Genomic DNA, 72,089 nt, shown 5'->3' on the forward strand with positions numbered 1-72,089 from the left:
ATAAGGATGATTTAGTAATTTACCTACCTACACGGCGGGGCGGGGTGACCTCCCCTCGCCCTAAACCTGAACGAGTTTTCATTAATAAAAATTATCCCCACCCAAATAAGCTAAACGCCCCCCAAAACTACTATAAACAGGATGGGTTGGAAGGTAGGCAATATTACAATGTTTTTTCTAGATTTTTGGACCTTCTAAGCACCGTGGTGATGTCCGTGGGTGAGTTTGACCATCTGTGTGAAAAGTTAAACTTAGGGTTGACCGCTCGAGCCTTGCCGAGGGTTTTGGTCAAAGTAGGTGATGGTGGAGGGTAGAGACTTCGAGGTGAAGTATACCCTATGGTTTTTGGTTGCTTTGGACTCAGTGGTGAAATTCGTTTATCGTTTTGACAATTGGATGATGGGGTTGTAGTTCAAAATGCTAGTTTTGCCCTTTTAGGGGGAATGGTGATCGGGCGTCGGGAAGTGTGTGATGTGGTTGATTAATGGTGTCGGGAGATGGAAACTCCATTCCTTTTTAGGATTCAGGAGGTTGGTAGGTTGAAAGGGGAGAGCAAAAATGGAGTGTCTACAACTATAAGAAAAATTCATAAAAAATGGGCAATCAATAATTTAACATAAAATTCAGGGGTATGAGCATTATTAGTTCGTAGGGCTCTACCGCTCTCTAGAACGATTGAGAAAGTGAGTGAATGTAACATATTATTTCTAGAGTTAATTATATATACTAACAAAATAAGAATAATTTAATAATTTACCAACCTAAGTAGGACGGGATGACCTTCCCCTATCCCTATCCCTATTCCAAACTCGTGTGAATTTTTATTAATAAAAATTATTTTAATTCAGATAAATTAAAGTGTACCCAAAACTATTGTAGACTGGATAAGGCGGGGCGAACACCCGCATGACAAATTGCCATTCCTATGCTCAATACTCAACAGTTTCAGCACAAGTAAATATCTCACCTGACATTCGGCACCCTCGAACAAGCAAGTTACCAAATAAATACTCTGTTGGGAAGCCTAGTTGGTTGGAAAGTCTTATTGAAAGGGGCTACCCATTTTATTCTGACGTCCATCACATGCGTGTTACCACTTCAAGATATCCGTTTGGAGTATCCTTATCATCCCACTTAAAATCATGCTCCATCATCATATTCAAAACTACCAAAATCATTTTATTGTTTTATTTTTACCTATTCCGTCGCCTCATAATTTGGTTTCCAACTTTGGATGATAAAAAATTAATCCATTAGAACCAGGGAAAAAAGATAAGAGAATCACCTGACATCATTGTTGCTGGATAAAATATTTTTTCATTTATAGAATCAGTACATTATTGGAAAGTGACAAGGGTAGCAATTCGATCGAGAACGGATATGACAGTGACGCATGCCATTCTGTGTGCTGCTGTTGGTGTAAAGGTTCTTCGTATTTGAGGAGGGATTGGGAAAGGGGTTTTGATTAAATACATATCAATCAATTCGATTCTCTCTGTTCATCATGTATAGATTACGAGCTTGCAGAGAAATGAGAGTCATAGCTCGCCAAACGGCTTTAAATTGGCTCAGCTCATTCAATCCGTCAAGGTGATTTTTTATTTCTCTGCCAAATTCATGGGTTTCATTTTGTGATTCTTCCGGTTTTTTCTTCTTCTGTTTTTTTTTTTTTTTTTTTTTAAATTTATCAGTTATTTATTTTCTTTCTTTTCTATTCTTGGGTCCCTTTGAAAATTTATTATCGGTCTGTTTATGTATCAGATTATAATTTCTACTATATCAGTGGAAAGAATGCCATATTAATTCAAACTTTTGGGAACCATCAGACGGTTTGTATTGTGAAATAAGATCTGGTTGCAGAACTTTAGTACTTTGCAAAGGGCTTTGTTAATTTCCATGATTATGTTCTTCAGGGCTTCAATTTTGTTAATAATAGATTGGGTTCAAGTTCCCTTCCCTTGTTCATTAGAGTTCTGTTGTTTTGTTATTTCTGAGGTCAAAATTACTGATATCATGTGTGGCGGTGTTGCCCGACTGATAGAAGGGCCAAGCCTAAAGTGCCCCCACCCTATTGATCCTAGGTTCTATTCCCTACCTACTAACCATTGTCAGGCTAAAAAATAAAAATTACTGATACACCAGAATACCTTGTCTATGGAGTATGGACACACCTGCAGACATGACACAATACACACATGGTGATAAGACAATTTCACAGGATACAAATATGACAATGAAAAGCCAATATATTTGTATGTATATATGTTGTTTTAATGTAGAGATCATCATCATCATCATCTATGTTATATGGACTCGGGTACGTGTGTCGGACGCGGGTATGTATCCATGTGTTGGACGCAGGCATGCATCATGTGTCAAATATGCAAACAGAAGTACACACGAACACGGCTAAATATGCATTTTATTAATTATTTTATTTTCTTGAGTAAAGTAATGTTTTTTTTTATTTTTTATTTTTTTATATCTAATATAATGTTCAATATAGACATTTAACACATTTAATAAAATATAATTGAATGATTGGATATGCTTTTTAAGTACATGTCCAACTAAAAGTGTCGGACACATTCCATACCTATATCTGAGCAATATGTGTAAGACACGGGTATTCCATACTTTTGAACAGTCCATGTAAGATAGATCATCATCATCCTTGCCTTTACCCTATTTGGATGGGGTCGGCCACATGTATTCTTTTTTTCTTTTCTTTTTTTTTTTTTTCCATTCTTTCCTATTATATAACATTTCTTCTCTTAAATTTAATTTTTTTAAATCATTTTATTATAATTTCATCCCAAGTTGGTTTTTGGTTAGCCTCTTTCTCACTTACCTCCTCGGCAAGCAAGCCTTCCTCTTCTAACCGGTGCATCATTGGGTCTACGTTGCATATGCCCATACCATTTAAATCTACTTTCTTTAATTTATCTTTTATATGCACTATACCTAGCGTTTCCCTCACACGTTACGTAGCATCCTCATTGCCACTACATGAATGCACTGTTCTTGTGTCTTTTTCAATGCCAACACTTTGGCTGGCCTAATAACTGTTTTATAAATTTTCCTTTTAGTTTATTTGGTATTCTTTTGTCACAAAGGACACAACTAGCTTGTCTCCATTTTGTCCATCCCGCTCCAATCCTACTTACTACATCGCTATCTACCTCTCCATCTTTTTGTACTACTGATCCTAGGTAACAAAAATAGATATGTTGAGTACTCATTGGTCTTGAATTGTAATATTTGTATTATCATTGTTTGCTACTTTATCAAATTTACATTTCATATATTATGTCGTTTTTTTTTTTTTTTTTTATAAGTAAATTGTATTAAAAGCGTTCAAAAGGGGAGCGCGTCCCAAACTATACAAAGACAAAACGGAGCCTATAACTCAAAGAGCTCATAAAATCAACAATATCCTCAAGAGAGGAGTAGTCTCTCCCCTGACCCCAACAAAACAAATTACAAATGATAGAAAATTTTAACACCCCAATGGAGGATTCCTTTCCGTCAAAAGATCTTCCATTACGCTCTCTCCAAAGGCTCCACCAAATACAAAAAGGGGTCACCCTCCAAAAAACTCTGGCCTGAGCCCCCACCCATTGGCCCCTCCACATATCTAATAACTCCTGAGATGACCGAGGCATGACCCAATGAATACCAAACAGGCCAAACATCAAACTCCAACAATCATGAGCCACAGGACAGTGCAACAAAAGATGATCCACCGACTCCCCATTAATCTTACAAAGACAACACCTATTAACAATGATATGCCTTCGCTTCCTCAAATTGTCCAAAGTCAAAATCTTACTCCAAGCTGCAGTCCACACAAAAAAGGCCACCCTAAGAGGCGCCTTAGACCTCCACACCGTCTTCCATGGGAATGAGGTACCATGAAAACCAGAAAGGCACACAAAAAAGGACCGGACCTGGAACATCCCCCGAGAAGAAGGCACCCAAATCAAAGAATTTGCCCCAGACCCCTCCACCTCCTGTCCGTAAAGGAGAGCCAAAAACCCAGTGACATCATCCAGCTCCCAATCCTGAAAAGCTCGCCGGAAACGCACATCCCAAAACAACCTTCCACTATCAAGGCGATAGTAATCAGCAACCATAGCATGTTTGTCAACAACAATCCTGAAAAGCCTGGGAAACAAAAGGGCCAAAGGCCTATCATCACACCATGGATCCTCCCAAAATCGGACATTTCTTCCATCCCGAACTCTGAATCTAATATGTTTGGAAAAGGCATCCCACCCCTTACCAATGGCCCTCCACAGCCCCACTCCGCTAACAGACCTGATTGGTCTAACTGACCACCCTCCTCTCTCCTCCCCAAAGCGACATGAGATAACCCTTCTCCATAATCTGTGTCTTTCCTTACCAAATCTCCAAAGCCACTTACCAAGAAGAGCACAATTGAAAGGGGCCAATCTCCTAATTCCAAGCCCTCCCAACCGAATAGGCCTGCAAACCTGTTCCCATTTGACAAGATGATACTTGAACTCTTCTCCGCGACCCCCCCAAAGGAAATTACGTTGGAGCATTTCTAGTCTTCCAACAATAGAGGCTGGAATACGAAAAAGCGAAAGAAAGTACGTTGGAAGGCTTGACAAAATGCTCTTCACTAACGTAACTTTACCGCCCTTTGACAGATATTGTTTTTTCCAACCCGCTAATCTTCTCTCGACCCGCTCAATCACCAGGTTCCAACTTCCCACCCTCCTAGCCGAGTCCCCCAGCGGCAAACCCAAGTACGAGATGGGAAAGCGTTGCGTCCCACACCCTAGAACAGCAGCCAGAGTGTCCACCTCTTGAACCTCCCCCACAGGAACAATCACACTCTTTCCCACGTTAACTTTCAAACCAGAAACAGCCTGGAAACAAACCAAAACACATCTCAGATACCTCAACTGGGATGCATCAGCCTCACAAAAAACAATAGTGTCATCCGCAAAAAGTAAATGAGAGATCTCCAACTGCTGAACTGATTCAGGGCCAATCTTGAAACCCCTAAGAAAACCCAAATCCACCGCCCTTCTCATCAGCCTGCAAAGGGCCTCCATAACAATAATAAAAAGAAAAGGGGAGAGAGGATCCCCCTGTCTCAACCCACGAGAACTGCCAAAGAACCCAGAAGGAGAGCCATTCACCAACACCGAAAACCTGACAGTGGAAACACAAGAAACAATCCACTTCCTCCATCTCTCACCAAAACCCATCCTCTCCAACAGATAGAACAGGAAATTCCAGCAAACATGATCATAGGCTTTCTCAATATCCAGCTTGCACAGAACACCAGGAGTCCCACTACGAAGTGTAGAATCCACACATTCACTAGCAATAAGAGCGGAATCCAGAATCTGTCTACCCCCAACGAAAGCATTCTGAGACTCAGAGATAACTCCATCCGGGACCTCCCTCAATCTAAAGGCAAGGACTTTTGCAATGATCTTGTAAATGCACCCGATCAGACTAATGGGTCTAAAATCCTTGATATTAGAAGCACCACCCTTTTTAGGAATAAGGGCAATAAAAGATGCGTTAAGCGATTTCTTAGTTTTACTTATCAAAAAAATATATATTATGTCTTAGTTTTACTAATTTTTAAGCCTCTTGCCTCTAATGTCTCTCTCTATGTTTCTAGTTTTACTATTAGGCCTCCTTAGAAATATCTATTAAAGTTATGTTATTGCATTGTATTAATGTAAAGATTTATATAAAAATTGAAAAAATATATATATTAATATGTATAATTTTTTTTTTTTTTTTGATAAGTTTTTTTTAAATTAAATGCCACTTTTTAAAGGGAGTTGGTGCCAAGTCTCGAACCCATGCGTTCCAAGAGCCAACAGGAGGCATCTTACCAGCTAGGCTAGAAGAATTTAGCAATATGTATAAATTGAAATATATATATATATATATATATATATTTATTTATTTATTTATTTGTATTGTTCGTAACATTGCTTATAAAAAAATTATGATAAACAAGTTTAGAGTTGAAGTTATATTATGTGGATAAATTTTAGACTAAGTTAGTCATAATGTATATATCTCCATACTTCTTTTTGAAGAAATGTTAAGCCTTTTTAACAATTATATTAGCTTCTTATACTTAGAGAAGAATCTAATACAAAATCGATGTATCTAAGAACTATCTAATACGTGTTGGAAATAAAAAATAAAAATAAAAAAATAAAAAATAAAAAAAAGTATTGTCAAATTATAGATGTGTTTAGGAATTATTGGACTCGTATGTGCAAGTATCTAAAGAGTTTCGGTATCCGACACGAACACGATACGGGTACGTCACCCTTATAGAAGTATCCATGCTTCATAGGTGACGTTAGTGCCATACAAATATTTAAGTGGAATGCCAATATTGCCATTAACTACAACAAAATGACAAACTTAACCCTGTATTCTTTTGTAATAATTGATTTTATCCTTGTGATGTGACAAAAATGACCTTAGATAAATTTTATTATATTGGCATAGTCTATTGTTAAATATATAATGAAAAATCACATTTTTTAATACATATATAATTCACAAGCTTTAAAATTATATATATACACGCGCACATTATTTTACTTGCATTTAAATTGATTCTACACTTTGAACCTCAAAATATTTTAAATATAATTGAAAATTATATATTAGATATGCATTTAATTTAGAAGCTTTAAAATTTGAAAAAAATGTATATATGTTAATTCTATAATTTAATTTTCTTACGTAAAGTGTAAAATTTGCATTTTGCAAAAATATAAACATACAAGTTACTCGTACTTGAATTTTCTTTTCACAAGTATTTAATACATTATTATTACATTAAAGCTACTTACATTTTAGATTTATTTGTTAAAACTATTTTAATATATTATATAGACTACAGCAGCAACAACAACCGAGGCTTTTCCCGATTACTTGGGGTCGGCTACATGAATCCAATGTTTTCATTCCGCTCTATTTAAGGTCATAACCTCAGTCATTCCACATGCTATCATATCTTTCTTTAATAATTTTACCCATGTTAACTTTGGTCTTCCTCTTCCCCTAATATTACCCTTAATGTGGACATGTCACTTTTCCTAACCGGCGCACTTAAATGTCTTCTTTGCACATATCCAAACCATCTTAACCGATTTTCTCTCATTTTATCACCAATTGCTGCTACTCCAACCATATCCCCAATGCGATCATTTCTAATTCTATTCTATCGAGTCTTACCACTCATCCATCTCAACATTCGCATTTCTGCCCACTCACTTTATGCACATGTTATTTCCTAGCTGCTCAACTTTCGTACCATATAGCATTGCTGGTGTGATTCATGTTCCATAGAACTGCCCTTTCAGTCATAAGGGGATATGCCTATCACACAATATACTAGATACACAATATACACTCCTCCATTTAACCCACCATGCCGTGATTCTATGATTAATGTCATTTCCAATTTCTCCCTCATTATGAATAATTGAGCCTAAATAACAAAAATGTTCACTTTTTTGTACCTCTTGATTCTCAATCCTCACTATATGTATGTGTGTATGATCCATTTCATTTTTTTTTCTTCTGACAACCCGATCCAAGAACAACCGAAATAGCTATACAATCGATGCTCAAGAATTGCCCACGTGACCTTTGATTGCTTAAATCATCCTTTTTAATTCAAAATAGAGGGGGAGGGGGGCCTTTTTAAAAGGGCTAAAATCACTTATTTTGGATTTTTTACCCCATATTGTAGGGTGGATCTCAAACGATATGAAAGATCTCCCTCCAAATCGTACATACAACTTTCATCGAATACGGCTTTCCACATTTGAAAAATCGAAACTGCACTCAAACAACATGAAAATGAAGAACCAAGGCCACCATAATTACCAAAAATTCTGGCGAGCCAGACCATGTGGTAGTTAAATAGTAGTTGCTGACATCAGCAAGGCATCATGCTGACATCAGCCTACAGATGATAATCTTCAACGATTCTGATCTCCTACAACTTGATAAAATTGTTGCAGCTTCAATGTCCTGCTCTGATACCAAGTTAAAATTCTTATGTGTGTGTTGGGGTTAAAGATTAGAGGAAGAAAGGAAGAGAAGAAAAGAGAAGAAAGAACAGAAGTCTGAGAGGAAAAATAAGAGGTGTGTATAAAAACCTACACCCCTCAAGCTTATATATTAAGATAAGCAAAAGTAAAATAATACCCATGACCATTACCCTTTACTACAATAATGACATCTAACAATAATGAATCGAAGAGAGTATACAACCGTAGAGAACGCCCACCCATTTATTTTGCATCTCTCTACTCTCACCCACTCTCTTCTCTTCTCACTCACTCATTCCTCCATTCTTTTTTCTTCGAAACCTTCTCCACCCAACTCCACATCTATTTATAGAGTTTCAAACCTAATTCCTTAGTGGCCAAGGATTACATTTCCTTAGAGCCCAAGACTTGCCTCCCATTACTAATTTTGTTTCGTATGATCATGTTTCCTCATCCATGCAACCTTTTGCTTTTACCTTGTCATCGGTCTCTACCCCTTCATCTTATAAGTAAGCTTTATCTATGTCTGGATGGAAACAAGCTATGGATGAGGAAATGAGTGCTCTTCACAAGAATAAGACTTGGGAGCTTACTGTTCTCCCTTCTGGGAAATGAAATGTCGCTTGTCATTGGGTTTACACAGTTAAGTATCTTCCTTATGGTACTGTTGAGCATCTTAAGACACGTTTAGTTGCCAAAGGGTGCACGCATGCCTATGGTTTTGATTACTCAAAGACCTTTTCTCCTGTAGCCGTCTTAACTCTGTACAAGTTCTTCTCTCTGTGGGCCTTTATGTCAGCTTGATATAGAGAATGCATTTCTTCATGGTGACCTACATAAAGAAGTTTATATGGATCAGCTACCTGGTTAAGTTGTTGATGGTACTGAGCACCTTGTTTGTCGACTGCGGAAGGCTTTCTATGGCCTAAAACAGTCCCCTTATGCTTTGTTTGATAAATTTAGTGTTGTGGTGATTGAATTTGGTTTTCAGCGCTCTAGTCCTGATCATTCCGTCTTTATTCATCGCTCTTCTGCTGGTACGATTGTCTTGATTGTCTATGTTGATGATATTATTATATCTGGAAGTAATTCAGCAGGCATTGTAGAGTTGAAACGACATTTGGGTCAACATTTTAATACTAAAGACTTGAGCGCACTTCGCTATTTTATTGGGATTGAAGTTGCTCGTTCTCGTCAAGGCATGTCCTTGTCTCAATGGAAATATTTTCTTGATCTTTTGGATGAGACCGGTCTTTTAGGTGCTCAACCGGTTGGTACTCCTGTGGACTCCACAGTCAAACTTGATGGTGAACGTGGGGAGTTGTTTGCCGATGTTGGCCAAGATCGGCGCCTAGTTGGGAAATTGATCTATGTTACTATTACTCGTCTGGATATTACTTATGTTGCTAGTGTGGTCAGTCAACATATGCATGCTCCTCGTCAACAAAAAGCAAACAATAGTTGGCACAATAAAAAGTAAACAATAGTTGCTCGTTCTAGTGCAGAGGCTGAGTATCGTGCTATGGGTATTGATGTTCCTACTCCTATGTCGATGCATTGTGATAACCAGGCTACTATCTTTGTTGCTAGCAATCCTGTTTTTCACGAGCGTAGCAAGCATATAGAGGTGGATTGTCATTTTATTCGAGATATGTTGATGCGGAAACAAATTGTTACTCCATATATTGGCTCTAATGGTCAGCTAGGTGATATTCTTATGAAGCAGCTGGCTTGTGGTGCATTTCAACGGTTGTGCTTCAAGCTGGGTGTGTTTAATCTTTATGCTCCACCTTGAGGGGGAGTATTAGATGTCGTTATTTAAGTAATGGGTAATGGTCATGGGTATTATTGTACTTTTGCTTATCTTAATATATAAGCTTTAGGGGTGTATGTTTTTACACGCCTCTTATTTTTCCTCTCAGACTTCTCTTCCTTTCTTCCTCTAATCTTTAACCCTAAAACACACACACACAAATTTTAACTATTATTAGTGAAATTTCTTCTCTCTGTGGACATAGCCCAAATTTTGGGTGAATCACGTAAAATATTGTGTTGTTATTATGTGTGCTTGTTTGTGAGTTGCTTCCGCTGTGCCGCATGAATGAAGGGGTATAATTCTCAACAAATGTATATGTGATCAATTTTGGCATAAGCTAAACTTAGAACTCGACTTTTTAAGCATTTGAGAAGTAATTTATTTTACCTAATTAGTACGATAGTTATTGGAAGTTCAGATATTGAAAATTATTTCGTTCCTGTGACTCGTACAAATTCAATAGCTACTTGATATTTGTCATATTCCTGCATTTGGAAAATTTTAAAAGTACTGTGAAACTACGGTTCTGTCACTATTAATCCACTCATTGCAGTGGAATATGAAACACTTGTTCCTAGTAACAAATCTCACGGTGGCGTGTATTTTGCCTGGAAGGATGTGTTTGGATTGCTCACATATTGGCCGTGTGATGCTATTTGTGCCAAACACAGTTTAGTAGTCTCTTTGTGTCTTTCACTTTTAATTGTTTTCTCTAGGAAATTTCATTTCATTTTAATATGTATTGCAGATCCATCCATTCGCTATCTCTTGCCAGTGAGGTTGAGGAAATATCAGGTTTGCAACCTGCTGAAGTACGCAACTTGGGTACGTTATACAACTTGAGCCACGTATGTAATTCATTAGCAAGGACTGATTACAGCAGACAATGCCAAAGAAAGAAAAAACTTTGATAATAAGTTCAAGGAGCAAGATAGAGACGTAAAATGAATCCAAAGTTCCTAACAGTACTACAACTTCTTTTATATTTTCTGTGATTTTGATCTAGTTTCTTTTATGTTTTTTTTTTTGTTTTTGAAAGTAACTAATGGTCAATGCCCTTGTAGTTTAAGACGGTGAATTCATTCAATAATACCTTAGTTGTTGGCCCAATGTAGAAGGCCAAATATAATGTATGTGGGTTGCAATCATTTTCAGTGCAAGGCAAATGGATAGGAACTTCTTCTTGTAATACAATTGTGGATCCTCTAAATGGGGAACCATTCATTAAAGTTGCCGAAGTTGATGACACAGGAATACAGGTATGTTATTTGATTGTATAACTACAATGTCTGTTCTGCATTTCTATTCTAAGAGATCTCTCCTTTGTTTTTACGGGTACCTTTTCACGATCTTCAGCTTCCACTTCCCTTCTTAAGCAATAGAAATATTTTCCTCATTATTATATATATGTTATGTTAAATGCACCTACACAAATTTTCTCTGTTCCCTACTTATGCAGCCGTTTGTAGAGAGCTTGTCCATGTGTCCCAAACATGGTCTACACAATCCATTTAAAGCACCAGAAAGGTTTGTGTTGCTTAATCTTCTTTTTTTATTTCTCTTAATTATTCTTTGACTCTTTTTATTGGCTTCTTTTCTTGTATCAGAGATGCATTGGTTCTGGTTCATGATAATTTAACTTTTTTTTTTCACAACAAGAATCTTATATATTTTATTTAATCACTTGGTAATAAAAAATCTCATAATGACCAATATGTTTCAGATATCTTTTGTTTGGAGACATATCTGCAAAGGCAGCCCATATGCTTTCCCAGCCTGAGGTAAAATATGACAAGCAAAAGATGCCGCCACCTTCTTGTTCTAAGTACATTTTAGATGTAAATCTTCCCCATGTCATCTAGTGATAATTGTTAGATTTGACTATGGCGTTCAGGTCTCTGATTTCTTCACTAGGTTAATACAAAGGGTGGCTCCAAAAAGTTACCAACAGGCTCATGGTGAAGTATATGTTACTCAAAAATTTCTGGAGAATTTCTCTGGTGATCAGGTACTCAGAAATTAACCTAGTTGAAACTTCGTAGTTTCATTGAAGGTTATCAATGCAATTGCGTCCATTGTTTTTAAGTTTTAACTGGCCTATTAAATGACATTATTATAACTTGCATTCTCATTAAGATAGTAAAGCTAGTAATCAAATATTTTTACAAAAACCGGCTACATTTATTTATTTATTTTTTCCTGTATTCTCATTAAGATGGTAAACTTGCTATATTAGTAGTCAATATGGTCATCTGTCTTTTCTAAGTTTTTCAAATTTTTTTGAATGCATAGCTTCTCTGACAGCAAAGGAATACTTTTTAGACCTTACCAAAGACAAATAATTTACTTTAATTTAATACTCCCTCCGTCCCATAAAAAGTGTCATGTTTGAGGAACCGTGACTCACAACTTGTGAGTCACGGTTCCCCAAACATGACACTTTTTGAGTCACGGTTCCCCAAACATGACACTTTTTGTGAGTCACAGTTCTCCAAACATGACACTTTTGTGAGTCACGGTTCTCCAAACATGACACTTTTTATGGGACAGAGGGAGTGTTTTCTTTTTCCTGAACTCTTTAAGTAGTTCTATGCATGTTCTACTTTTTACTTCTTAATTTCTACATGTCTGGCAGGTACGTTTTTTGGCAAGGTCTTTTGCAGTACCTGGGAATCATCTTGGGCAGCAAAGTAATGGTTTTCGCTGGCCTTATGGTCCTGTAAGGCACCCTTCTTGAACTTTTGTAATGCATTTTGACAGAAACTGCATTGCAGGATTGTTGAGGATGGTGTTTTAGTGATTATTGAGCATGTTTTCTGGAGGGAACAATAAAGTACATCTTATGCTTAATAGTGGTAGCATATATTCATTGTTTATTTATACCATATCAACAAGCAAGAAAGACTTGATATGTTTCTTGTTGCATATTAGAGACGTGTTTAAGAATTTTTATTGTATACTAAACTTTTGATTATTATGATTAAGTGTTACGACAAACACCACGAACCAAGAACAAACCAATAATCACGCATAAAAGTAAACACACCACACACAAAGAACACAAAGATTTACGTGGTTCGGCAAAGCCTACGTCCACGGTGAAGATCCAGCCCAAGATTTCACTATACAAAAACAGGAGATTACAAGTTTGTGACGACCTCTGTGGGCGGGTGTGATGTGGGCAAGCACTGGCAGGCTACGGGTGTCATGATCCCACATCGCATGGGAAAGGTAAAGTGTTATATGTAGGTTTTACACCCTTCTATGACACAATGCGTTTTAAAGCCGTGATGGCCATGAACCTATCAGAACTCCGGAGTTAAGCGTGCTTAACCTGTAGTAGTGTCCCAAAATGGGTGACCTCCTGGGAAGTTTCTAGTTTGGGGGAGCCAAAAGCGGCTAATATTGTGTCTGGATAAGGTGAGGGCCGTTACAAATGATATCAAAGCCGGAACCAGCCGGAAGTGTGGCCAACGAAGACGTTGGGCCCCATGGGGGGTGATTGTGATAACCTCTATAGGCGAGCACTGACAGGCTACATGGTGTCATGATCCCACATCGCCTGGGAAAGGTAAATTGCTATATATAGGTTCTGCACCCTTCTATGATACAACGCGTTTTAAAGTCGTGATAGTCGTGAACCAATCAGAACTCCAAAGTTAAGCATGCTTAACTTGGAGTAGTACCAGGATGAGTGTCCGGGGGAGCCAAAAGCGGACAATATCGTGTTTGGATAGGGTGAGGGTTGTTACAAAGTTTCAGCCCCCAAACTCTGGTTCTCTCTCAGTCTCTTTCTTGTGGTTTTCAGTGTTCTCTCGATACCCACTCCAAACCCTTAATGCCCTATATACTAGGTTACAAGAGAGTACTAAACAAAATTCAGGCCACAACATCCCAGTAAGCAACTAGATTAGTAGTGGAATTTCATACTAAATGCCAACACAAGTGCTCTTTTATAGAATGTGGACTTGGTAAGGACTTCACTAAGGTACATCAGTAATGAAGCAAACCACTTAGATCTTATTAAGTCTACAATCGATGTGCCACAGTACCATAACTCGAGGCTTTAAACCTTGTGCATTGGGCTAGTCCTTATATATATATATTATACACGTCTAGATAACTTTGGACGAATCTTACAGGTAGACCTTTCCATGATCATAACATTCCATAGCATTTTTCTTTAGCCACATGACTGTTCAATCTAAGACATGATATTTGCCATGCATAATCACTTTGATTCTCAAACCAATTTCTCAATTATCAAGTTTTATCCCTGATTTATAAGTATATATGTAAAACTTAGGGCCTGTTTGGCTTCTGCTTCTTGTTTTTTGCTTTTGCCAGTGTACTATAGTGAAGCAAAAGCACGAAGCACGTTTGGTAAAGTTTGCTGCGATTTGAATAGTAGCGAAGCACTTCCGAAAAAGAGGCCAAAACCGGAAGCAAAAAATTGATGCTTCCGGGCATTGTTCATGACATTTTTAGATAGCCATTTAATTTTTCAAACTTGCAACACTTTTTTACCAAACATGTTTTTATGTTTTTGCTTCCAAAAATCTTACAACAAATATACGTTACCAAACAAGCTTCCCAATAGTATTGAACCCATTTTAAAGTAGAAACATTGCTTATGCTTCGAGTCAAAGCAAAAGCACAAAACAACTGTAGTTGCCAAACGGGCCCTTAGTTTACATTATATAGACTTAGGTGCTGTTTGATAAAACTGAAAATTGTAAGTACTGAATATTAAGCACTGAAATATTAAGTGCTGAATGTATTCATTTGAAAACCTGTTTGATATTGTCTTATTTTTAAGCACTGAATTCATTAAGATTGTTTGTTAAATGTAAGAGCTGAAATCTGAATGTTGTACATATTACATTTTTGCCCTCAATTATCTTCTACACATAATATCATTATACAAGATACTATATATATATATATAATATAATATAATATAAACACATATATAATTATGTATTTCACCAAAAAGTAATATATCAATTTGACAATGGACATTAATGCCAGATCATAAAATACCAAAATCAAAACATAAAACGTGTGTAAAGATGGTACATAGAAAATAATTCTATTCATGGAATAATTATGTTACCTTGATGGAATCCAGTATCAATTCAATTTTCACTAAACTATTTTAATTTGAGCTACTTAATCTATAATTAATATGTTGTTACGTTTGTTGTATAATAGATGATCAAAACCTAAGTGTTCTCATCCAACTTGTACATGTAAAATCTTTTCATGTAAATCTGCGCTATTGAGAGGTAAATCAAGCACAAATATAAAATTTTGTAGATAAAATTGATAATAAGATAAAATAAAATAATATGAAGTGAATAAATTATGAAAATGAAATATTTATGACAAGAGGTTAGAATTCATGGCCAAACGTTACATTTTTATTTATAGTTACCATATAGGGTTTATTTTATTTATATTTTATTAATATTGTTTGAATTCACATTATTTGAGAAGAAAAGGTCAATGTTAGAGACATTGGAGTAAACTAAACATGACTTGTGGTATGAACATTCAAAATTATTTGAGGGTAAAATTGACATTAATAAAATATTTAAAACCTAAAATCACTTACCGTGTTCTACGATGAGCTATTAGCGACCTCCATGACACTTAAAATTTTGGTTTGTTTTAAGCCGTGCGGAATAGTTTAAGTGGTAGCCTAAATCGTAAACAAACACACTTATTTTTATAAATCGCTTACCGTGTTCTATGTTCAGCGCTAAACAATGTTATCGAACAGGGCCTTAGTGAATTCATTACTAACAGAAAATAAATAAACAAACTAATAATCAAGATCCTTTTATCAAGAAATTGAATCAAATCTCTAAAAGATTACGTGTCTTGGTGTTAATTTCGAAAGCAATGTGATTTTTTAATGATAATGTCTTTGTCTTTTGAAATAAGGCATGAATTGAAAGAAAATAAACATAAATAAAATACAAATAAAGTAAACTATTTTCAGGTCTTAGGTCTTTATAAATTTTCATATTAATCTATCCCAAGACTAATTTCCTTTTTCTTTCTAAAGAGTGAGATTTTTTCTAAATTTCCTTATATCTTCGTTTTTAATCCAAATTCTTTTTATTTTAAATTCAAAATTCCCTTGAATATTAGATTGCCTTTGTTTTGCCAAATTCTTGTTAGTTTCATAATTTGTAACGTTGGAATTAATTGACCTTATGATTAACGTTAGTATTCTGAAACTTGTATTTTTCATATTTATTAACTCTTTTATTCTATGTAAATTATCTCTTCTTCTTTGAAAACAGAAAAATTAATATGGCCCTCCCTTTTACAATAAGAAAATTTTAGGATATTTAGGTGAATCACAAACTGTAGAGACTTCTTTCACTTTTACTCTTTAGTGTTGGAAGTAGATGGTGTATTAGAGCTATTAACAAATCCTAAACCACTCTTATCTCCTACATGTTTGTTGATCCCTAAAAGTTTATCTAATTTTTCAGTTCCACTAATGAAGTTTTGAATCGTCTTTTTTTTATTTTTCTAAATCAAAAACAAGGTTTTCAATTTTAAATTCTAAAGGTTTTTAAAATTTGATGAAATGATCAATTTCTGTTTTTAAATATTCACTTTATTTTTATATAGAAGAGATTCTTTTTCAATTTTTAATTCTTCAACTAGACATGTATCTTTTTCAAGTTCAAGTTTGAACCTATTTCATTCTAATTCAATATTTACAAGTGTTCATGTTCTAACTTGTAGGCATCACCTTCATGCTCTATGCTTCTAAGTTTCTCAACTTCTAGTTTAAGGTCACCTTACTCTTTTTTAACTATTTTCAATTTTGTGCTCAATGTTTTAATATTCTTTTTCTTTTTGAGGAAATCACTAATTAATTTTTGAATCTCGCCTTCATCATTCATATTAGTATATGGCAAATTTAGTAAATTTTGAACTAACATAATTATTGTCCAAACTAACAAGAGGAAGTGATATTATTATAACATTCAATAAAAACGGTGATATTATCCACAATTTCTATTCACAAAAATATAAGAGTCTACCTATCTAACGTTTAGGGACCTGCTCTTATTCGAATGGTTTGGTCTACAATTAAATTAGTATGCTCTAATACCAATTGATAAGTACAAGACCATAACTCGAGGCTCTGATGTAGAGTAACACAAGGCCCAAAATAGATCTGGAGGTTGGTGAACAGATCATGTCCAATTTTAACTAAATAACTGATTTTAAATTCTAATAATTATATTTAAAACACAACATTATCAGCCAGTTAAATATGAGAGCATGAAATAAATAAACCATGCAACCACACATGAATACACAATTTTTATGTGGAAAATCCTAATGGAAATAAACCATGGGACCTAATCCAGGCAAATCAAAGCCACTATGAGAATGAGATTTACACTAGGTTACAAATTTCATATTCATGTACATACTCATTGTTTGATCTCTACGAAACATAACCTTTGAATGGCAATGTGAATCCCTTTTTGACAAGGTATAACAAATATTACGATTATGATGTCTACTTATCTGCAGTCATGTTTCAACTTTTGAAAAAAAAAAAATCAGCTACAAGTCCCTTTTTTCCATTCAGCTAAAAACTATTTGATTGCATGACAGTATTATCATATTTGACAATAAACATTATCATATTAAAACATTTGTTTCTGCAGGTAGCAATTATAACCCCTTTCAATTTTCCACTAGAGATTCCTGTGCTTCAGTTGATGGGTGCACTTTATATGGGCAATAAACCTATTCTTAAAGTTGATAGCAAGGTAAGCTCTTGAAGATCTTTCAGATACTCTTAATGGTATAAAATTCTTGTTATTTGATTTTGTTAATTCACATGACACTGTTTATTAAATTTAGTGAGTGGAGATTAACGTATGGTTAGCATCAAAGATAGAATCATGCGAGTCTTGTGAGGAGAAAATATATCGAGTGGTCAACGGAAAAGATGATGCACATGCCTAGCAAACGAATCAACAAATGGATTTTACTCAATTTAGTTTTAGAATGTGCCAAGCTAATGTCAAATTCACATCTGTAATTGTTTGTATACATCAACTTGTTACAATCCTTTCTAATTCAGTTTTCCTACTGTGCTTTCCTATTATCTTTTTAATATGCAACCATAATATACTATTACAAATGCCTTTTAGGTATGTATTGTTATGGAACAAATGCTCCGACTGCTCCATGATTGTGGGTTGCCAATGGAGGATGTTGACTTCATCAATTGTGATGGGAAGACAATGAATAAGCTATTATTGGAGGTTGGTTTTTCAGGAATTCTTCATGATAAGAATAGTTTGAATATTACCCTTTTTTAAGTCATTAATTTTGATAACTTCAGAGCCTTTGTCCCATATCTTAAGATTGTTGGTTGTTTGCTCCAATGTTTTTGTGTAGTCAAACATTTATACACTCCTAAGTCATATTTAAGTTCATATGGATAGATAGCAACTTAGGGACCAAGTATGGTTTGGCCATTTGCTAAAATAACTTTGTGTTTATTTCACTAAATTACTAGACCTGGAGAAAATGTGGAAAAGACCGCATTCAAGAATAAAAAACAGATATTATACCATCAAATTCTTCAGGTGCCAATGACTCATCAGTCAACTAACCAATTGGAACCTATTGACCCTTGTTCATTACGTATTTGTTTGTTATGCTTTCTACTTTTCTTTTCTACCTAATTTTGATTTACTTTAGTAAAATGTGCTTAACTTTCTTTCCATCATTTCCGACATCTAGGCTGTAGGTTTTATATCCTATAAACACTCCCAACATACAGAATCAGTTCATTAATCTTTTTCAACTTCAATAAGCATATCAGTTTTATTTACATTTTTTATTTTTGTTCTCATGCACAATCATGTGTGTGATACACACCATCTACTCAACAAGTTTAAACCCCAGCTACTTGGTATTGGGTACATGAAGCGCCTTGAGTTTGAATACTCAATGAGTATGGTTTATGTCTTCCAGTGGGTGCTTTCATTTCATACTTCTATCCTTTTTCTTATTTTGCTATTTTCCATTCCATTATCCACATTTCAGGTATACACCCAATCGTTGAGGCTGAGCATATTGTTTCTTGTTTGCCCAAAACCTTGCACTGTGGGCATGGTAGCTGTGGAAAAACAGATCACCAGAAAATCTGGGATTCTAGGCACGGTTGCCCCCAGGTTTCGGATCCAATTTATTCAGAATTATTCCCTGAATAAATTGGAATGATTCCTTTCCATTTTAGTTTCTGATTCCAGCTGTTTGGACAGCTGCAAATCTTTGACTTTGTACATATATTTCTTTCCGTATTTATAGCCTAGAGTGTAGCTGTCCTTTCTTGTATATATAGGCCTTATACAATCTGTAAACGATGAAGGAAATATAGAATTCCCTATTCAAAAACTTTCCTCATGGTACAGAGCCTCCTTAGTCTCAAATTCTTTTGCAAGAGACTTCTTCAGGTCATCCACCTCGGTGTCATCATTACCAGTCACAATGATGTCATCAACATACACAATTAGTACAGTTACCTTCCCTCCTTTGTGTTTGTAAAACATCGTGTGATCTCCTTGGCTTTGCGTATATCCCTTACTCCTGACAGCCTTGGTGAATTTTTCAAACCAAGCACGTGGGGATTGCTTCAGCCCATAAAGAGATTTCTTTAATCTGCATACTTTCTTTTCTCCAAAATTACCTTTGAATCCTGGCGGTAGCTCCATATACACTTCTTCCTCAAGGTCTCTATGGAGAAATGCGTTTTTACATCAAGTTGGTGCATCAGCCAATCTCGGTTTGCAGCTATGGACAGTAAAACCCGAACTGTACTCATCTTTGCCACGGGTGCAAAGGTTTCTATGTAGTCTATCCCATAGGTTCGTGTGAAGCCTTTTGCGACCAATCTTGCCTTGTATCGATCAATCGAGTCATCTGCCTTGAATTTGACAATAAACACCAATTTACACCCTGTGAGATTAGAGATCTGTAGAGAGAGAGAATAGAGATAGAGAGAGAGAGTGAGACAGCTCAAACAGAGAGAATGAGGCGCAACCCCTCTTTGTTTCATATCTAACCCTAAAACATAAAGGGGTTTATATACAATACAAGAAAGGCCTATTTACATAATGGCCATAAACCCTATATCTAATTACAATAGGACCCCAGCATAAATACATATATACATATAAGTGTTTTAACACTCCCCCTCAAGCTGGAGAATATATATCTTAGAATCCCAGCTTGGAACAAATCGTTTTTAACCGATTATGACCAAGGACCTTGGTAAACATATCGGCTAATTAATCTTTAGACTTCACGAATGGAGTAAAAATGTTTCCACTCAATATTTTCTCTCGAGTGAAATGACAATCAACTTCAATGTGCTTGGTTCTTTTATGAAATACCGGATTGGATGCAATGTGAATAGCTGCTTGGTTATCACAGAACAGTGGAATAGGAGTCTTGACTATTAACCTAAGTTCTTCAAGAAAATGTTGTATCCACGTTAACTCACTAGAGGTATTGGCCATCGCCCTATACTCTGCTTCAGCGCTAAACCGTGCTACAACTGTTTGCTTTTTACTTTTCCATGTAACAAGATTTCCACCAACAAATATACAATAGCCTGTAGTAGATTTCCTATCTGAGGGAGAACCAACCCAGTCAGCATCTGTGAAACCTGTCACATTGAGATGACCATTAGATTTATATAGTAATCCAAAACCTGGAGCTTGCTTGAGATATCGAATAATTCAAAGAACAGCATTCTAATGTGGTACTCTAGGAGCACTCATGAACTGACTTACAACACTAACTGCATATGAAATGTCAGGTCGGGTGATAATGAGATAAATTAAATTCCCAACTAGACGTCGATATCTGCCATGGTTGTCAAATAAATCACCCTCATCGGGTAATAATTTTATATTTGGGTCCATAGGAGCATCAGCAGGGCGAGTACCTAACATACCTGTTTCTTTTAACAAGTCTAACACATATTTCCTTTGAGATAGACTTATACCTTCCTTGGATCTAGCAACCTCAATACCCAAGAAATATTTGAGTTTGCCTAGATCCTTTGTGTGAAACCGATTCTGCAAGAACAATTTTAACTTTGCAATGCCGTCAGAATTATCACCTGTTATAACAATATCATCTACATATACCATAAGAAATATAAAGCCAGTTTTAGTATGCTAGTGAAATACCGAATGATCTGTCTGGCATCTGTTAAGGCCAAAGGAAAGTACCGCCTCGAAGAATATTTCAAACCAAGCCCGCCCTTGGAGATTGTTTCAATCCGTACAGGGCCTTTTTAAGACGACATACAGCATAACGAGACTCCCCCTGAGCAACAAATTCAGGTGGTTGCACCATAAACCTCTTCATGTAAGTCACCATGTAAGAAAGCATTTTTCACATCTAATTGAAACAACGGCCAATTATAATTGGCGGCAATGGAAATAAGGATCCGGATAGAAGAAATCTTCGCAACAGGGGAAAAAGTCTTATTATAATCAATAACATAGGTTTGTGTGTATCCCTTTGCAACAAGGCGAGCCTTCAATCGCTCAACAGATCCATCATGGAGATATTTGACAGTGTAGACCCACTTACAACCAACCGTTTTGGAACCGGGAGGTAAGGGAACAAGATCCCATGTCCCATTATGATGAAGAGCATCCATTTCATCTATCATGGCTTTGCGCCAAGCTATATCAGACAGAGCATCATGCACAGTTTTCGGAACAGCAGTAGTAGATAACGTGGATAAAAAACAAGAAAATGAGGGCGATACATTTTTATAGGAAACAAAGTTAGATATGGGGTGTGCAGTGACACACGAGCAAATACCCTTACGTAACGCAATAGGAAGATCATAAGTAGCAGGAGGAGCCTCAATGGAAGTAGGCAATTGGGGGGGTGCTACTTGTGATCGACTACTATACACTTGAAGTGGCGGTGGCACTTGAGGTGGTTGTGGTGGGTCACAGGGTAATGAATGTGACACATCAGGCAACAGAAGCAGCAGCTTGGTATCTAAAGACGAACCATGTGAAGAAAAATAAGGAGTATCCTCAAAAAAGGTAACATCCATGCACATAAGAGCACTACGAGTGTTAGGATCCCAACATTTATAACCGTTTTGAGTCCGAGAGTATCCAATAAAGACACACTTAACGGCATGAGGAGATAATTTATCAGTGCCAGGGCGTAATATGTGAGCAAAACACACCCACTCAAAAACACGAGGCGGCAATGCAAATAATGGTCGAGTAGGAAAAACAAAGGAATAAGGACATTTCCAATTAAGAACGGACGATGGCATACGATTAATTAAATAACAAGCAGTTAAAACAGCATCGCCCCAAAATGCTTTTGGAAGATGCATATGCATTATCAATGTCCGAGCTATTTCAATTAAATGCCTATTTTTCCATTCGGCTACGCCATTTTGTTAAGGAGTATAAGAACAAGAAGTTTGGTGCAAAATGCCACAAGAGTCGCAAAAACTAGAAATAGCACCTTTGACATATTCCATAGCATTATCATATTGTAAAGTGCGTATAACACAACGAAAACAATTGAGTGCTTGAATCAATTTACTTACAGATAATAAATTAAAGGGAAAATTTGGAACTAATTGCATAGAGGATAAAGAAATGGATGGGGTTAGTTTAATTGTTCCCTGGCCAGTAATGGAACATGTTCTACCATTAGCCAGAGTAACAAAAGATGAGGAACTAGACTTCTGAAAATTAGAAAATAGAGAGGCATCACCTGTGAGATAGGTAGAAGCTATAGAGTCAATAACCCAAGGGGATGTTGAAGTCTGTAAATCGGACAAGCATGCAATATTACCTAATTGCGCAAAATTACCTACATCAGTAGAGTTGGGATGTGTCCGGTTGACCAATGCACTGAACTCAGCTCGTGATAATGATAGTGTCACAAGTAGATGCAGGTGATGGTAATACAGAACTCTGACCAAGAGAAGAATGAGACCCCGCGAGGTCAGAGGAAGACACTGCTTGATTTGCCCATGCTGGTTTCCCATGAAGAGCCCAACAGTTCTCAACCGAGTGGTTAGTACCTCGACAGTGGCTGCAGATGCGATTATCAGTTCGACCATGACCACGGCGACTGCGACTTCTATCAGGGCCACTACTGCCACGAGAACTACCCGAATTTCCACCATACCCTCTGTTGCCACTAGGAGTATCATGACCTCTAGAGGATTGTGATAAAATAGGAGGAAGCATCATAGCTGAATTTTCTTTCACAGTGGGTGTCACATGATTGTTCAGAAAGCCGAAGTAAGCGGGCATAAATGTTACCCAAAGATGGGAGTCCTCCATCACCAGCAAGGATCTGATCCCGAATATTTTGAAGGCTCGGGTGCAAACCAGCAAGAAAAATGGAAATAGAAAATTCCTCACGTTGTCGCTTGAGAACATCAGGATCAATAGTCAAGGGATGGTACTGATTCAACTCATCCAACAGGTTTTTGAAAGTACTGTAATACTCACCGATGCCTTGACCAGAGGGGTCTGATTGACGAGAATGGAATATCTTTTCATACAATGAATATATGCGAGAAACATTAGTGTCCATAGAGTAGGTTTCTTTAACTGCATCCCAGATTCCCTTTGCAGTGTTGACAAACATAAAAGTGGATGCAATGGAAGGTTCCATACTGTTCCACAACCAGGACATAATCATATAGTTATTAATTTCCCAATCAGCATATGTTGCTGATGTTTTTGATGGAGAATCATTTGTAATAAACTTCAGCTTTCGTCGGGCACCAAAAGAGATCTTTACTGCTTGAGCCCATAGTAAGTAATTGGAATTACTTAATTTCATAGTTGTAATTTGCAGCCCAACAGGATCAACATGTGTTGCAGAAGATTTAATTCCAGTAGACCCAGAAGCAACAGTTGAATCGTCCGACATGGATTTATTCTTTAAAAAAAAAACAGAAGCTGCAGGAAGAACAGAAGAGAACCAAAGAACCTATTGCACCCGAGAAGGCCAGAACAGAGCTGAACCAGGAACAGAAGAAGACTCGAAGCAGAACAGACTCGGTCCGTAAAGTAGGTCGGAACAAATCCGGTTTATGTTAACCTGGATTGGGATAGCAAGAACCCTGTAGCCAAACACAGTTCTTTACAAATTCTCAGTTCTCTAGCAAGCACAACGGCAGCGATGGAATCAACAAGCAGCGACACAACTCGCGACAGCCGCCGGTGACCAAGCAACGAGCAACGACGACGATAGAAGGCGGCAAGTCGACAACCAAAATGGCAACAACATGAGCAACCAAACTGGGCTTCAGATCTGAGACCAAGCAACAAGCAGCGACGATGAGAGAAGGCGGCGAGCTCGTTGACAACCAAAATAGCAACAACATGCCTTCGGCAAATACTTCGCCACCATCACGAGCTCTGAACAGATCTATACAAGTACAACACAGCTGCAATTTCCCACACTCACAATTTCGATCAGCTCTGATAACATGTGAAATTAGAGATCTGTAGAGAGAGAGAATAGAGATACAGAGAGAGAGCGAGAGAGCTCAGATAGAGAGAATGAGGCACGGCCCCTCTTTGTTTCATATCTAACCCTAAAACATAAAGGGGTTTATATACAATAGAAGAAAGGCCTATTTACATAATGGCCACAAACCCTATATCTAATTACAATAGGACCCCAGCATAAATACATATATACATACAAGTGTTGTAACACACCCCACAGCCTTCTTTCCATGGGGCAAATCGGCTAGTTCCCAAGTGTTGTTCTTGTTGAGTGCCCTTATTTCTTCCATTACAGCTTCTCTCCTCTTTGAATCCGTCATTGCTTCCTGAATGGACTTGGGAAGAAATCTTTTCTTGACAAACATTAGCAGAAAATGCTTTGAAGGAAGGGTTAAGATTCTTGTATGAAATATAATTGGAGAGTGGATATTTAGTACAAGATCTTTTTCCTTTTCTAAGGGCAATAGGCATGTCCAGATCAGATTGGGAATCATTAGAACTCTCATTAGGGGACTCACCTGGTCTCTCCAAGATCTCGTTGGAATCTGAAGTGACCGTAGCTGGTTCAGGGATTGGGCAGTGCCAAGGAAATGTCCCAGCCTCCTTATCCTTGTTCCTTCTTGTATAAACCTTCAGTTCTTTAGTCTACCCATCTTTGGTTGCTAGTTGTTGATCAACCAACAGCTGTTGTTGCTGCTGTTATGGCTGCGGTGGCTGCTGGAGTTTCTGCTCCCCCTCACTTGAGCTACCCGGGCTCGGTTGTAGGCTAGGAAGGCTTGGTTGTGGGACTGTTTAGGCCCGGTGTGGACTGAACCGGGATAGGCAACACGGTAACATCCCAAAACTGATCTACCAGTTGATTATTCTCCCCCTGGAGTGAAGTTTTGGTGAAGAACGATTGATGTTCAAAAAAGGTTACATCCATGGAGACATAAAATTTTTTGGTAGTGAGGCAAAAGTCAAAACACTTGTACCTTTTTTAGTTGGAGAGTAACTAAGGAAAACACATTTTATGGCTCTAGGATCCAGTTTGCTTTTGTTGGGACTGTGATCATGAACAAAAACAGAACATCCAAAAATTTTAGGGCTTAAGGAAGAGAATAAATGTTTTGTCAAGGGAAAGGATTTCTTGAATTGATTCAAGGGTGTCTTATACTTAAGAATACGACTAGGCATTCGATTGATTAAGTATGAGGCTGTTAAAATGGCTTCACCCCAAAGGTATTTAGGAACCACTCATTTGGATTAGAAGAGCCCTGGCCACTTCATGTAAGTGCCTATTCTTCCTTTCGGCTACCCCATTTTGTTGGGGTGTGTCAACACATGAGGTTTGGTGAACAATACCATGAGCAGCAAGATAATTTCCCAAGATATTTGAGAAGTATTCCTTATCATTATCAGTCCTAGGATCTAAATTTTTTTCTGAAATTGGTTCTCAATCATTTTATGGAAGGTTTGAAACACTTGGGCTGCTTCGGACTTTTCTTTAAGAAGATAAGTCCAACACATCCTAGTATGGTCATCAATGAATATTATGAACCATATTGAACCAGAAACATAGGTGACACGCGAAGGTCCCCAAACATCACTATGAATAAGAGCAAAAGGGCTAGACCCAATGTAATTCAAAGTTGGAAAAGGCACTCTATGATGCTTAGATAATTCACAGGTTTCACACTTGAAATCTGAAAAAATTTTCTCTGAAAATAATGAAGGAAACAACATTTTTAGATAGGAGAAACTCAGATGTCCCATCATAAGGTGCCACAAAAGTACATCATTCTTGCTAGCCAGATTCAAAGTCCCACATTGCATAGCTTTCATGCCTTTGCCTTCTTCGTCTCTGCCTTCTTCAAGGACTAACAAGCCATCCATTTCTCTAGCACTGCCAATCCTCTTCCCGTATACGGTTCCTGAAATTCACAATGAGTAGAAGAGAATTTAACTATACAATTCAAATCTCAAGTGAGTTTACAAACTGATATAAGGTTGCAAGAGAGATTTGGAACATGTAGGACAGATTCAAGGACAAAATCCTTTGAAATAATTATGGAACATTTCCCTGCAACTGATGATAAAGTGCCATTTGCAACCTTAACTTATGTTGTCCCGAGGCTGGGAAATAGGTATTGAAGACGCTGGACGAACCTGTCATGTGGTCTAACGCCCCGGAATCTATGATCCAAGGGCTGGTTTTTGAAGTTTCTGTGTGTAAAGCAGTGATAAAGTTACCTGCTTGTGCAATATTAGCTGAAGAGTTGGCTCATGAATTTATGAAGATAATCTAACTGTTCTTTGCTGAAAACAGTAGTCTCCGAGCCCTTTCTGCACATTCTGAGTCTTCAGGTTGTCAGCTGCTACCTGATAACCTCGGTTGGGCTGGCTGGATTGGTTGTTGTTGCTGCCTGGTTCCTCGTCCAATGCCTTGCGGTTTCCCATGAAGCTTCCAACAATGATCTCTTGCATGGCGGGGCTTGTTGCAATAGTCACACCATAGTCTGTCTTTGTCCTCATTTCTCTTGTTGGTTCGCTGTGCTCCAAGAAAGGCATTCTCGGTTTTCACAGCCATGGCTGAGTTCTCATTACCCGAGTTATTTGAGCCATTCATCATCATAGCCAGCCTTGATTCTTTTCCCTTCTAACAATTGATAAATGGCTGAAAAGTTGTATTTCTTTCATATATCTCAAGGATATTTATACAGGAGACACAGACCTATTCAAGGTAAGTCAGCTATACAATTAATTTGACAACTAATACATTAACAGCTCATAGATAACAGCAGCTAATAGATAACAACTGTACACGTTAACTCTCCCCCTCAAGTTGGTGCATAGATATCACACATGCCCAACTTGGATAGTGATGTATGAAACGAGCCACTGGTAACACCATGAGTCATCATATCAGCCAACTGGTTCGCACTCTTAATGTAAGGAACCTCTATCACACCAGAATCCAAGTTATCCTTGATGTAGTTTCGGTCAAGTTCAATATGCTTAGTTCGATTGTGTTGCACTGGATTATTAGCAATATCAATAGCTGCCGTATTATCACAAAAAATCAATATAGGTTTCTTTGGACCAAACCCAAGCTCACTTAAGAGAATCTTCAACCATGTAAGCTTCGTAATTGCATGATGAAGAGCACGGTATTCAGCTTCTGCACTAGACAACGATACCACATTTTGTTTCTTACTCCTCTAGGTCACCAAATTGCCTCCAACGAATGACATATACCCTAAAGTAGACTTCCTATCCAACTTGGCTCCAGCAAAATTAGAATCTGTATAACCCACAATGTCTAGGTGTCCATTCCTGGAGAACATAATACCTTTACCTGGAGAGGACTTTAGATAAGCCAAAATACGATTCACTGCATTCATGTGTCGATCACTCGGATTGTGCATGAATTGACTCACAACACTAACTGCATACGACAAGTCAGGCCTAGTGTGAGTCAGATAGATCAACTTCCCCACTAGTCTCTGATAACTCTCCTTGTTTGTCGGAATCTGATCAGGATAGATAGCTCAGCCATGATTTACTTCAATAGGAGTGTCTATAGGAACACACGCAGAGTTACCAGTTTCAGCCAAGAGATCTAATGTATATTTTCGTTGAGAGAGAAAAAGTCCCTGCTTGGACCGAGACACTTCAATGCCCAGAAAGTATTTCAGAACCCCCAAGTCCTTCATTTCAAATTCCTTGGCCAAATAGCTCCGAAGCTTCTCTATCTCCTTGGTGTTGCTACCTGTAACAATCATGTCATCCACATAAACGATAAGCAAAGTAATATCATCACCATTCCTCTTATAGAAGAGAGTGTGATCTGCCAAAGCTTGCTTAAAACCATACTTCTTCATTGAGTAGCTCAACCTGCCAAATCATGCTCTTGGTGATTGTTTCAACCCGTATAAAGCCTTCTTTAGCTTGCATACCTTACCTCCTTCAGGTGTAAACCCCGGGGGAGGATCCATATACACCTCCTCTATCAAATCACCATGAAGGAAGGCATTCTTCACATCAAACTATTGTAATGGCATCAATAAAAGATACAAGAAACATATAGACCCGATCCTCATAAATACGCTTCCTCTGTTTCTCAGTATCAATTGCACACGTCATATCATTTGGTCTTCGATAATCAAGTTCCTTGAAGATTGAGTTCAGCTCATTGTAGTACTTTACAAGAGGCCGACCATCCTGACGCAATTGAAAGGACTTCTTCATTAGTTCATAAACCTGAGAAGAATCAGAGACATCAAGATAGCTTCTCTTTACCGCATCCCAAACCTCCTTGGCTGTTCCACACTGCACAAAGTGGGACATCAGATTAACCGTCATGGAATTGATAAGCCAAGACTTGACTAGGGCATCTTCAGCCTCCCATTCATCATAAGCTTGGATCATCCTCTGCAGGTGCAACCTTTCTCCCTATGATATACCCCTTTTTCTGTCTACCAGCAATATGCATCTCCAAAATCTGAGACCAAACACGATAATTAGCACCATCCAATTTAATAGGAATGGGAGAAGAAGTTTCGTGAATAGTCATCATGGAGGACTTCTTGCTGTCAGATGAATTTTCGGTTAGAGAGGAAGAATCAGTGGTTGTTTTGGCTGCCATGGATCATGGCTAAGAGGTATTGAAGACAAGCAGCAGCAGCACAAAGAAGATAGCTGACGGCTGTTGCAGGTCTTTAGAAGTAAGGTTAAAATAGAAAAGAAAAGAAAAGAAAGCAGCGGAAATTCCTTTCTTTTTGCTCTGATACCAAATTGATAAATGGCTGAAAAGTGATATTTCTTTCATATATCTCAAGGATATTTATACAGAATACACAGACCTATTCAAGGTAAGTCAACTATACAATTAATTTGACAACTAATACATTAACAGCTAATAGATAACAGCAGCTAATAGATAACAGCTGTACACGCTAACTCTAACTTCAGCAAAGACCTCTCTAACAGATGGAACTGGTTTCCTTCCAAGCAATCTTCCTCTAACCTGATCGTATTCAGCATTTAATCCCGCAAGAAAATCAAACACTCTGTCTCTCTCAAAAAATTAACTTATATTTCATGCTGTCCTCCATATTCTTCCAATCATGGTCCTGATACAGGTCCATTTCTTGCCAAAGATGACTCATTCCATTGAAATAAACAGTCACACTTTGCATACCTTGTTTTGATTCATGGATCTTACACCTCAAATCAAACAACTGTGAGTCGTTATCTTTGTCTGAATAAGTGAGATCGACAGCCTCCCACAGCTCTTGTGCAGTATTAAAAAAACATGAAACTTGACTTATTTCTGGCTCCATCGAGTTAATGAGCCAAGACAAAATCATAGAGTTTTCAGCATCCCACGCTTCAAAACCAGGCTCCTCTGGTTTGGGCGCCTTCTTTGATCCCATCCAGCAATCCCATCTTCCCTCTGCCTTTGATGAAAAACTTCACGGACTGAGACCAACGAAGAAAGTTTTGGCCATCGAGTTTGTTGGTAGTAATCTGAATGGTAGGACTTTCTGTAGGCCCTGAGGTTTGCCTACTAGAAGTCTTTTTCCGAAGCACTAACAGAGGTTGCTTCAGACATGGTGGTCGAAGAAAGTTAACCAGCAATGAAGGCCGACTGATTTAGAAGAAAATGAACCCAGAACCCAAAGGAGGCTCTGATACCATGAGGAAAGTTTTTGAAGAGGGAATTCTATATTTCCTTCATCGTTTACAGATTGTAAAAGGCCTATATATACAAGAAAGGACAGCTACACTCTAGGCTATAAATAAGGAAAGAAATAAATGTACAAAGTCAAAGATTTGCAGCTGTACAAACAGCTGGAATCAGAAACTAAATGGGAAGGAATCATTCCAATTTTCTCTTATTTTTTCTTTTTTATTATAACTTTGTGAAATGAATAGAAATGAAAGAGCATGTTCAATGGTATTTGCATTATCCATGGATGGTTTTTATATTAGGATTACAGGGTTTTCAGATGGGTTTTTGAGATTGATCATTGGTTTTGTTGTGGTGTAGTGAGAGATGGAGAGTCCTGGCGAGCTGAAAATGAAGGCTACCGATCTGTCAGTCAGCAGGTTGGTTTGGGTTTGGTGTCAAAATGGGTCGTGGTGACCCAGGTGTATATCGGGTATTGAGGAATTGCCAAAAATATGTGTGTGTGTGTGTGTGTGTGTGTGTGTGTAATTCATGGACAAAACGGTAATTTAACTTAATACACTAACTTTGTTGGACAACCGTCACTCGCAGGGGACATTAGTGTTATTATGAAACCAAGAGGGAAGGTCGTCGTCATATTGACAAATGTCACAAACCACGAGGGAGTTAAGTGTAATTTACCCAAATTATATATATAAATGCACATGTATAAATATGTAAAAACAGATTTTGAAGGTAGATATATAACCAAGAAATGAGCGTTTGATTAATGTTAAACAGAGCGAGATGGGACTGGGATGGACTCTCTAACCCTAGCTTTAAACGGAGATTGGAATCCTACCTCAATCCTATCATGGGTTTGGGACGGGTATGGGAGGTACTTTTTCTATTTGGGCGGCCTCGGGAAAGGGTGTCCATCCCAAACCCGCCCCCATTTCTTTTCCTACCACTATACCTTTATTCAGGAAAAAAAAATACCACTGCACCCTTAGATTTAAAAATTTTATACACTTAACATAAGGGTGAAAATATATTCTAGTGGATATCTTTCGTTCTCTCCTCTTCCTCCCAATTGTTGTTGGAAGCAAAATGCTGGGATAAGAGAAAAGGCTCATCCATTCTCCAATCCTTTCCCTCTTCCTCTCCCCTCTACCAGCCAATGGAAGCTTTCTCTGTTGCTCCTCCCTTCCCTTCTCTCCTATCAAACATAGGCTAAATCGAAGTTTATGCACGATTACATGTTTATGAATTATTATTCCAAATTGGTCTCATGAGATTCAAAAGTTGGTTGCATGAATTCTTAAAATGAGCTTCCAACCACATTTTAAGGAAGAGAATTGCATGCTGGAGAATTTTTAACATATACCATATTTTCAGGCTGTTGTATTTAAATATCAATGTTAGGATTGTGGTATCGGTTTTCTGTCCACAACTCTGATGCATTTAGGGATATGAGAACGCTGGTAGAAAGTGAGTTTATTTGTCTATTTCCCTTCTAGTGACCAAACCACTTCTCAATGCTGGTTTATTTGCAAAGAAAACTGCCGTTTCAAGTTCAAAAGTCAGTTTTTGCCCAAGGAGAATACTTCTCAATTATTGTTGCATCTAATGATTAAGATATAAGAGAAGTGGAAGTTTCTTTCTTTGTTTTTTACAACAGCCATTATTTAGAGTTATATTTATTTTTTTAATATTTCATATTATATTATCAGGCAAATCCACGAATGACTCTCTTTACCGGCAGTTCGAGGGTGGCAGATAAGTTGGCTGTTGATTTGAAGGGTCGAATCAAATTGGAAGATGCAGGATTCGACTGGAAGATCCTGGGGCCTGATGTACAGGAGGTGTGGTGTTACAATTTTTTAAATTACATACATGAAAATTCTTTGTTTCTAATCACAAAGGCATTACAAGTTCACCTCTTTTTGGTGTCTGAATGGCAGGTGAATTATGTTGCATGGGTTTGTGATCAAGATGCATACGCATGTAGTGGCCAAAAGTGTTCAGCTCAATCAATGCTATTCATGCATGAGGTTAGCTGCTTCATTATGATATCATGTACCCAATTCCCTATGATAGTCTTTTAAAGCTTATAATCGGAGGCTAACCAATTTTATAACTATTTATTAATCATTCTTCATCCTTTTCACCATTTGCCTAGATTTTCTTAGACTCTGACAATACCATTAATCTCTTTATCACCAACCTCCCATTTCATTATAATTGTATATGCAGAATTGGTCTGCAAGTTCACTTATACGTCAAATGAATGATCTTGCTGCAAGAAGGAAGCTAGATGATTTAACTATTGGCCCTGTCCTTACGGTAAGCATGCCTACTCTTTTTTTTTCCCTTTTTTTTTATATTTAAATTATCAATTTTAATTGCTTATTGGTTTATGCTTAAAAGAGATTATTAAATGATTTGAGTAATTGATGACACAATTCATGCAAATACTTCATATTGGATGATCCAGAAAGTTGAACTGTGGTCTAGAGAAGTACATTTAATATTGCATTATTGCAACAGTTGAACTGATAGCTTCGAAAGTTGGTGTTCTGGCCCCCAACGCGGACTGATTTCTCCATCTCCTTCATGCTTGAGGAGTGTCGATAAGGCCTTCCGAGAGCATAGACTCTGAAGGGCGATCTAGATGGGGGGATATATAGTGAGTGTGCCGCTAGTGCTACCCTTGCTTCTGAGCCAGGATCCAGTTCAGTTGCAGCTAATACGGCAAATAAATCATTCAAAGTGGAAATCACTCTGTCCTCTTGCCGCAAGTCCTCGATATGATGCTTTCCCTTGACATCGAATAAATTGGCACAGAGGAGGTGCTATGCTTATGAGTTTTGGAAGATTTTTGCTTAGAAGAATAAGGCTGGAGGCAAATGCTTCCATTCAAAGCATATAAATTGTTACGTCAAGGGCCGAGACTAAAAGAAAGGAGTGCAAACATCGTCAGCTTATCAATTCCAGCCAGACACAGGCTGGCATATAATTGATTGACTCCGAAACAAGGATCCGAAGAATCAGTTGCAATCCTCTGTGGAATAAGAATCTCTTTCAGCATCCATGGAAACTTCTCTCTAGGACCCAACATATTAATGAGCTCTGCCTCCGATTTGAATCCTATCTTTAATAAGATAGACTAAATACCAGCCCAATCGAGAAAAGAAATCCATTATTGGAACAACCCAAACTACAACAGAGTGCAATTTCCCACTAGAATTCTCTTATTATCAATGGTGGTAGAGTCTGGCACCTTCCCTGTGCTGGACCTCTTTTTGCATGTATTGAAAATATTCCACTAAGACTTATTCGCTCGGCCAATTGTCGGAATTCTTCGAGTTTCTCAAAAAGGAGAACTACTTTTACATTGGTCAGGTAAATCGCTCGTGCTTGAGGTTCTGATACCAATGAAGGAGGGGCGGGGGGACCTACTATTCTACAGCCTTTCCACTTGTGCAAACTTAGATCGTGTGAGTGGTTTTGGCATCTATTATGCAATCGATTCAATTGATGATTCTACCAGGGCCCTTCTTCAAGGAGTTCGGAGTGAAAGGAACTTCAGGCGAAGGTGCTCAAGAGGCTGTCTATTATGATTGTGATTTTCCCTCGTACCCATTTACTATAGAAGTTCCCAGGGGAATGAATTAGTAGAAGAATTCTTATCTAAGTCATTTCGTTGTTCAGAGCTTGAAATCCTATCTAAGTCATTTCACTGTTGAATGACCAAATCCTGATCCTCCAGCTCAGCTTCTCGGTGCAATGCTTGAAACGCAACCGCAGAAAGCGAAAGAACTCAATTTCGCGCATATAGAAAACAAGGAGACAAGAAGGTGGGTGAAGAGTCTGATGACGAAGCTGTAGGGATTGCTTCTTTGTCCAACTTCAAAGCCAAAGTGCCCTTAATGAATAAAAGAAATAACAAACTTAAACTCATACTCTCTAACGGACTCTAATCTGCTTCATATGAGTGAATAATGCCCTTGGGGCAGGTTGTCGGGATTGAGATTCTACATTGGATTAATTGAGGGATCAATAGTATTGAATGGATCGAGGATCAGAGGATCCTACAAAATGAGTGGAAAAGGGAAATAATATATATAAATAGTCAATTCTTAAAATAGACAAAGAACAAGTCTAATATTCATGGAAGTATAAAATTTTATTCTCAAGGTCGTTGGAACTTCGTTTTCCTGTGGCTTGTCGAGCATCACAAGTTGTCGCAGCTTTCACATTATACCCCTAATTTACTTATTTTGGGGTTATATGTTGTTTTATGAGCTTTGAGTTTTATAAGATTTTGGACTGGGGGGCGATATGCTGAGTGATTTTACCTTTGAATTTAAACAAATTTTGGACTAGAGGACCAAACACAATAGTAGACCCATAAAAAGTCAGAAAAGCCCTACAACATTGATCATTAGAATTCTCATAATGATTCCTCATTTTCTGTGATATTTTATAAGATTGATTTGACTATTTGACGTTGCGGAAGCTATGAAACATTCACAAGGAATAAGGGTAACTTTGAATCCACATTTCATCCTGGTCGTGGTTAGATCTCCCAGGTTCGGGTCCATAAGCAGTGACAATTGCCCTATGAAGACTCGCTTTCGCTATAGCTCCGGTGGGTTCCCTTAAGCAAGCCACTGCCTATGAGTCGCCTGCTCATTCTTCAACAGGCATGCGGTCAGAGCCCCGGGCTCCTCCCACTGCTTGGGAGCTTATGGTTTCATGTTCTATTTCACTCACCAATGGGGATTCTTTTCACCCTTCCCTCACAGTACAACTTCACTATCGGTCACCCAAGAGTATTAAGCAAAGTCCAAGAAAAATCGCAGAGAATTCTGATATATTATTGATAATTGAATTGGTTCATGATCTGCTCTGCACTACATTTATATTTATGATAAATAAAACCCTAAAACTGGAAAGGAAACTAATAGCATAAAGAAACCTAATTAATAGCAAAAGGAAACTAACACTAACAGTAAAAATAAGTCTAAAATTAATATCTGACTTTGTTTAGGTCTCGAACAAAAATTCCAAAATACTTAATAGGCCTCCTATAAGACAAGAGAACACGATTTCAAAACCCTAAACAAAGGTTTTTTTAATGGGTCATTTCCACCCAAAAAACACTCCTTTCAAGTTGAAAACGGACTTATCGAACTGTCCAGAATTCTGTCCTGCGTCACAATTTTAAATTGTAGGGTCTTACTATCCTTTGATCGAGATTTGGATTCTGATAACCATCCTTTAGACAATGCCTTTTAACCTGGATTAATTGGCTGTTAAATTGGTTTGACCAAGTTTCAGCCTCTTTAGCCAAGCAGGCCATTCTTTGGCTAAAATGATGGAGAACCTAAGGAACTGGCATCCTCAATTAACCGGGACAACACTAGATAATGTTATTTTTAAACAAATTGATAAATAAATTATTAAGTCATATCTATTGAAGTTGGTTGAAACGCTTATTGGATTAAAGGAAATGCTACACAAAATGGCTTTTTTCATTGCAATTTGTTACCTACAGACACAAGCAAGTGCAAACTACATTTAACATTAATATGACTCACAATCCCTTGTATCAATAGGTTACAAAAGCCTTGGGAGAAAAGCTGGTTTGTGTAGCATTACTCTTGAATTAATTCACCAATTGTTTTCCTTTGTCAATGACTTTCAGGTTGTTTTGTATGTCCTTCAAGGCTACCACCTGTAATAGTTTCCTTGTAATGTTCATTGTATACATGTTAGCATAGACGCATACCATATTGCAATTCTATGAATCTACCTAATTTATAGAAGTTATTGGCAATTCTTTGGGTTGAAACTGATTCACCGAATGTCATAAAAATAAGCCATACATCATCAGATTGATTATCTTCAGGTTAAAGTGTGGTTTTCAACTGATTCACTAAATTTCATAAAAATTAGCTATACATCTTCAGATTGATTCTCTTCAGGTAAAAAGTTGTGATTTTGAGCCCTTGAAATTTACTAGTGTAAAAGAGCCATGCATTGTTTAATTATTAGTACTTCAGTTTTTTGTAAGAATCAATGCCAGTGCCTGGCTGGGAATGGTGTTTATAGGACTGATTTCATGCATGATATTCATGTAATTAAATCGTGACTCTAGTATGTGTGTGTGTGTGTGTGTGTGGTTCGGGGGGGGGGGGGGGGGGGGGGGGGGGGGGGGGGGGTTTACAAGAAAACCCCCCTAAACTATAAAAATTGCAAAAAAAAAAAAACCCTGAACTATTGGGGTATCTGCAAGAAACCCCCCTGAACTATATATATTTTTGCAGTTTACCCCATCCAACAACCGGCAGTCCATATAAGAGCGCGTGCTTGTCATGTGACACAAAATATTACATTGAATGACCATAACACCCTTATAAAAATGAAAATACTTTAGTGCCCTTCTTTTAATTGTTACACCCAAACACCTCCTAATCTAATTTCCCAAAATCCCCGTTTCACCTTGCTGCCAAACAGCCTCTCTTCCTCATCATCTTACTCGTACCTTTCTTCCCCAAATATCCGCAAGTCATTCTCTCTCTATATATATATATTCATTTTATATATAGGCATTTCTTCCCAAAAATCACTCAATTTCCTTATGAACTTTTTGTTCTTGAAATTATATCTATATATATCTATATATATTCGTTTATATATATACCTGTCTTTAAAAAATCCGTATATTTATATATATATATATATATTGATATATATATAGAATCTTGCAATTATATCGAACTCTGGTTTTCCGAAGAACCTTCAAAATCATTAGGTCCCATGATCCCAATCTCCACAATTGAAACCTCAATCTTATATTTCTCAAACCAGACAATCCTCACATTGTCTGGTTTCTAATTGCCATCTGTTCCAAAATCTCCCAGTTCCATAATTGAAAAAAATAAATATAAAAATAAAAAATAAAAAATAAAAGTAATAATAATAATAATCAATCACTCATCTCTATATACTCTTATATATCTATGTGTGTGTGTGTGTATTACAGAGAATGAGTATATGTGTGTGTATATATATTACAGAAAACGACACTAATGATCTCATGAAATCGAAAATTCCTCCCAATCCACCATTCCGAAACCTTCGCCAGTGTCTTCATCGCAAACTACCTTGGCTATCCTCGTCTTCGTTCTTCCTCGCCCTTTCGGCGACCTCTGCTTCTTTGTTGGTGCCATGATCGTCCTCTCCAAAGCCAATTTTTGCATCAGCTCCTACAATTTTGGAGTTATGGCGTGAATGAGAAAGGAGGAGATAACTCGGTCAAGAAAAGAGATAAGGTGACTTTTCAGAAAGAGAAAATAAAAAAAATTAAAAAAATGAAAAAGGAGATAAAGGTTGCTGTGTTGTTGAATATCCATTGGTTGGTGAGATCTTATTTGCCACGTCAGCAACTTAAGATTACGAGTTTTAAAACTGTGTTGTTTTATAGTAAGGGCAAAATGGCCTTTTGCTTTTTCCGGTGACTTAATGGGGTAAACTGCAACAAAACAATAGTTCAGGGGGTTTGTTGTAGTTCAAGGGGGTTTCTTGCAAAACCCCAATAGTTCAGGGGAGTTTCTTGCATTTTACCCTATATATATATATATATAGCAACTTGCCTACTTTTTACTTACAGCCAACTAACCATTTGAATCCAGATGTTTGTTGCTGCTAGCATGAGTTTCATTTGAACCATTTTGTTTTGAGATTTACGCAAGTTCTGTCTTCTAATTGGGTTTTCTCATGTTCTTTTTGTAGTTTCTTTTTCTTTTTCTTTTTTTGATAAGTTTGTTCTTGTTGCAGTTTACAACTGAAGCAATGTTAGAGCATGTGAATAATTTGCTTCAGATATCAGGATCAAAACTACTCTTTGGTGGTGAAGCTTTAGAAAACCACTCTATTCCTCCGGTATATGGTGCTATAAAACCAACTGCCATTTTTGTTCCACTTGAAGAAATATTAAAGGACAACAATTACGAGCTTGTAACAAGGGAAATTTTCGGACCATTCCAGGTAAACTAAACGAGACAGCATAGCTAGAAATTTTCTGTATCACAAAGCTTGTTTTGATGATTAGATAATGTTAGAATGTTATATATATATATATATATAAGTGTTGGGCCATTATGTAATTACAGAAAGTTGATAGGGGCCCTTGTGTAGTTAAGTAAGACTTGTACTCTTTATATAAGCCTTGTACACTTTATTAGGTTTTTCAGTATGATGAATATATACAAGTCTGAAACTTCTCTCTCTCTCTCTCATATATATAATTGTGAACATGGTATCAGAGCGTATGATCATGGGTGTGAGAATCTGTAATTGGGTTCTTCTTGTCTAAGATTCGAATTGCAGTTGTGGTGTTAGTGATCTCTACCATCGGTTCCTTGTTTGTCGTCATCAGCAGCGGCTTGTTCATCGTCGTCAGATCTGGGAGTTGTTCGTCGTCGTCTCTGCCGTGTTCGTCGTCGCCGGCAGCTTCTCTTTGGTTGCCAGCGAGCTCATCGACCTCTGCAATCTTGATTCGCAGAGGTGAGGTTCATCTTTGTTGGCTGGAAGTTGCAGCGATCTCTGCTTATTAGTTCGGCCGTTACTTGTGATTGGGTCACCGTCGTTGCCGCCGCGTTATTCCCCAGCGTCCATGAAGGTGTGAAGAAGAAGACCTCTGTTTGGCTACACGGTTATGGCTACTTCAACCCTAGTTTACTAAACCTGGATAGCCCAGGTCAGTCCAACCCGTTTGACCAAGTCCGTTGACCAGATCCGACTCGGTTTCCCAGGTTCGGCCAGAATACAGAATCTGTTTTTTTTTCTCCCGCGTTTTTCTTCTCTGTTTTGCTGGATTCAACGTGGCATCTAATTCAGATTTACTTTCACCCACGAACAGTCTTCATTCTCCCATGACTTCAGTTAAACTGAATGGGAAGAATTACATATTGTGGGCTAAATCTGTTGCCATTTTCCTCAAAGGCAGAGGACTTGGTTCTCATTTGACTAAAGAGAAACCCAAGGCAGCTGATGCCTCCTTTGATGCATGGGAAAAGGAAGATGCTCAGAACATCTCTATGATGATAAACAGTATTGAACCCCAAATTAGTTCAACTCTACTTTATTTGGATACTGTCAAGGAGATATGGGACAGATTGCAGCAATTGTATTCTGGGACAGGTAATATCACTCGTGTTTATGAGCTCTGTAAGCAGTACTTCAATCTTGAACAAGGTACTCAAAGTATAGAAGAGTATTATTCTAAAGTTATGGGAGTCTGTGAAGAGCTGAATATGTATCAGCCCATTACAGGTGATGTTCGCAGTATGCAACAACAGCTTGCGGACTTTAATGTTGTCCGTTTTCTTACTGGTTTATCATCAGCATATGAGCCTTTTCGTGCACAGATTATGAGCAGTCCAACACTTCCATCTCTTGCTGAGGTGTTTTCTAGACTTCAGTGTGCTACACTTGCAAGTGATACCTCAAATTTGAATACTGGAAAGAGTGGTGAACGTTCAGCATTAGTGGTCTCAAAGGGTGAACATAATACTTACCGTGGAGGTCGTGGGGGACGCTCCACCCGTGGTGGTCGTGATTCATGTGGAGGACATGGCCGTGGCAGGGAATTCAGAAAGTGTACCCATTGTGGTCTTTCTAATCATACTGTGAACTTTTGTTGGGATCTTCATGGGAATCCATCTAATTATGCCAATCAAGTTTCCTCTTCTCTGAATGATGTTGCTTCTGGATCACACAACGTAGTTGAATCAGATACAGTTCCTGTTCCACGGGATGAGTATACCCAGTTTTTGTCTTATATGCAAGCATCTAATTCATCTTCCACAGCTACTTTTGCCCAGTCAGGTACTGCACACACATGTCTATTGTCTTCCACTCGCAGTCCTTGGATCATAGACACTGGAGGATCTGATCATCTGACCGGATGTTCTTCTCTTCTATCTGATTTTCATTCTGTACATCCTTCTCAAAGTGTCACTCTTGCTAATGGTTCATCCACTCAGGTTTCAAGTTTGGGGACAACTCCACTTAGTGATTCATTGTCTCTCTCGTCTGTTTTACATGTTCCGCAGTTTCCCTTTAATTTAATGTCTATAAATAAGCTTACTAAATCTCTCCAGTGCTCTGTTACATTTGATCCTACTTCTTGTGTGTTTCAGGATCTTAAGACGAAGAAGACGATTGGTACTGGGCATGAAGCTGGTGGCTTATATTATTTTGATTTCGAATCTTCTCCTGTGGCTCTTCAGTCTTCTCTATCTCCATTCCAGTGGCACTGTCGCCTTGGTCACCCGTCACTTCAAGTTTTGAAGCGTCAAGTTCCTAGTCTTAAGTCATTTGAAATTTTTGTCATGTGAAGTTTATCAACTTAGTAAGCACCATCGTGTGTCTTTCAAGTCTAAGGTTAATAATCGTGTCTCTAGTCCTTTTCATTTAGTTCATTCAGATGTATAGGTTCCAATAAAACATTCTTCAATCAATAAATTTCATTATTTTGTGACATTTGTGGATGATTATTCTCGCCTGACTTGGTTGTTTTTAATGAAAGATCGTTCTGAGTTATTTTTAATTTTTCAAAAATTTCGCAAAGAAATCAAAACTCAGTTTGGATGTCCAATTCATATTCTACGTTCTGATAATGCTAAGGAATATTCTTCAACTCCATTTGATACATATCGTAGTGATAAAGGAATTATTCATCAAAATTCATGTGTTTATACTCCACAACAAAATGGCGTTGCAAAACGTAAGAATCGACATCTCTTAGAAGTAATTCGTGCTATTTTGTTTCATATGCGTATGCCTAAACGGTTTTGGAGTGATGTTGTTCTTACTGCCTGTCATCTTATTAACCGTATGCCGTCATCTGTATTAGATGGCAAATCTCCACATTCTATTTTATTTCCTGATTCTCCTTTGTTTTCTCTTCCTCCTAGGGTTTTTGGATGTGTATGTTATGTCCACAATCTTGGTCCTGGTTTTGATAAATTAAGCCCACGTGCCACAAAGTGTGTATTTCTTGGCTACTCTCGCTCTCATAAAGGTTATCGCTGCTATAATCCTGTTTCTCAACGGTACTTTATTAGCGCAGATGTAACGTTTTCTGAGTCCGTCCCATATTTTTCAGATACTCATTCACTTCTTGATATCACTCTTGAGTCGCCTCCTTCTGCCGTTCCTCTTCCCTCACTCTCTCTTCAACCTCGATCTCTTGTTCCTTCATCTGCCCCATTACAGGTGTACACTCGAAGACCAAAGCCATTGGTTGTCGTGCCTCCTCCATCGTCTTCAGAGTCCTTGGATCCAGCGCCTTCCACTGTGTTTGATTCCTTGCCTATTGCACTTCGTAAAGCTCCTCACTCATGTGTTACTAACCATCCCCTTGCTCATTATGTCTCTTATAATTCCTTATCGCCATCATTCTCCTGTTTTTCCTTTAAGTTGTCTACTACATTCGTTCCTAAGACTGTGCAGGATGCGTTATCTGATTTGGGCTGGAGGAGAGCAATGCAAGATGCGTTATCTGAAATGGATGCTTTGCATAAGAATGGCATGTGGGATCTTGTTCCATTACCTCCGGATGTCAAACCTATTGGTTGTCGCTGGGTATATACTGTGAAGTATCTTCCAGATGGGTCTGTTGAGCGTTTAAAAGCACGTCTTGTTGCCAAAGGTTATACCCAAACTTATGGTATTGACTATGGCGAGACATTTTCTCCCGTTGCTAAGATTTCTTCTATTCGTGTTTTGATTTCTCTTGCTGCTAATAGACATTGGCCTCTGTTTCAGTTAGACGTTAAAAATGCCTTTTTGCATGGTGACTTAGCAGAAGAGGTTTATATGGAGCAACCACCTGGGTTTGTTGCTCAGGGGGAGTATCTTCACACTGTTTGTCGCCTTAAAAAGGCTCTGTATGGATTGAAACAATCTCCACGGGCTTGGTTTGGAAAATTCTCTGAGGTGGCGTTAAAATTTGGTCTTAAGAGATGTCAGACCGACCATTCAGTGTTTCACCAGCGCACTAAAGCTAGCTTCATATTTCTTGTGGTGTATGTAGATGATATTGTGATCACAAGTGATGATTTTGAAGGCATTGCTAAGTTGAAGTTGTTTCTGCAATATCAATTCCACATTAAAGACTTGGGTAAACTTAGGTATTTCTTGGGCATTGAAGTTGCTAGATCCAAGAAGGGTATAAGTTTATCCCAACACAAATATGTGTTGGATTTATTAGAAGAAACAGGTATGTTGGGTGGTCGTCCGGTTGATACTCCTATGGATTCAAATACAAAACTTGTATCTGATGAGGGTAATCTATTTAATGACCCGGGCAGGTTTCGTCGCCTTGTTAGGAAATTAATTTATCTCACTATCACTCGACCTGATATTTCATATGCAGTCAGTGTTGTAAGTCAGTTCATGGGAGTTCCTAGAATGCCACATTGGATTGTTGTTCTTCGGATTATACGATATCTCAAGAAAGCTCCAGGTTTAGGGTTACTATATAAATCAAATGGTCATCTTAGGGTGGAAGGTTTTACAGATGCTGACTGGGCTAGTTCTCCTTCAGATAGGAGATCTACTACAGGATACTGCACATTTGTAGGAGGAAATCTTGTTACATGGCGAAGTAAAAAGCAGACAGTGGTAGCTCGATCTAGTGCTGAAGCTGAATATAGGGCAATGGCCCATACCACTAGTGAGTTGACATGGATACAACATTTTCTAAAAGAACTTGGGTTGATAGTTGAGGCTCCTACTCCATTGTTCTGTGATAATCAAGCAGCAGTTCACATTGCATCAAATCCTGTGTTTCATGAGAGGACCAAACATATTGAAATTGATTGTCACTTCATTCGAGAAAAAATATTAAGTGGGAGCATCTCTACTCCATTTGTGAAGTCTGAAGATCAATTAGCTAATATGTTTACCAAAGCATTGGGTCATAACCGGTTAAGAACTATCTGTTCCAAGCTGGGATTATTTGATATATATTCTCCAGCTTGAGGGGGAGTGTTAGAATGTTATATATATATATATAAGTGTTGGGCCATTATGTAATTACAGAAAGTTGATAGGGGCCCTTGTGTAGTTAAGTAAGACTTGTACTCTTTATATAAGCCTTGTACACTTTATTAGGTTTTTCAGTATGATGAATATATACAAGTCTGAAACTTCTCTCTCTCTCTCATATATATGACTGTGAACAGATAAAAAGAAAGGTACCTGCTTAACTGGACAATAATTGATTATCTAAAATTTGACTATTATAAAAATTGTCAAGTTGGTTGAAACTTGTGCAGGCTCCAGAAGGAGAGGAGCTCTATTGCTGCATTCAGAATAATGACAAGTAGATATAGAATATGGCTCCATATCAACGTTTTGGGTTGAAGAAGATTAAATTTTTTCCCTAAAACAATTATTTTATGTATCTTTTAATGGAGTTGATTTCTATAACATTTCAATTGGAAAATCTCCTCCTCTCTCCCCCCGCTTCCTCTCCTAGTCCCCTTAGAAGCCCCACACACAATTCATCTCAGATTTTGCATCATGTTAATAGCCATGCCAACAAAGCACTGATTTCTTGTGCTCTGCTAATAACTGGAATTTACCAGTTTGGATTACTAGAATATAAAAAGCATTCCAAAACAGAACAGAATTCTCAATAAAAACTTTTCTTTTTTGTCCTGTGTCATTTTTTTAAGAGTGAAATTTTACTTATGGTCAGAATGCAACCAGTATCTTTGCCCTTTGGACTTGTGGGATGATATTGTAGAGCTTTATGTGAAAAGATCTAAGTGTTAGGGAATGCAATCAAAATCTGTATGTGTGTGTGTGTGAGAGAGAAAGAGAGAGATTATTTTGAAAGCTAACTCATGTTATTTAAATCTTTTTCGTGCTTAGGTTGTTACTGAGTACAAAGATGATCAGCTCCCAATGGTGTTAGATGCCCTTGAAAGGATGCATGCGCATTTGACAGCTGCTGTGGTTTCCAATGATCAATTATTTCTGCAGGTAAGAATGGCAACTCTTTCTTATTCATATGCCAAATTTCTGCTTTTACTTTTTCTACATGCTATCCCTGCTCCAAACTGAGACGTCCTTGCTCTTAAATTGAAACTTTTACCTATTAAGCACAATGCTTTGGCTAAGGACCAAGTTTATTCAATTTAATTGTTAACCACCGTCTACTCTAAAAGCTCAATATGTTGGAGAGCGTGTAACTTTAATATTTAAATTCTTCAACACGCCCCCTCAATTATAGCCTTCTTTTGGTCCAACACGTGTTTCAATTTTAATTATCAGGGTGACGATGAGGTTTGAACACAAGACCTTGCCTGCCCTAATACCATGTTAACCGCCATTTACTCTATAAGAGCTTAAGCGGTTAGAGAGGGTGTAACTTTAATATTTAAATCATTTAATAATAATCTTAGCAATGGTTCTTTGGTTTCAATTCATGGTAATTAATTATCAGTACACTTCAGGCTCTCAGCATTCATACCCAATCATAATAAATTGAAACTCACTCTTTATACATATCAAATAAAATTTTGTACAGGTCGATTTAATTTGCTTATCCAACACATAGTTCTGCCGAATGCCACATAACTTTTGCAGACAATTTAGTAAATAGGCTGAGGTTCTTTTTAGGAGGGTCCCCGGTGGGCTTTTTACATGTATTTTTCACATGCATTAGTTTATGGTACATGTTATTCTGTAGGCAAGCTACAGTTAACTTCATTCTTCTAAGAATCGGTCTGGCTACAAACATTGTTGAGCGACCAGGCTGTCCAATCTGGTTCATCTGAAATATGAACCAAATGAAATAGTCTAATCATGAATATCATCGTGAAAACTATTGCAAGAATAATAACAAAATCTAAATAATAAAATATTATGATTGCGAGGATAATCCACTATAGAAGCCATTTACTTAATATGACAATTAATAGAAACGTGTAGAAGTAAACAAAAAGATCTTCACGTGGTTTTCATAGACTTAGAAGAGGCATATGATAATAGAGTAGTGAGGGAAATATTTTTGTGGACTTCACAAAAAAATGGGTCCCTATAAAATGGCTGATGAACATAAAATGGTGAACTTCACAGTTGGCCAGTCCGCGTAAAAATATTCTCATACTTGCTACTTTTCTGGAACTTATCATTGTATATCCTTGTCCAAATATGATCCTCCATTTGTTATACTCTGTTTGATAGCCTGATGATATTATTGATGGCATTCTTTGGAAGAATAATGGAATCAATTAAATATATATATATGTGCCCTAAATTAAGAGTTTTGGAGTAGTTCTCAACACGTTCAACATAATTGTCATGGAAACTCAATTTGCAGAAAGTTCTCGGGCAGACGGTTAATGGAACTACTTATGCTGGATTGAGAGCGAGAACTACCGGAGCTCCACAAAATCACTGGTAAGTATAAAATCAAAAGGAAATTCTTTTTGCCTCATTGGAACTTTTTGAGTGCTTAAACATGTCAAAAACAATGTCCTGTCACAGGTTTGGGCCATCTGGAGATCCTAGAGGAGCAGGAATAGGAACCCCAGAAGCAATAAAGCTTGTTTGGTCTTGCCATAGAGAAATCATATATGACATTGGTCCCATGCCAAAACTCTGGAATACTCCACCTCCTTCCTAAATCGTCACGTAAACGATGAAGACAAAAGAGAACATATGGACTTAAAACCTGCAAAGGGGTCATGTGGCTAATAATTAATGTCAAATGACAATATTGATGGAAATTAGTTCTTGTTAAAATAAATGGCAACTTTCATTTACAGTTAATTGCTATTTCAATGTTTGGTTAGTTTTTTAATTGTGTTTATGTTGGCCATTTTGTGATGTTATTATAGATGCATAGTCACCAAGTGATGCTGATGTTTCTTACTTGAAAGCCATTTTCTGGAAATGTCAATAGGGGTCTTAAGGAAAGAGCTAATGCAAGGACATAAAGGTTTTTCTGTGGTCTTTTTCCCCCCACCTTTGTATGTATGTGCGCGCGCGCCCATGTGCTAACAATGTATAAAGGTCGAGTTTAATGCTTTGTTCGATGGAAGGAATGAAAAGGGGCGGAAGGAAAATAAGAAGGAATGAACAAACTTCCTTCGTTCGGTAGAGATAACATAAGAAAATAAAGGATAATATGATGAATGAGTCATCCTTCCTCCTTTACAAATTTTTATCGGTCCAAATATAGGCGAAATAGAGGAGATAAGACAGATTAGCATATTATAGAAGTTTTAAATTATTGTATCATCTTTCAAAAGTATTTAATAAATTTTACAAATAAAATAGGTGGTGGGTTTAATGGTTAAAACAACTTTAAAATATCTTTTTCTTTTTATCCTACCGATCAAAGTAAATTCATAGGGGGTGCTTGGGTTCCCCCCCCCCCCCCCCCAACGGGAAAATAAATAAATAATTAGTATTGCTAAATTTAGCCCAATTTCAAAACAAAACAAATTAGTAATAGTATTAACTCCCAATATTAGGCCATCCTAACAAGCCAAGATTTAATCCACAGTTTTAAAATAAAGGCCCAGCCAAACAAGCCCTAAAGCTCGATTACAAAGCCAGAGCACAAATTAGAAAACTCCCTCCAATATATCTAAATTCCTAGTCTTCTACGTGACCTAGACTCTCTCTCTCTAACCCTATTTCAGTTTTTTTTTAAAAAAAATTTAACTCTTTCATCTTTAGATCCCCATTCTTCGTAGTCCCCCTATAAACAATTTCTGGATTCGCCCTTGAGTAAATTGTCGTTTTTTTTCTTATCTTCCATCCAACCAAACAAAAAGCGGGAAGAACATAATCTCTCCTCTAGAGATATCTCATTATCTCTTCTTTTCTCCCTCTCATTCAATTTTCTTCCTTCTTACCGAACGAAGTATAAGAGAAATGGTTTCGAGTTTGAAAGAAGATGCGTGGACTAATGAAGGTCCAAAAAGTTTTAAAGATTTGATCTACAAATATCTCTAACCACAAGGACCCCTCAGCAAACATCAGAACAAAGAATATGTTTATTCCTGCATAAAAGCATTGTGTGTCAACCAATATTTCTTGAGATAGAAAAAAAAGGTAAGAAGGGAGAGAATTCTCAAAAAAAATACCAGTGTAAGTACACATTGTGCTCAACTACAACTTGCATTAGATGATGCCTTGTAAGCCAATTAATAGTTAAATTATAACCCAACATGGTTGAAGTGAACATTGGGTGGGGGGTGTGCGTGTGTGTGTGTGTTGTTATGCTAATGACACTGCACTTAATTGTAAATCTTAATGAAAGTGAACATTGTAGTTTTTGGTGATGGAAATGCAGTTAGGGGGGAAAAATATGTATATATCTTATGAATCAATTAACATTTTTATCTAGATAGATATATATATATATATATATATATATATATATATATATACACACACATAAATATTTTCAATCTTATTAATCTTTTGTTTCATGCATGAAGAACAATATACGCGCACACACACGTAATAACATAAAGCAACATTTATAATCCACTCTCCTACTCCCAAAAAATTCACTTTTGCTTCATTTAGATTGTTGGAAATAGCAAGAAAATAAATAAATAAATAAAATAAATCACCTGTCTTTTTATCTCTATAAAATAAAATGTGTTTGTTTATAAATGACTTTTGCTATAATATAATAGTCTTTATCTGTCTAAATGTCCAACAATATTATTTATTTTTCAAAAAAGACAAACTATATATCCAACATAAAGTTATTTAGACCTATTATCCAAAAATAAAATAAAATAAAAATGGTGGCTGTGGGGTTCGAACCCACGCGCACTTATGTGCAGAAGATCTTAAGTCTTCCCCCTTAACCTCTCGGGCAAACCACCACATGAATTGCAAATCAAACTTTGTTTTATTTATATAATAGATATGTGTTCTAAAAAAACCCTGACTTCTTTTTTACCACAAACATTAATTTAACTATTCTTTTTTATGTTATCGAATCTTCAATATTGAATGTTTTCGTTTGTTTTTTGTCAGCTCAAATACTGAATATTTTCGTCTCAAACTAATTAGAGATGTATTTCACATCTTTAAAAAAAAAATTAAAATATGAAAATTCAAAATATGCGAACTCTAATGAAAGCAATAAGAAAGAGATGAATTATTTGAAATTTACCTCATCAAATATTCTAGCTTCTTATAAGTTATACATAACTTTTGTTGTCCACTAAAATTCCTATTCAAACATTATTGCATTTGTATAATTTTAACAATTGATATCACTGAATACTTATGAAATTCTATTGGTTAGAAATTCACGTATCGAAACGAATCTCTTTTGATTTATTTTACTTACTGATTAATTCTTTCTTAGTTTATCACCTTATTTTTATTTTATCTTATAAGCATTTTTTTATTATTATTATTTATTTTTACTGCTTTACGGTCTTAGAAATAAAAGGTGGTAGAATGGCAAATTGCTCAACTCACTCTTACTTGGGGAAGGGAGAGGAAGGGGACTCGAAGAGATTCCTTATTTCCCCAGGAAAGTCACCACGAGAGAAGAGAAGGCACCTTTTTATCTGCTCTTCTATGTTATTATCAAATGTGTTTTATATTTTGGGTAATAAAAATAATGATAAAGTATAGCAATACTCTTTGAGATTTTGCAAAAAGGATACACAGATAAAACTTAGTCTATTTTGGAATAAAGACATCCCCTCAAGTTTGATACAGTTACCAAAGACACCCTAATAGTAATGAATTGACGTTTTTGCCCTTTGACTTTTATATTGACCAATTTAAATATTGAAATGACATTTCTAACCTCAGACTTAAACTCATACCCATATTTGTCCTTCTCTCCTCTCTATTCTCTCTTCCTCCTCTTGTTGCCCCAACACAAACACACACACACACACACATACTATGAGCAATCCACACACATATATATACACACACTTAAATTACGGGTTCAGCTCCACATATTTGCATTTCACGATCCCAGCAGGTCCACCCCTGAATCCATATAGTGTGTTTCCTTTGCAACGATCCTGTAAGTAATCTACCAGAAACAAAAAAAATATATTACTCCCTCTGTCCCATATTAGATGTCCCTTTTGGGGAGTGGAACTTTTTAAGGGCATGTAATTATTACATTGTTGTCTTTAAAAATTACAAAGCTACATATATATATATATATATATATATATATATATATATATAATCAAGTTTGAAATTTTTTAAAATTTATGAATATTTTATGAAAAGATGTGAAATATATTATTTAAACTTAATAAGTGGACAAGTATTTTGGGACAACCCAAAAAGGAAAGATGGACAACTAAATTGGGACAGAGGGAGTAAAATCACTAACAATCCAAATTAAAGGCACGGAAAAAACTTCGGGATCTCATCTGCACTCCACATCATAATCAAGCCATTGCACATAATTTATTAATCCTAAACGAGCCTTCGTTTGGTTGTTGAGAGAGAAAACGAAGTAAAGAAAACATTTTTTCTTTTTTTAAAAAATCTAGTATAGAAACGCAATGAAAGTGCCAAACCAGATTAAAAGTGGAATCAAGCTCAAATCAGTAAAATAATAGAAGTCCAACTTCAAAATTTCTATTCGTGATTCAGAGAGATTAAACAGTGCTTTCATAAATATACACACACACAAGGCGGCGGCGGTGGCGACGACGGCGAGCCACCTCTCCTCCATCGTCAGCGTCATCGACTCCGCCCATCCCAACGGAACCCTAACAAAATGGAGTGATACTGCGGCAGCGACGGATTCAAGGTTGATTTTTCGGCGAAGATTGCTATTGGTGAGGTTATGAATTTGGGTATGGGAGATGATAAGCGCTGAAAAGTGCGCATTTAAACCCCTTAATCTTGAATGTTCTAGGACCTTATTCTATCTTATTTTCCCGTTTTAGTTCTAATTTATGTTTTTGTTTATTTTTAGGTCAATAAGGTTCAAACGGGCTAATTTCGGTCCATTAAGGCCTTTTTGGAGTCAAACTAAGTCTTGGTGAGAAGCTGGAGCAAAAAGAGACTAATGCTGAAAACTAACAAATTAGATCGATCGAACCCTAATCGATCACACCATACCTCTGAACGATCACACTCTTGGTTAGATCAATCGAACTGTTCGCAAAAATTATAAAAAAACAAATCTAAAGCTCATTTGAAACCAACTCGGGCTGTGCTAGAAAGGGGAGATCCTAGGGCTGAGTCTCACATTTTTGGGCTCTAAAAGCCATGTATATAAAAGGGATTGAACCATTTTTGTTAGGAGATTCATATTCATTACATTGTAATTTCTATATTTTCATTAGTTTCTCTCTCTAGAAAGTTAGAGATTAGGGTTAGAAGAAAAGAGGGAAGTGAAGGCACATCTCAAGAACACATCTCTAGATCCACATATTCCCTATCTCTAGAGCTTCAAAGAAGAAGAAGAAGAAGATGGAGCCATGTTTGGAGCTTGCCCTTGAGGGCTTCATGACCACATCCACCTCCTCTATGATTGTCTAGATCTACACTTAGGGCTTGGATGAGCCCTAAGTCTTGTGTAATCTAAACCCTCGTATTTCTATTTTTGGGGATATATATATATATATATATATATATATATATATATATATATTGTTGTAATTAGTGGTTGGCCTTGTGATTGTTGATTCAATTATTCCTAGTGATTCTCTGTTTTAATTACATGTTGTCTTATGTGTGATTATTTGGGAATTGATCTCTACACTAGATTTTCTATCTTGGTTGCATGTCTATGTGTGATTAATTAAGGATTTAGTGATGGCTAAGCATGGTTTTTATTGAAATGATTTGTAAATTAATTTGATGGATTATACTTACACTTGATGGGTTGTTCTACAATTTAATTCATACTTGTAGGTAGGTAGACAATCTTTGCTTGGTTTGATACTCCACATTTATTATTACAAATTCCATGATTCTCTAGATTGATGTGTGCTCTCATTAGATACATTTGTTAATTAATTGATGGATTATGCATTTGTCTTGGTGGATTGTTCTACACTTAGTTTACTTATTGGTTAGGTAGACAATTCACTCTTGCATTAGATAGTTCGCACTTTTACATGCAAATTGTGTTTATGTTTGTGGCCACATCTAGATTACAATAATGTATTCCCCATTAATGGAAAGCAAGTGGTTAATTACATGAGCTTAGTGGTGATTCCAACACCCTAAGAGACCTCTTTTCATATCTCTTAAATCCCTATCTCTCACTAGTTTACTTTAATTACATTTTAATTAATTGCATCTTAGTGTAATCAAACAAACAACCATCCTTTGCAATCTTTTGATACGCTAGAATCGAAGTTAAATTCCAACACGTATAATCCCTGCGGATGATCCCTACTCGCTATACTTCATTAGTTGTAGTAATGGTTTTTATAAATGTAAATTTGACTAGAAAGGCTTCCGAAACCCCATTCATATTTTGACCTTGCGAAGCGACCTCTCGCATTAAAAAGTTCATTTTCTAAACACTTAGAAAGGGGCTCGTCAAATTTTGGCGTTGTTGCCGTGGATTAACGGTTTTGTTGGAATTAGACTAGACAATAGTGTTCATTTGATTGTTTCTATTTTTATTTTATTTTCCATTGTATATTCATTTCTCATTCTTGATATTATTTGTCAATTAGGTACTTGACTACAAGAGAGGCAAACTTTGGAACTTGAAGCAATTGTTGGAGCTTAAAGCTAACATTAAAATTTGAAATTGCTTAAGGACCTTTGTGAGCAATTCTTGGAACTCTTGTATTTTAATTGTGCACTTCTTTGCATGCTTGTGATAGCCCTTGTTGAGACTAATTTCATTACTTTATTTTAAGTCCAAGCATCGGCCCGTGTGGAGGCCAAAAAAATTTCTTGCATTTGGATTTTTAATTATGAATGGAGGAATTGTTTGATCCAAGTTTGGAGAAAAATTATATCCCTCCACTTTATGCCCCTCCATCATATTTTAATCCTTATGAGGTTGAGTCCAATTCATTTCAACATGCATCATCTTATTATGGACTTAATCACTTTCATGATCCTTCTTATGACTATTACCCTCCCCTACCACTTTATGATGAACCAACTCCACCACCTTCTAGGTACTCACCCGGATTTGAAGAAAAAGTGTTAGCTTTACTTGATGTGTATATTTCACAAACTTAACTTATTAATTCTCATTCTCAAATGTTAGCCAAGCTTGAAGCTCAAGTTGAGCAAATTGCAAGTACTCTTTCTCGTCAAGAGGAGGAGGAAGAGGCAAATGAACAAATGGCAAGAACTCCAATTTTTATAGATGAGGATGAGGAGAGTGGGGAAGAAGAAGTAGCAAGTGAGCAATTTGAGGAGTTAATGAGTCCACCAATGGCTAGTCCGATAGAGCACAACATGACTTATAAGGATTTTCCTTATTTTGATCATGATTTGATTCCGGCTTTTGATACTTTAGAGAGTGAGGAGATGTTGACCACGATAGAGGTAGGAGAGAAAGAGGAGGAACTGTAAGCAAATAATAGTCAAACAATAATTAAATAATATTAATCATTAACCATATATGTAAGAAATGTTACACCTTTAGAATAAATAGTCACATACATATATATATATATATATATATATATATATATATGTAATCAAGAGGTGTCTTGGTTGATGGAATCAACATACTTTTTACTCTTACAACGATTATGAAATGGTCCTAGCCCTCTATAAATATGCGGTAAAAGGGTCTGAAATCCATCGTTCAGTATCGCAGTAAAGGTAGAGAGTTGAAAAACGTTTCCGCTTTAGTGTTCTCTTGAAACATAATTTTTATACCAGGTATGTCTTTCTTCTTTATCAAATTTATGCATTTGAACCATGTTTCTATTTATGTTAGAATTTTTCTTACATGTGGTATTAGAGCCAACATGGACTCTAATGCTTGAATTCTGAGTATTTTAAGTATATTGTATTCCTGGTGTTTATGAATTTGAAATAGAATAAAACACCAATTATAGTTGGATTACAAATTATATTAAAAGTATACTTATGGCATAAAAATTGTTTTATGATTATACGAAAATATTATTTCATTGTGTATGTAGACATTACACGTGAAATTGACTCATCTACTTTTAGTAAAGTAATAATCCTTCTCAAATTATGATGATCATTTTGAAGGGAAGGAATATCAAGAAAGTTGAATTGTTAAATGTTGTATTCGTATAATTGTTAAACGTTGTGTTCGTATATATATATATGGGATAAGTTTGAACGTGTATGTGTTGCTAAAAATGGTATTGTTGAAAGTGACTTATATATATATATATATATATATTAACAAAGATGTCATTTATATACATCATTTGGTTATATCAATACTGATAGAATTATAAAAAGTAATTCAAATAGATATGAAAATTTATATTAAATTAAAATACACATTGTAGATGCGACTGTTAAAATGTGGCTGCATATTGAAAGTTTATAACAGCAATGTGAATATTTTCTATTTGGTGTTTCACAACAACGTGAATATTATTTTCTATTTGGTGTTCACAACAATGTAAATATTTTCTGTTTCAATTTATGCATGAACCCATGGGAAGGGTTAACTGTTAATCACATTCAGAGTCATGATTGTTTATGACAGCAGAGTCCTGTATGGTTGTTTATGATGGTTGTAAGTTGAAACATACCACCCATTCAACGTACATTGCATGTTTTCTGTTTGGGTTACAAATGTTCTCAAAAGTCACAACTTTTGGAGTTCAAATTACTAGTCATGTCTTTTGGATTTGAACCAGCAAACATGTCTTTTTGGATTTGAACCAACGGAAATATCTCTGTACCTATAGATGCTACGTAGGCTTTGTGGTCTATACACTAAGAGTTATGCGTCTGGTATTGTAGAGGTATTTTGCTATAAACTCAATTGTCTTGCTATAAACTCAATTGGAGTGTGCATGACAACAACAACATGCAGTTAATATGCCGATTGTGAAGGGTTATTATATGTTTCAACATACCATTACATGTTTTAGTTTGGGTTACTAACGTTGATTCGTTATATGTATACATGTATATCATGTCTTTTGAGTTGCAATCAATGGTCATGTCTTTTGGGATTAAACCAACAAGTATGTCTTTTGAATTTAAACCAATAGTCATGTCTCTCCACCGAGAGTCATGTGTTGCATGCACCTCTACTTAGTCTATCAATAAGGGTCACTAATTTAATATTTATAACATGTATAAATTTTGAAAACTTTGGATCTTATTTTGTCCCTTAAATATTAATTTCCATAAATATGTCATTTTTCTTAAGTTATCATCACTGGTTGAATGTTTTATATATTTGATGATATACATGGCATAGTCAATGATTAATTTAAAGTTTCATAGCATATAAGTTTATGAAATTATATATGTTATTGAAATTATATACATTATTATGCATATGTCTCATGTTATAAATTGTTGCATAATATGTATATGGTACTTTGATTCATTCAGGAAAATTGAATCATTTTGCAATCCTAAGCACAAATGTCGTTAAGTTTGATCAAGTGTTTAGTCACCAAAGTGGCACACTCATGAAAACTTTAATGATATTTGTAGCTAGTGACAAAATTATTATTTTGTTAAAGTTAAAGGATTGTGTTGGCGTTTAGTAAAGATGAGCAATGATCAAGCCCAAAGGTGGGTCATTGAGTTTGTCCAACCAAGCGGATTGAGATAATTAGTATAGAAGACACTACGCCCAAAGGAGTATAAGTTGTTATTGTATTTTCTATGATTAATCAGCTTCAAAGGTGAAAGTTATTTCACTAGTGGGAGACTAATATATGATAATTTCGGCCCAAAGGAAAGATAATTATATGTTATAACTCTGGAAAGTTTAGTTGACCTTCCTATCAATTAAACAGTAAATGTGTGGCTTAGTTATTCTCAAAGTCAGTGGGAGTAAAATTCATCTTTAGTGTTAAATGTGGATGACAGTGACATTATTGTACATGAGATTAAACAATTTAACTTCTCAAATATTTGAGATGAAGGTGTTGGTGAAGCCTTTTTATTGGCATTAAGTTTCACCTAAATAAATCTCGTGAAATTTTGAATTGTCACAATTAAATAACCTACTTTGATAGAGTTCTGAAAGTATTTGACATATAGAATTGTACCTATTGTAAAAGTTGAGAAATTTGGTAATCCAAGGACCAAGAAAATATCTAGAGCAAAATTAGGTACAAGGCATTTTCTACGCCTTTGGAAATCTAATGTATGCTTAGGTTTTGTATATGGTTAACTATAAAATAGCATATGATAGGCAGATATCACATTGATCCTGGTTTGGATCCACAGTAAGCGGCAAAGAAATTTATAAGGTATCTGCAAATAGTTAAAAACCATATCTTTATAGAAGTGGTAAAAACTGACTTTGCTGGTTGTCAGGACAGTATACAAATCCACTTCAAGTATTATTTTACTATTATGATAACTGATAGAAACGGAGTTTATTTGCATGTTATAAGGCCACATTTCATGCTTTATAAAATATCAGTTTTGGACTTTAAGTCAATACCGCTACAGTCTTGTATTAAAGAAACAACAAGAGTTCAAGTTGGTCTAAAATATAACCATTAATGCCTTGTTGTGAAATAGAGGATACAGAACCAGCTAGTGTCTGATTGAGCACATTGATACACAACAAAAGATTGTTGATCCCATGACTAAGGGTTTGCCGCTAATGTTGTACAGTAAGCATGCAAATTTCTCTTTGACAACATTAATTTACTTAGTTAGTGGGAGGTTGTATTTGGCTCAGGTAAAGACAATTTTATTTTGTGATCACAGTTATTATCCTCATTTATTAAATTTTTCATATTAATGCACATGTGTATGGAAAATTTGTGACTTAAGTGTCCAATTTTGAGACACGGTGTGTCCTTATTGAGACACGGTAGGACCGATGCATGGCATGAATATTGTATTGAATAAATGCACATGCAAAATATATATGACGTTGGAGTTAAGTTTGTTAATATCAGTGACCATTGGTGTCTTATATCATTGATGATATAATAACGATCTTGATCCCATATTAGTAGCCTCGAAGGTACTCCAAATTAAATGGTAGAGGTGTTTCTTATAAATATATGGATTAACTTCTGTAGTACACTCAATGATCATTTTGATCTTGAAGTGATCGAAATTAATTATTGTTAGACTAAGTGGGAGAATGTAAGCAAATAATAGTCAAACAATAATTAAATAATATTAATCATTGACCATATATGTAAGAAATGTTACACCTTTAGAATAAACAATCACATAAATATATATATATGTAATCAAGAGGTGTGTTGGTTGATAGAATCAACATACTTTTTACTCTTACAACGATTATGAAACGGTCCCAGCCCTCTATAAATATGCGGTAAAAGGGTCTGAAATCCATCATTCAGTATCGCAGTAAAGGTAAAGAGTTGAAGAACGTTTCCGCTTTAGTGTTCTCTTGAAACATAATTTCTATACCAGGTATGTCTTTCTTCTTTATCAAATTTATGCATTGGAACCATGTTTCTATTTATGTTAGAATTTTCTTACAGGAACTTGTAAAAGAGAGCCTTCCTTCTATTATCTCTAAAGACCCTCTTGAGACATGTCTTTTTGAAATATATAAAAATTATGGTTTTGACCTTAAAAGTCCCAAAAATAAAGTGAACTCTCTAATAGACTCCTTAGCTAACTTGGAAGGTGAGGAGATGGTTATTTTTGAGGAAGAGAAGAGGGATGAAGAGAAGGTGTTTCTTGATATTCCAAATGAGTCTTTGAAAGACATTGACTTGCCAATTCACAAAGGAAATGATTCTTTGAATACACTTTAAAAGCACAAAAATGAGGCAAGGCTAACCATGATTGATTTTGTTTTCAAGACCGTAGATGGAAAGAACGAAATCATCTCTTTCATTTCTTTTCAAGTCATTCTTTTGGAGGATGATTTCATTGTTGTAAGTGAGGCATCAAATGAGAAAATGAAAAAGAGGGTCAATAAGGATGTTTTATATCTGGTTTTTGATTCGTTCGACTAATGAGTCGACCAAACGTCTTGCTAGAGACGTAAAACACTAGTATTCGTAGAATTTTAAAACTCTATTCCTCCCTCATTTCTTTTAATTTTTCATTCTTGTGTACATTCTTCCATCCATTTTTCAATCTCTATTCTTGTTACCATCATTGGGGATTAGCATAGGATTTTCTGCACTTTCAGCTCAAAATTAGGCATTTAGTGCCCGTTCGATCGATCACAAGTGTACCCTGGAACGATCAAACCTCTCTGCAATCAATTCTCTGCAGATTTCAGGTCTCTGTCCATCGTTCAAACTTCCTGTTCGATCGTTCCAAGTGCACTTCGATCGATCCGGTTGTCCATGTGATCGATCTCGCTTCCATACTTAGAAAAAATTTCGAAGCTCTGCAACTTTCATGCCTCTGTCCCATCATGCGAGTATATGATCAATCCAAGTCAGGATCGATCACAAATTTGCCCCTTTGACTTTTTGACTTTTTCCTCTTTCTATTTTTTTATTTTTTCGTTTTCTTTTACTTTTGTCATTTTCTTTTATTTTATTTAGTTACTTTTCTCTTGTGATTAAGAAAAAAAAAAAAAAAAAATTATTTCTTTGCATTCTTTATTTCCTTTCATTTTTACTCCTTGCATTTTTATTTACTTGTATTTTTATTTTTGTTTGTGTACATATTTGTTTTTTCTAAAAAATAAAAAAACACCAAAAACAATCTTTCAAAATAGCATTCCGTCTTGCTAGAGACGTTAAACTTAGCACCCACATGACACATTGTGTCTTTTATTTCTTATATAGTACATGTTCATTTTCATTTTTATTTCTTTATTTTTCTTGCATTCTATTTCATTGTACATACTTTCATAAAAAGAAAAATATAAAAACTTTTCACCATTGTGCCCTTATACATAATTATGCTACTTTCATATTTTCTATTAGGCTTGATCTCGTATCTCTCTTTCATCTTGTGTTATATTGCCTTAGAATGCATGATTTGATTATTACTAGTGTGGTTATTCAAATAGGTTGTTGATTCCAAGTTTGGGGGAGACCCTTTTCATATTGGATTATTGCCTGGCTTCATACTTTCGCCAACACGGTATACTCTTTCCATCTTTTCCATTGTTCTCATTGCACGTTGAGGACAATGTGCGGTTTAAGTTTGGAGGTAAGGTGATTTTGTTGCATTCTACCTAAGTTTGAGACTTAATTACATAATTGAGATCTGGGATCTATTTAAGCTATGATTTTGATCTTTTGAAGATCATGATACTTAAAATTTAAAAATTGCTTGACTTGAGAGTCCAATACTCCTTGTATGCTTTGTGGATGCCATTTAGGAGTAGATTTTTTTGGAAGATTGATATCTTGCTTGCACTTGTGGTTTACATCATCTTGATTTTGTGATTATTTTGAGATTCACTGTAGGATTCTACACTAGCACAGGGGCACACTAGCATTCATTTGTGGGGTACATGCTTTATTGACTATTGATTTGGTTATATCCCAATTAAACTAGTAGTGCATTGAAAACTTTCATTCTTGATAAAGGTGGATAACAAACTCTTTTCACTAAGTAATCGGGATTCTAGCCTCATCAAGCACTGAATTTCTCACGCCGAAAGGTGAAGAGCCCAAACTCTAGGTTAATAACTTGACAAAAAAAAAAAAAAAAAAAAAAAAAAAAAAAAAAAAAAAAAAAGAAGAAGTGAGAACTTCTCCCAAAAGGTGATAAATGGGAAATGATTAGATGGAAGTTGTTTTGATTTATAACCTAGTTGATTTGAGCTTGTAAGTCCTTAGGGGTGTTTAAACACCAAATGCCCTAAAGTGGTCCGGTTTGGGAGTCATTGACCTAACGTTTGACCTTATGAATCGCTAGAAAGCTTAATAAATCAACACATTGCACTATACTTCCATCTTTGATCCTTAGGGTTAAAAAAAAAAAAAAAAAGAACCGAGTGGAAAGAATAAGTGCACCTAGTTGAATAAAACTTTAATAAAAGGTTCATTCTTTATCTTGATGATCTGTACTAGATTTGTGTGCTACCTTGAGACCGAATGTGATCATTTCTTTGATTAGCTTATATGGCAACATATTTGATGCCGATTCACTTAAAAAGGATTCTAGAGTTGTTTTGATTTGCATGATTATTTTCTTGATGTGTGGAGGACCATACTTGCTTGCATGTTATTGAGATTTTAGGAGATTACTTGGAAATGGTTGAAAAATTATATACTTAAGGTAGTTTTCTTCCAATACTTGTTTGGAATATTGGTGCCTCTTTAGTGAGAAAGAGCTTAATGTTTGTGAGTATCATTTCTGGAAACCCTCACGAGACTTCACTTGTCCACTAGGGATAACTTAGGGGTTTAAAAGGTTTGTTGCATGTGCTAACTGCAATCGTGATCCCTACGAAAGTGGCGTTATCCATTTATTTCTTTCTAGTTCATAGTTGTTTAATTGTTCATTTCTTTATTTACTTTGTAGTTCATTGCTAGGGACTAGCAATATTTAAGTTTAGGGGTGTGATAAGCGCTGAAAAGTGCGCATTTGAATCCTTTAATCTTGAGTATTCTAGGACCTTATTCTATCTTATTTTCCCGTTTTAGTACTAATTTATGTTTTTGTCTATTTTTAGGTCAATAAGGTTCAAACGAGCTAATTTCGGTCCATTAAGGCCTTTTTGGAGTCAAACTAAGTCTTGGTGAGAAGCTGGAGCAAAAGGAGGCTGATGCTAAAAACTACCAAGTTGGATCGATCGAACCCTGATCGATCACACCATACCTTGAACGATCACACTCTTGGTTGGATCGATCAAACTGTTCGCAAAAATTATAAAAAAGCAGATCTAAAGCTCATTTGAAACCAACTCGGGCTGTGCTGGAAAGGGGAGATCCTAGGGCCGAGTTCTTACATTTTTGGGCTCTAAAAGCCTTGTATATAAGAGGGATTGAACTATTTTTGTTAGAAGATTCATATTCATTACATTGTAATTTCTATATTTTCATTAGTTTCTCTCTTTAGAAAGTTAGAGATTAGGGTTAGAAGAAAATAAGCAAGTGGAGGCACATCTCAAGAACACATCTCTAGATCCACATACTCTCTATCTCTAGAGCTTTAAAGAAAAAGAAGAAGAAGATGGAGCAATGTTTAGAGCTTGCCCTTAAGGGCTTCATGACCACATCCACCTCCTCCATGATTGGCTAGATCTACACTTAGGGCTTGGATGAGCCCTAAGTTTTGTGTAATCTAAACCCTTGTATTTCTATTTTTGGTGATTTATATATATATATATTGTTGTGATTAGTGGTTAGCCTTGTGATTATTGATTCAATTCTTCCTAGTGATTCTCTACTTTAATTACATGTTGTCTTATATGTGATTATTTGGGAATTGATCTCTACACTAGATTCTTTATGTTGGTTGCATATCTATGTGTGATTAATTAAGGATTTAGTGATGGCTAAGCATGGTTTTCATTGAATCGGTTTGTAAATTAATTTGATAGATTATGCTTACACTTGATGGGTTGTTTTACAATTTAATTCATGCTTGTAGGTAGGTAGACAATCTTTGTTTGGTTTGATACTCCACATTTATTATTACAAATTCTATGATGTGTGCTCTCATTAGATACATTTGTTAATTAATTGATGGATTATGCCTTTGTCTTGGTGGGTTGTTCTACACTTAGTTTACTTATTGGTTAGGTAGACAATTCACTCTTGCATTAGATAGTTCACACTTTTACATGCAAATTGTGTTTATGTTTGTGGCCACATCTAGATTGCAATAATGTATTCCCTATTAATGGAAAGCAAGTGGTTAATTGCATGAGCTTAGTGGTGATTCCAACACCCTAAGAGACCTCTCTTCATATCTCTTAAATCCTGATGAGCGTTGAAAAGTGCGCATTTAAACCCCTTAAGCTTAGGCATTCTAGTGCATTTATCTATCTTACTTTACCATTTTAAATTGATTTCGTATTATTTCCATTTTCAGGCACTTATCCCGAAAATATGCTAACTCAACCAAATAAGAACAGAAATGAAGCAATTCTGGGATGAATCAAAGAAAGGAGCCAAGTGGAAGCAAAAAGAAGAAAAATGTGGAAATCAACATCTTCGATCGATCTTAGATCAAGGTTCGATCAATCCAACATGATCGATCTCAGCACTTCAAGATGGATCAGAGCCATGATGACATTTTCAGAGATCTCAAAAGTTCGATCGATCCAACATCATTCTTCGATCGATCGAACTACCTTGTCCTTATCCAAATGATTGATCTTATCTAGTTGTACCACCCTACCAACCATTTTTATCATTTTCCCAAAAATATCTTCAAAATATCTCAGATTTGTTTTTATCCAAAAAGCGCCGCCATCGAGGATCGATCCAACTTCAGTTCGATAGATTTCAGCCATGTTCGATCGATCCAAGTCCAAGGTTCGATCGATCGAACTTCCTCCAGTGCGAAAAAGTTAAATTTCCAGCTCACAAAAAGTTGTCATTTTTCCAATCATGGGGGAATATTTGTTGTACGATCCCAACTTATTTTGGGTGTCATTTGACCTACCTATATAAGGATAAGGATTACTTTTTACATCATATCACATCATATCATATCATACCTTATAGAACTCTTGGAGAGGAAGCTTAGAAGAGGAGGAGGCTAGAAACACCATTGGAGACTCTTAATCAACCAAGGCGCAAATCTCTACCATGGAGTTAGCCCTTAAGGGTTGGAGAAGCACTACCATGAGCGGCTAGACATCCTTTTGGGGCTAGAGTTGGCCCCAAGCATGTTTTCTACATCTTGATTTTGTGTATTATTGAGGGATTAGTGTTGTAATATATGTTTTGGCACTTTTATATATATAGATCTTGTTTATTCAATGATTTATGTGGTTTAATGCTTTCAATTAATCATTTCATTCTATCCATATGTCTATGTATGCTAAAATAGATGTTCATATGTTTGTCTCTATTTCTTATGTTATTGATGCATGTCTATATGTATTAATGCCATAGATCTAGAAATTGTCAAAACATTGTACTTAATGGAATGCTCTTGTAATTTTCTTGATGGTTCATGCTCATTTCTTGATGGATTGTGCCTCTCCCTTAGCTTAATTAGTTTAATTTCATGTTATTAGCTTAATTGTAGTATAGTAGTAGCATAGTTATTAGATGGGAGGACAATCCATGCTTATTGTTTGATGTTCCATACTTTTGAATGCAAGTAGCATATGTCTCTAACCTTGTGATGTATTTGGCTTACGAGCTTAATGAAAGGATTAATGACTTGTTATACATATTGTATTTTTCACATGCTATTTAGACAATATATACTTAATTGTTAGATATATTGTGCTTTTCACATGTTGCTTAGACAATATATACTTAATTGGTCACCCTTGCTAATTGAATCAACCAAGCACACACATACATCAATATTGTAACACACATTTCCCTCATTAGTCACTTGTTAAGGGTGTAGAAAAGTATTGTTTGGTGGTGACCTCTAGACCCCAAGATCTCTCTCTTACTTACTCTTTATTGCATTCAATTATTTAGTTTGATTTGCTCTCTAGTTTAATCAACCAACCAACTATTTGTTTGATCACTCGACCTACTAACCCTAATAGTGATTCCACAACCAAATTCGACTCCAATCCCTTGGGACGATCCCTACTCACCCTAACTATATTTTTAGTGAAGGTAGTAGTGGCTTTTTATAAATGTAAAACTTGGCCATCGCCTTAATGCACACACTTTCTAAGCTTATGGTGTAGTGACGACGAAGCCACCACCAAATCCCTATCTCTCACTAGTTTACTTTAATTACATTTTAATTAATTGCATCTTAGTGTAATCAAACAAACAACCATCCTTTGCAATCTTTTGATACGCTAGAATCGAAGTTAAATTCCAACACGTATAATCCCTGCGGACGATCCCTACTCGCTATACTTCATTAGTTGTAGTAGTGGTTTTTATAAATGTAAATTTGACTAGAAAGGCTTCCGAAACCACATTCATATTTTGACATTGCGAAACGACCTCTCGCATTAAAAAGTTTGTTTTCTAAACACTTAGAAAGGGGCTCGTCAAGAGAGATCGAGTTTTCTGGGATTGGTTAGATCTGGGTTTTGCAAAGGTGGGGGTGATTTCTGGTAGGTGTAGGTGATAGATGGCTTGTAAAGAGAGATTTTTTTTTTCTCTCTGTTGGTCTCTGCAAGGAAGGCTTCGGCGGTGACTATTCTTCTTGAGTTAGATGAGGTGCTCAGACCAGGAGGGTAATTGGGTCATTTAATTATTTTGATATTTTATAATTAAAATTAATAAAATAGTGAAGGGTAATGTTGACTTTTCACATGTTTTAAAGCTCTGTTTGGCTTGTAAATCTCATCAGGGGGTGTCTTTGTCCTAAAATAGACTAAATTTCATCTGTGTGTCCTTCTGGCAAACCTCAAAGAGTGTTAGTGTACTTTACCCTAAAAATAATATGTGTATCCTAAACAAATCTACTAGTAAAAACTCTATAAAAAATTAGCAAATATATTGGATTGCAGCCTATGAAGCACCGACACGGCTATTATAAGTGGTGTGCCAGTGTCGGACACGTGTCCGACACGAACACGCGTGTCAGAGGCTCGGACACGTGTTTGACACTTCCAAATCATGTCCTGTATTTTTTAATTAATCGAATACGGCCGGACACTGATTGGACACACTGGAAGAGTCACCGGACACCGATTAGACACGCCTGAAGACACGCTTGAGATGGAGAGGAAGAAGATGAAGAAGTAGCTAGAGAGAAAAAAAGAAAAAGAGAAACCAGCCAAAATACTGTAGAAAAGATCAAAATCGATCATTAACCTAGGTATTATATATATATATATATATATATATATATATATATATTAAAAACGAGAAAAAAAAAATATTGGGAGAGAAATATTTTCTTTGTATATTTCTCGTATATCAAAGAATTATACAGAACCTATATTAATAGGTGATACATAGTGTAAGAAAAGGAAACAAAAATAACTAATGATTCTAATCTAAAGTCAACTCTCCTATTTTGTACATAATTAACTATTTACAGCTAGAAGTCAACTCTCCTATTTTGTATATAATTAATTATTTACAGCTAGAAAATCCCTAAGGATCCGGCAATATCTCAGAGCCAAATAACTACTTTTTTCAACACTCCCCCTCGAGCTGGATTGAAGATGTCTTCCATTGCCAGCTTGCCAACCAAATAGTCGATTAAACCATTCTCTTTTGTGTAGTCTCTTTGTGAGTATATCTGCAATTTGCTCCGTAGTTGGGACATATATGGCATGCAGATTAAACCATTCTCAATCTTTTCTTTAATAAAATGATTATCAACTTCCACATGTTTCGTTCTATCATGAAGAACAGGATTGTGGGCAATCGAGATTGCTGCCTTGTTGTCGCAGTATACTCTTATAGGTGAGGTACTCAATATTCTTAAGTCATTTAGCAATCTTCTGATCCACAGAACTTCACAAATCCCATGAGCAACTGATCTAAACTCAGCTTCAACACTACTTCTAGCCACCACGTTTTGTTTTTTACTGCGCCAAGTAACCAAGTTTCCTCCAACAACGGTGTAGTAGCCAGAAGTTCATTTTCGATCAGTAACGCTCCCAACGCAGTCTGCATCAGTGTAGACTTCAATTTGTAAGTGTCCCTATCTCCTGAATAGGAAGCCTTAACCAGTAGTTCCCTTTAGATACCTCAGGACTCTGTATACCGCCTTGAAGTGTTCTTGTCCTGGTAAGTTCATGAATTGGCTCACTCTGCTTACTGCAAAATCTATGTCAGAATGAGTATAGGATAAATAGATAAGTCTTCCAACAAGTCTCTGAAACTGTTCAATATTCACCACATCCTCCTTTCTTATGGGCTATAGTTTTTGGTTGGGCTCGGTTGGAGTCTCTGCTGCTTTACATCCAAGTAAGCATGTTTCACTCAACAAATCAAGTACATAATTGCATTGAGTGACATAAATACCTTCCTTAGATCTGGCAAATTCCATGCCGAGGAAATATTTCAATGCTCCCAAATCTTTAGCGAGACCCTCCTTTAATCTTTCCAATTCAATACTATCATCACCTGTAAAAATTATGTCATCTACATAAACAATCAAGATAACAATTTTACCTTCTCTTGAGTGCTTATAGAACATGGTATGATCTGCTTGACTCTGACAGTAACTATAGTTCTTTACAGCTTTCCCAAATCGTTCGAACCATGCTCTTGGAGACTGTTTGAGACCGTACAATGATTTCTTCAGCTTGCAAACTTTGCCTTCTCCAAATCTCTTTTCAAATCCTGGAGGTAAGTTCATGTAGACTTCTTCTTCTAAATCTCCATTCAAGAAGGCATTTTTAATGTCTAACTAGTGCAAGGGCCAATTGGAATTTACAGCCAAGGATAACAAAACTCGTATTGAGTTTATTTTGGCTACTGGAGTAAAGGTTTATTGGTAGTCAATTCCAAAGGTTTGTGTAAACCCTTTCGCTACAAGCCTTGCCTTATACGTCTCTACGCTACCTCAGCCTTGCATTTTATTGTAAACACCCATTTGTACCTTACAATCTTCTTATCCCTTGGTATTGAAACTACTTCCAAAGTACCATTTTTCCTCAAAGCATTCATCTCTTCCATAACTGCTAACTTCCAATTCGGATCATCTAGAGCTTCCTTGATGGTTCTTCGCACAAACAGGTTAGATATTTTAGAAGTAAATGCTTTATGGCTATTGGAGGGTCTGTGATAGGATAGATAGTTGGTAATGGGGTGTTTGATGCATTCTCGGGTTTTTTTCCTAATGGCTATAAGAATGTCAAGATCTGTGGGAATTGGTTTCGGTAAGGCAGTAGGAGGGACAGAATCGGAGGTTGAAATAGATGAAAATGATGAAGGAGTTGTGATAGGAATAAAAATTGGAAGGAGAATGGGATTAGAATTACCTGAACTACCCAGAGGACCTTCACTTGGAGATTCTGATTGACCTTGTGGTTGGATGATCTGTTGGTCTTTATTTCCTTGCCGATTTTTTTCCCGAGTATAAACCATCAGCTCAGGTTTAGTTTGATCTTCCTATAGTATTTCTCCCCCTGTTTGTGATTTTTCTGCATTTGGCAAACCTTGACTTCGAACTTCATTTTCAATATCTTTAACAAGTTATTTTTGTAAGTCAGAAAAATAGTGTCAGAGAGAATGGGATTCAGTAAAGGGATTATAGTCTCCCAAAAATTGTCGTCTTCCCTTTCTCTCTCCCCCTGAAGATAATTTTTGCTAAAAAAGGATTGATTTTCAAGAAATTGAACATCCATACTCACATAAAATTTTTTCGTTTGTGGATTATAGCATTTATATCCTCTTTTATTTGGAGCATAACCTATAAAGACATATTTTTCAGCTCTTAGGTCAAGTTTAGAGCGAAACGTGCTAGATATATGAACAAAAACAATGCAGCCAAAAAATTTCAATGGTAAATCTGAGTTAATTCTACATTCGGGAAAGGTTTATTTGAAATAATCTAAGGGTGTGACATATTTAAGAACACGGGTAGGCATCCTATTAATTAAATAGGATGTTGTTGAAATAGCCTCTCCCCATATATATTTTGGCACATGCATAGAAAAAATCATGGCACGAGCTACCTCAAGTAAATGTTTGTTTTTTCTTTCTACAATTTTGTTTTGTTGAGGAGTATCACGATAAGTAGATTGATGTAAAATACTATTTTCCTTTAAAAAAACTTCCCAAATGTTCATTGAAATACTCAATTCCATTATCCTAGCGTAGTATACTAATTTTTTACTGAAATTGGTTTTCGAGCATTTTGTAAAAATCTTTAAACAGTTTTTCAACTTTAGATTTCACATTCATCAAATAAACCCAGCAAAATTGAGTGTGATCATCTATGAAAGCTACAAACCATTTTTTTCCAGACCTCGTGGTAACCTTAAAGGGTCCCCACACATCATTATGAATCAAGTAGAAAGGTTTTGACCACGATATGGTTTTGAAAAATAAGTAGTTCAATGACTCTTAGATAAATGACAATTCTCACATTGAAAGGAAGAACAATCCAAATTTTTAAACAAACTAGGAAACAAATGTTTTAGATAAGGAAAACTATGATGTCCTAGTCTCAGATGCCAAAGCATTATTTGTTCACGAGTAGAAATTGAACTAATACTACTATTAAAGCCATGAGCTATTTTATTACTGGAAAAATTGTCATTGAAGTAGTAAAGACCATTGATCATCTTAGCATTGCCAATCGTCCTCCCCAAGTTCTGGTCCTGAAATTCACAATAAGAATCAAAAAAGATAACACGACAGTTAGAGTCTTTAGATAATTTGCTGACAGATAACAAATTGCAAGCCAATTTTGGAACATAAAGGACAGAATTCAGAATTATATTTTCTGAGATTTTTATTTGGACTTGGAGAAGGGACCTGTTTCAGCTTCGTTTGCCAAAGGGAATGAATAATTAGCTCTGTCGCCCAGTTTGCTGCTTTTCCAGTTTGTTGGTTTTCCATGAATTTTCCAACCGGTTTCTCGGGTATGACGTGGCCTATTATAGAAATCACACCACACCCGAGGCCTGTCATCCTACCTTCTCTGATTAGTGGCAAATACCTTGTTCGCACTTGCATCAAATGCAACCAAGGCTGAGTTCTCGACAGGTGCAGCAGCTCCTTTTTTGTCTGAGCATGACATTTAGGCGGCTTTCTTCACGTCTAACTTCAGCGAAGACTTCACCAATTGAGGGCAAAAGCTGTCAGCCAATTATTCGCCCCCTAACTTCGTCGAATTAAATGTTTAGAGTTACAAAAAAACTTATAAATTAGATTATTCTCTACCATCCTTTTGTTATGATCACAATTTTCTGGCAATTTCCACTTGTAGTCATTAAACAGGTCCAAATCTTGCCATAGCCACTTCAAAGAATTGAAATACTTGGTGACGTTGTCCTCTCCTTATCAAATTTTACCACGTTTTAGTGTCAACTCAAAGATGTGGGACTAATTTCCTAAATCAGAATACATCTGATTAACATTGTCCCAAAGTTCCTTGGCTGTCAGATAACACATGTAATTACAGCTGATATCTTCCTCCATGGAATTTACGAGTCAAGTCATGACCATGGAATTTTCCGCATCCCAGGTTGAATACGCTGATTCTTTTTTTTTCGGTGCCTTCTTATCTCCTGTCAGGTAACCAATCTTTCCCCGTCCACGGATGTACATCTGGAAAGACTGAGACCAACGCAAGAAGTTATCACCATTTAATCGAATATTGATAATTTGGATAGAATGTGAATCAGAGTTGAAAGCATGGGTTACATGAGTTTTTGATGTGGAAGTGGAAGAAATGGAATCAAATGAAATTTCTGACATGGTGAAGGACGGCTGGAAGAAGAAAAAATAGTTTGTGTAAGAGTCAGAGATTAAGTCTCTTCTCTGATACCATAAAAACGAGAAGAAAAAATATTAGGAGAGAAATATTTTCTTTATATATTTCTCGTATATCAAAGAATTATACAGAACCTATATTAATAGGTGATACATACTGTAAGAAGAGGAAACAAAAATAACTACTGATTCTAATCTAAAGTCAACTATCCTATTTTGTACATAATTAACTATTTACAGCTAGAGTCAACTCTCCTATTTTGTATATAATTAACTATTTACAGCTAGAAAATCCCTAAGGATCCGGCAATATCTCAGAGCCAAATAACTACTTTTTTTAACATATATATATATAACTAAATTGATTTATAGGTTTACATATACATATATCCAAAGCATATGAATATATCCATTCATCTTGATCTAAAAAATGAAGATCGGCCAGCAGAGAAAGAAAAGCACAGAGACGTGTTGTGAATCTCAACGAAATGATGGTGATGTGGAAAAAAAGACGGGGATATCAGATAAGTACCAATCTTATCTCTACTTGTTTGGCTACAAGGATTATGTTATTCCATTGTTGGATATAAAAAGTTACTATATATATATATATATATATTAGTAAGGATTTTGTTATCATTTCTTGATATAAAGAGTTGCTATATATTATATATATTTGTTTTTATTGGATCTTTATGGAGCCTATTTTAAATGTATTATATTTATTAATATAAAATATTAAGTAAAAATTAATTAATTTATATATATTAAAATTATATTATTATTTTATTGTCGTATCCTAGCTGTGTCGGTGTCCTATTTTTTTAAAAGTTGTCGTGTCGCCGTGTCCGTGTCGTGTTGTACTTGTGTCTTGTGTCGGTGTCCGTGCTTCATATATTGCAGCGTTTTCACTGGAGTTTTAAAAGTATTGCAAGTTTGAATAGTATAGCCTATTGCAATCGAAGAGGATGGCGTTTTATTTTACTGAGATGTATCCCCGGTTAGTAACCATTTTTCAAGAGTCCAATACCGTTGCACAACTCCATAAACCAGCCGTTCGATCAATTTTCACCAATATTCATCCGAGTCCGTTACACCGCAACCGCAACCGATACATTGCAATTGAGAAGAAATCGTTAGAACTGGAGAACCAGTCCAAACCAAACCGGTACTTCGATTCGGTTTCTTAATGATTCTGTTTTGATTCTAAAATTGAGGAACCAATTACACTTTCAGCCTTAGCTATTCAGTCTTGCATATTGGCATTATTTTTTTTTTTTTTTTTTATCTACAATATATATTCAAAAAGTAAAGAACCATAGTCTGAAACCGAACCGGTTCAATGTATCAATGGTTAACAGTTCGGTTCAATTCCAAATTAGCATGGAATTTGACCGTTTGCACCCATGGTCTATACGCTCCTCTCTCTAAGGCTTTGTTTGGATACATAGGAGAGAAAAGAAAATAAATGATGGGATTAGTTATGAGATAAATGAAATGAAATGAAATGATAGCAATAATCTCTATTTATGCTTGGATAGAAATGAAATGATAGTATTCTTGTTTGGATATAGATTGGAGAAAGAAGAGAAATGATAACAACCAAATTACTATCATATCCCTTTTAATAAAAGGAATATGAGTGAAATAATAATTTTCTCTTTTTAATTATTGATGGCAGTTTCGGAATTATGAAAATATTACTTAAACACTATCATTTCTTTCCCTATCTTCTCATTTTTAGAGATATAGGAAATGAGTGATAACTATCCCTAGGGGTGAGCAAATAATCCGTCAATGCGTCAATCCGGTCCGAACCAATCCAATCCATGTGGTTCGGTTCGGTTTTCAGATCTCATGGTTCAGTAATGGTTTGGAAAATTTGCAATCCGGTATTCACAATTCAGTTAACGGATTGGCCCCTGAAAAAATCGATCTGAACCGTTAACCGATTCGAACTGAACCGTTAGTCAATCCGAACCGTGAATAATATATATATATATATATATATATATATATATATATATATATATCCAATATTGAATATACAGTATACTTATTGCCTTATTTCTTTTTTCTTTTTCTTTTCTTTTTTTTAATTCATTATTCTAACCATAGCTCCCAAACAACTCATTACTCTGATCTGGCATCTCATTTCATTAGCTGCGCCTCTCTCGCCTCTTCTCTCCACCCACTTCTCTCTTCACCCTTTTCTCTAGACTCTAGTTATCTTCGTCTCTATGACAGTCTTCACTCTTCACCTCTGTTTTTGTTCACTCTTCGCCTCCCAATCTCTCACCTCTTAATCTATCACCTCTCAATCCATCGTTCACCAGATTCGAAGCAACGACGACCTCTGCGTATCGAAGCAACGGCGACCTCTTCGATCGGATCTACCTCTTTTCTAGTTAGTTCACAAAATTTTTGCATGGATCTTTTTATTCTCCTTTTCTCTGACCATTTTTTGTAAATAACATCAATATTTTCTATTAATCACCATAGCATAGTGATGGATCTTCTTATTCTGGAAGACGACGCCGTCGACGGCCATCCCATGGCTGAATTGTAACTGTGTGGCTTCGAGCTCCACTGTGTACGCCATCACGGAGGGTTCTCGTATCTGTTCGATGAACGACGCCGATCTCTCAGGTCGCTGGAGTGAGATTTTGCCCAGTGCTAGTAGACCTTCAGTTTATTTTCCTTTATCAAGACAGGGAATCCATTGCCCTAACCTTTCCGAAGATGTAAAGTTAAAGTTTTTCATTGGAAAATAAACCCATATGAAACTCTATCTCGGATTGAGAAGATGTTTTGCTTTTGCTGAAATTTTGATTCTTTGTGATTTTTTTTCTTTTAGGGTTTCCTTGCTGCCATGGACTCTTCTTTTTCCCTGTAAATATCATTGATTTTGTATTCATATTTTTTCTAAAAAAAATGAACAAGATTGACAAAGCCAAATCAGCCCAATCCGCAGAAACCGATCCAATCCGATCCGTTACTTCACGAATCGGTTCGGTTCAAATTGAAGGCCCTCACAGATCGGTTCGGTTTCAATTTTTGCCAATCCGTGAGGACTGGTTCGGCTTGATCTTTATCCCCAAACCGAATCGATCTGAACCATGATCAAGCCTAACTAATCCCTCCCTATCTCTTCTTATCATTTCTTTTTCTCTCCTTTTAAACCACCCAAACACTCTTAAGCCCTATCATTTATTTTTATTTTTTTCCCAATCCCTCCAAATCATCCACACTTAAGCCCTATCCTTTATTTATTTTTTCCCTATCCCTCCAAATCATTTG

General features: G+C 36.3%; 1 protein-coding gene and 1 non-coding gene across 2 annotated transcripts; one reads left to right on the forward strand and one right to left on the reverse strand.

The window, feature by feature from the left end:
- Positions 1 to 971: 971 nt before the first annotated feature.
- LOC132306120 (delta-1-pyrroline-5-carboxylate dehydrogenase 12A1, mitochondrial) lies at positions 972 to 46,036 on the forward strand. The gene is made up of 16 exons (XM_059803362.1): positions 972 to 1,590; positions 10,646 to 10,722; positions 11,053 to 11,156; positions 11,357 to 11,424; positions 11,621 to 11,678; positions 11,792 to 11,905; positions 12,533 to 12,616; positions 17,607 to 17,711; positions 18,099 to 18,212; positions 31,875 to 32,006; positions 32,106 to 32,195; positions 32,398 to 32,487; positions 37,990 to 38,199; positions 44,101 to 44,211; positions 45,554 to 45,633; positions 45,721 to 46,036. Exons 1-16 carry the CDS (start codon positions 1,505 to 1,507, stop codon positions 45,857 to 45,859), a joined length of 1,662 nt encoding a protein of 553 aa, XP_059659345.1. The 5' UTR covers positions 972 to 1,504; the 3' UTR covers positions 45,860 to 46,036.
- Positions 46,037 to 48,003: 1,967 nt separating this feature from the next.
- TRNAL-UAA (transfer RNA leucine (anticodon UAA)) lies at positions 48,004 to 48,086 on the reverse strand. Its single transcript has one exon. It is a non-coding gene; the product is annotated as a tRNA-Leu (tRNA).
- Positions 48,087 to 72,089: the final 24,003 nt, after the last annotated feature.

The sequence above is a fragment of the Cornus florida genome, unplaced genomic scaffold (genome assembly GCF_030987335.1).
Source record: "Cornus florida cultivar Cherokee Brave unplaced genomic scaffold, ASM3098733v1 CherokeeBrave_3.0.0_Hap2_Chr05, whole genome shotgun sequence".
Classification (NCBI taxonomy): Eukaryota; Viridiplantae; Streptophyta; class Magnoliopsida; order Cornales; family Cornaceae; genus Cornus; species Cornus florida.

Coding starts and splice junctions, on each gene's coding strand:
- LOC132306120 (XM_059803362.1), top strand. CDS start 1,505: ATGTATAGATTACGAGCTTGCAGAGAAATGAGAGTCATAGCTCGCCAA. Junction 10,723..11,052: donor TGCTGAAGTACGCAACTTGG/GTACGTTATACA, acceptor AATCATTTTCAG/TGCAAGGCAAATGGATAGGA. Junction 38,200..44,100: donor AAATTTTCGGACCATTCCAG/GTAAACTAAACG, acceptor TTTCGTGCTTAG/GTTGTTACTGAGTACAAAGA.